At 41.5% G+C, this 72,089-nt stretch overlaps 1 protein-coding gene across 1 annotated transcript; it reads right to left on the bottom strand.

The window, feature by feature from the left end:
- Nucleotides 1–19,470: 19,470 nt before the first annotated feature.
- dap (death-associated protein) lies at nucleotides 19,471–69,626 on the bottom strand. Its single transcript, XM_080752402.1, has 4 exons — nucleotides 69,433–69,626; nucleotides 65,123–65,231; nucleotides 42,856–42,898; nucleotides 19,471–23,035 (listed from the first exon to the last, which is right to left on the bottom strand). Exons 1-4 carry the CDS (start codon nucleotides 69,485–69,487, stop codon nucleotides 22,919–22,921), a joined length of 324 nt encoding a protein of 107 aa, XP_080608528.1. The 5' UTR covers nucleotides 69,488–69,626; the 3' UTR covers nucleotides 19,471–22,918.
- Between the last annotated feature and the right edge of the window lie 2,463 nt (nucleotides 69,627–72,089).

Genomic DNA, 72,089 nt, shown 5'->3' with positions numbered 1-72,089 from the left:
ACACTGGCTGGAATAAATAGTGGGCATCTTTAAATGAATGTGATTGTGACACAATGAGATCGATGAGTTTTTGTATTTATAGTTGCTGTTGGGCGGGAACCTTGTTAACATTTAGCAAGTGGTTTAAGTGTGTCTGTGTGTTTTATAAATATTGAACCAACGAAAAGTATTAAGAAAAGCTTGTGACTTAAATAATAACTACATCGGATCCATAGGAACGCAGGCAATGTTTTTGTTACTTTTCCTGAAAAGTAACGGTTTTGGACACAAGTTTCCCACCTGACAGCGACAATAATTAAAAGGAGTCTGAACAGAAAGTGAAATAATTAAGCAAGTTTGTCAGTGAATTAAAGAAACATGTTTTTAACCGTGTGTCTTCCGAGATATGTTAATTTGACAAGTATCCTGTGGTTTTGGTGAGTGCACAGCAGTTTTGAGCAACTGTCTTTGAAAATGTTGTAGCATTAGCTGTCAGACAGTTCTCCATGACATGATACCTCATGTCAGTATCGTAGTTAGTATCATGGTCAGTACCATCACTACCATGGTCAGTATGAAGTCAGTATCATGTCAGTATAATGTCATCTATAGTCAGTATACCCCTAGTCATCCATAGTAAGTATTAGTCATTAGTAAGTACCATAGTCATCCATATATGTACCATAGTGAATATGGTACTTATACTATGGATGACTATGGTACTATGGATTGACTAGGGCATAGTCAATCCGTAGTACCATAGTTATCCATAGTAAGTACCATAGTCATTCATAGTAAGTACCATAGTCATCCATAGTAAATACCATAGTCATCCAAAGTACCAATTGCCATCCATAGAAAGTTCCTTGCAGCCATAGTTCCCTCAACCGATTGAGGAAAGAGGTAAAATGAAGTTACTGTATGTGAAGCCAAACCATAACCTGGTGCCCAAAACTGCTCTCCAGAAGGTTGTGCTAATCCCAAACATATGGAGCACACTGATACAAAAGGACATGGGAGGGAGAGGTCAGCTATCCTTTGCATGTACAAAAATAATTGGTTGAATTAAAAAGCCGTGAAGTTAAAAGCACAGACATTGGAGGAGCAGCCAGTCAGAGACAATTTCACAGGTTTTATTATTTATTTTTTTGCAGCTTAAGTGCCATCCAAGAGTGCATGTCTAGTATGCATGGTAATGGTTTAGTTTGCTGTTGGGCAGAAACCTTGTATCTCCTTATTTCTTTCTTTCCTTTTTATAAACTTCCTTTTTTGTACAAAAATAGCAGATCTACAAGCTCACAATGCTTCACATTGTGTGAATGTTATGAACATTAAACCAATGAAAAGTATTAACAAGAGCTTGTAACTAAACAATAATGACATTGGATCCATTGTGAACAAAGGTTACCCCCCCCCCCCCCCCACATTGCCCGAAAAGTAATGCTTTTGGACATACAAGGTTTCCCACACGGCAGTGACGATTTGCTGTGTGACTGCTGAGTGCTGAGGGCCCCGCGCAGCCATCTCATAATTTCTTCTTCAAATAAACTCCACGGCGTTCAGCTGTGACTCCGTCCCGAGGCCCCGCGTCTCAGAACTCACGGTAAATTGAGCGAACGCAGAACAAACCACGTTCCCTCCACTCCAGTCCCGTGTTCTCTCGGGACAAGACTGTCGGGCTCGCAACGCTTCCGTTTAAAAGGAGTAGTTCACACCAACAAAAATTACTTTCTATCAATTGCACACCCCATGAAGCCTCGAATTCATGTGTCTTTAGTTTTTTGTCACATTCCCAAGACAATAATTTGACCACCGGCGGAACCTCCGATTGACCGATGACCAGGTCTCCCAGTTGTTGGCTCAGGATTGCAACAAAAACAAGAAAAGTCTCCACGAATTCAAGGCGTCATGGGGGTGTGTAATTGATAAAAAAAAAAAAAAAAAAAAAAAAATATATATAGACCTATATATATTTTTTAAAACCATCGTATGCTTTGTCGTCATACGATGGTGTCAGTCCGTCCACCCGTCCATCTTCAACCGCTTATCCGGAATCGGGTCGCAGGGGTAACAGTTTCAACAGAGATTTCCAGTGAAACGTTAACAATTTCCTCCTGGTTGGATCCCGTGGCATTCCCAGGCCAGCGTGGAGATACAGTATATAATCCCCCCATCTGGTCCTTGACTTGAAAGGGGTCAGCTTAGGTGGTTCGGGGCATTTAGGGATGCCTCCCTAGCGTCTCCCTGGGTAGGTCCTCGCTGCACCTCCCACTGGGAAGAGACCCCCTGGCAGACGATGGTGTCGCACACCGTAAAAACAAGCGGGTCAGAGAGGGTAAGAGAGCCCGCCTGGGACACAGAAGGTCCCAGGCTCCATTCCCGACCCCGGCTATGTATGGAGATGTCCCTGAGCAAGACGCTTAACCCAGTGGTTCTCAAACTTTTGCAGGCAAGGACCCCAAAAATGATATGGATTTGGATGGATTTGTCAAAAATTCACAAATCTACAAACTCAAGTTCACTACATCACAGAGGCAAATATTATTATTAATTATTAATATTAATGCAAAACATACTGCCATATTTAAAACTTTGTTGAATCAAAAATGGACAATCTACAAGCTGCTATTTTCTAAAAAATCATCATGATTATCATTACTAAACTGGCAGCGCATGATGAGAGGGGAAGATAAAGAGAGATGGGAGGGGGAGGGGTGAGAAGGGCAGAGAGAGGGAGGGAGAGATACATAGAGAGAGACGTTCATAGAGCGAGCAGAGCTATTAGCGCTGAATGCATCAGATAATATTTAGGTCATCACGTTAGCTGCCTGTAACAGCTGCTGGCTTAGATTGTAATTTGAGATTATAAAGCGTCACAGGGCTTGCTCAGCGATTCCAACCCACAACCCAGGGACAGATCCCTCGCATAGGCAAAACGGGCCCTTAAGCATTGATTCTGGGTCAGCCGTTATGTCATGCTGCGCTGCTTATGGTTGGGGTGTACAGACAGAGAGCACTGGTTCCAGATCTCTACTGGAGTAACAGCAGTGACAAAGGCCTTCATTAACTGGGGAGGGAAGGGAACCCTTTTACTGGCTCCCTCTGCTGGTCAGTCTCGGGACATCATTTCATAATAATGAGATTATGTATGTGTCACACATACATAGACTACATAATCTCATTAGTGTGGAAAGGCGCATTTATTCTAATATTCTAATCTAGTGTGCATTTAGGGTTATTTGCTCGGAGGATTATTCCGTCGTGTTTTTGCATACTTGTGTTTAAACCAAAAATATATAGGTCTATGTTTATCGAGGAACGAGTTGCAAACAGCCCTGAGCAATGGTTTGACTTATCTGTGCTGAATTCCACGTATCAGACCGGTTCTTACGTTTTTTTTTTATATAATTTTTATCCCACGATTTTGTAACCCATTTTCACCCAGTGCCAATTGCCTATGTAATACTGGACTATCTGCTCTCCCTCTGCCGTGCCTGGGGAGACAACGGACTGACCTCGTGCTTCCTTCTATGCATGAGGAGTCCAAGTTGCTTCTTTTCACCTGACAGTGGGGATTTCCCCAGTTTGGACGTAGCGCGTGGAAGGAACACGTTATTCCAACCAGTTCCTCCATCAGGCGCCCTGGCTGGCCAGGGGGAGGCATAATAGTAAGGCATAGCAGTAAAAGGCTTCTTTCCACTGCCTTTATTCAATAATACCAGGGATTTTACATAAAAGTGCTCCAAGTGATTACTTGATTTAAACTATATGTTTATTGTCCAAATATTAAAGCTCTATTATTCCGATAGTAATCATTGCTATTTTGTTTGCTCCTTGACCAGCTCTTTAATAGATAGAAAATACATTTTCAAGTGGATCACGTATTTCATCCAACCAGGAGAAAGAACCCTGTAGAGCTCATGTATCAGCTCGTGTTCCGGTTTAAAATGTGTCTGCTCCTCCATGTTTCATCAGTTATACTTTCATTTCTTTATCCTGTATCCCATGGGTCTTCAATAGGGGGTCCAGAGGTCCTCAAAATCTTTGAGTGATAGAAACTATTTTTTCCTCCTTTTTCATAATAACCACTTGAACCCTAGTGTCCATATTCTGAGAACTTTAGCCAATAGCAGATCTACGCGAGGCGTTGTGAGCTTGTAGATCGGCTATTTTCGGCAAAGAGGTTTGGTGTAGAGTGGAAAAGGAGCACACTAAGTACAGAGTGAAAGGTCAAGTTTATTAAGTATTGACGGTTCAAGTGGTTAAATATCTGAAAACACAAATTGACATGAATCCAAAATACACTGATGATTGTGCTGTCAATCAATGAAACTCCCACAACGAAGGTTGCTTCGTTGTGGGGGGTTGCTGCTTCATCTCTTTCTCAACTAAGGGGTCCTTGGCCTGAAAACATTGAAGACCCCTGCTGTATCCTGTATCCCACAACACTGGGTCAGGACCATGGACACATTTTTATGGGTCCCTTAATTTTTTGTTTCCTACATTTGTTTTTCATTATTTCTAAACATAAAAAAGAAAAATAATTGAATGAATGAATGAATGAATGAATAAAATAATAATATTATAATTGCATTATAATAACTAGAAGCATCTAGTCGGCGACCTGGCCAACTCGGAACAATGTAAATAGGGAATGAATGCCCCGCCCTTTAATGCAAACCCCATTATACCTGTTGTCATAGGACCCGTTTTGACCATCTGTTTGCCTGTGTCCATTTATGCCCATATATGGAGATATCTGTTATCTGTCTGTCTGTCAGCGTCCATTTTATGTCCATATATGGAGATCACTGCAGATATAGTTCTGGGTCCATTTTATGCCCATATATGCCCATATATGGAGATATCTGTCTATTTGCGTCCATTTCACGCCCATATATGGAGATCTCTGAATCTGTCTGTCTGTGTCCCTTTATGCCTGTAGGCCTATATGGAGATCTTTGTGATTCTGCGTAAATTTTATGCCCATATATGCCATTTGCGGAGATATCTGTCTATTTGCGTCCATTTCACGCCCATATATGGAGATCTCTGAATCTGTCTGTCTGTGTCCCTTTATGCCTGTATATGGAGATCTTTGTGATTCTGCGTAAATTTTATGCCCATATATGCCATTTGCGTCCATTTTATGCCCATTTATGGAGATCTCTGTATCCGTCTGTCTGTGTGTCTGTCTGTGTCCCTTTATGCCCGTATATGGAGATCTTTGTGATTCTGCGTAAATTTTATGCCCATATATGCCATTTGCGTCCATATAGTTCTGGGTCCATTTTATGCCCATATATGCCCATATATGGAGATATCTGTCTATTTGCGTCCATTTCACGCCCATATATGGAGATCTCTGAATCTGTCTGTCTGTGTCCCTTTATCCATTTTATGCCCATATATGGGGGCATTCATTTTATGCCCATATATGGAGAACGCGCGTGCCCGTGGGACGAACGGTTCTCATATGGGGGCATTCATTTTATGCCCATATATGGAGAACGCGCGTGCCCGTGGGTCGAACGGTTCTCGAGATACGCGGATTACCTACATACATACACACTCACAGATATTTTTTGTTGACTCATGTGGCGTACGTGATGTCAGAGCCTTTTATGAGTGATGTCACAATGAGTCAGCGCTTGCGCCGATTTCCTCCGGAACAGCCTGATGTCAACAATCAACCCCGCATAAGGAGATTCCGAACGTTTCGCGCCGGTTCGGGAAAACCGCGCGTCGGGTCGGGTCGAGGCCCGGCACTGCACTCCGTGCCGCGGCGGGGAACGCGCGTGCCGAATCTGAAGCCGGTGGGACGAACGGTTCTCGAGATACGCGGATTACAGACACACACGCAGACACACACGCAGAGACTTCTCGCATTTATAGATAGATAATGCAATTATTTTTCTAAGTAACTGAGTAACTTATTTTTCTAAGTCTATTGAGCTTCTAGATCTGCTGTTTTCACTGTCCCGGGGAAATGTCTCATTTCTCTTAAAACGTTTGGGAATCACTGCTATATCCTGTATGTTCTCTCCTGGATGAAATTGGCATCCTGAACGGAACGTTTATTTTCTGGAGACCCCCGTTACCAAACATACTCTACAGCAATGTTTGCTGTTGGAATATATAGAGGCATTTGACACTTATTGTAACAGAACATTATAACTTACAGTACACTTAAGGTGTCTTACTGGTGAATAGAACATAACTTTAATGAATCTTTGTGGTAGAGCATGTTAATTCAATATATACTGTCAATATCCGGTAGCACATCGACAGTGGTTGAAGGTACTATCCCACCTTGACTATGGAGGCCTCTCCTGGCCTATAGAGTTGGCTTGGCACCAACATGGACAGCAGTATATGTTATAGTCAGTTTGGGTAACTCAGTGAGATTGGGGTAAGAGCGCTCGTTTTGTAGTTCACCACACACCCCTAACACCACCTGGATCAATTCACTCTTATCAGCGCACCTGTGTAATTCTACGTATTCACCATGAGATGGTGACAACAGCCATTCACTTGTGTAGTCGCTGACGTCACTTGTTTGCGACCACTCTTTCTTTGTTTATCTACTAGCCTAGCTCACTAGCTTACTATGCCTAACTCTAACCCTAACCCTAACCTTAACCTCAGTAAAACTATGCCTAACCCTAAACCTAACCCTAACCTCCGTGGGGTGAGGCGCTATCGTTCCTGCCGACGCTACGTTGTCGTTGTTGTGGATCAAAGCGACCGCTTGTTCCGCCCCGCGCTGCACGACGAGCGCTCCTGTTCTCAATTTCACTAAAACTCAAAAAAACTGTGACATACAGTATACATGGGGGACTGAATAGGTGTCTGAATAGGACGGAAAACTATGAGTTGCAAACTTGTAGATCGGCTATTTTTACCATCATCCTACGATAAAGAAAAAAATACATGACTTAATTGCAAACATGTAGTTTAGCTATCCACTTTTGCGCTACAGACTGCGCCACCGTGCCCTGTTAGTTTTTGACACGTTTGACTACAGCATTTTGTTGAGTTAATATCATCCAACAAATATAATGGTTATGGTTGTGTAAGGCTGTATTGTATGCATTCAGGGACGTGCTGGGCCCCTGATTCAGCCCGGGAAAAAGAGTTGGAGAGGCCCTGGAAACCTTGTATGTCCAAAACCGTTTGTTTTGTATTTATCATTTTAAAAATGATTTAAACTAGTGAAAACAGCCGATCTACAAGCACACAACGCCTCGCACCGCGAGGCGTTGTGTGCTTGTAGATCTGCTGTTTTCACTACTTTTGTGCAACGGCCTCATATGATGAAGCAGGGCTTTGCTTTGCGAAAAAATGTATACATTTGAAACTTGGAGACAGTGACGATTTGCTTTGTTGGCCGCCCAGCCCCCAAAATGGAACGAAGGCCGACATTTTATTTTTCATATTTTTTCCTAATGGCCTGCCTGGACCGGCCGGGAATGAACCGGCCGTTCGGGAGTTTTCCCGCTTTTCCCAATGGCCAGCACGTCCCTGTATGCATTTGTTCTAATGCTCATGTGACAGCCCAGAATGTTTTACTTCTTTTTTTCTTATTTGTGTTTCAACTTATATGACGTGTTTATAGAGGGATTAAAGGCCTCTCCATACTTCGACCGAAACCGCCGTTTTCGGTCAAAAGGTCCTTTTCACCTATAAAATGAAATTCCTCGAAAGTTCTGGAATGCTTTTTCTCCGAATAATAGTTCTGAAATTTGCACAACGAGATGTTGTCACTCGCCGAAATCAGGTTCGGTGAAACGGCAAACTTGATTGGTCGGTTGGATCACGTGTGTGTCTCCGACCCTACCGATCTACAACATGAATTCAACACGTCCAAAATGCCCATTGCTTACTAGCAGGCCGTTTAAATGAGGAGGGACTTTTGGATGGATGCGCGTGCAAAAAGAACAGATCTTCAAGCAAAAGATGTGTTACTTGCAGCTTAATGTAAACATTTATCCATCATTTTCTCATCCTAGTAAAGCCAGATAAAAGTACCAAACTCCCTGTAAAATGCAACAGAATACAGGAAATAACATCTACTCTTTTAATTTTTTTCTGGGGGAGGACCCCCCACCAAAATGATCCACAGTATAGGCTATTAACTACTATACTATATTCAGCCTGCGAGATAAATTTGTAAAGGCAAGGAAGCGGGTTCACAAGAAGACGAGTGGTGACGCTTTTCCCCGAACCCTCCGAACAGGAGCGAAGTATGAACATCCAACGCTTTTTTTTTCCAGAAAAGAAAAGTTCGGTTCTGTCGAAGTATGGAGAGGCCTTAAGGGTTGAAATAGTCTTGAACAATGTTCCAGGCTATTTGACTTTAACGGCTTATCTGACCTGGTTAGAGCATAGCTGAAGACTACAAGAGACGTTTAAACTTTCTTTGGGCAATTGATAATTTCGATTTGGTAAGAATGCATGTCGCCATGTAGACTATAATTTTGATGCTTGTCATCAGCGGCCTGGGATATAAATAACTGGAAAATAACCAATGTCTAAGCTTGTAGGCCTACATATACTGTAGTATAAAGTTTAAAACTCCTGTAGGCCTAACCTCTGAATCTCTTTTTTGTAACCACAACTTTTTTGCAAAAACAACAAATCTGGCTGCCGATTTGGATTCCCTAAACCCATTGTTACGCCCGAGGGCTTCATTATTATTATTCAACCCAGCCACCAGCTGCGACGGACCGGAGGTGACGGGGAGACGGAGTCCGGCCGTGGGACGCCACGGTTAGCTGAGCCTGTGACGACCGGGGAAGGGAGGTGGCCACAAGCGTAATTTGATAGGGTTTTTGGGTTTTAAAAACCCAAGGGCCCCCCCTAGTGGCGAAAATAAAATTAGTTTTTAATAGGCCTAAATAAAGAAATGCGCCCATATCTACATAAATTCATACCACTGTGGATTAATCATTGTAGTTTGCGCTTAGATCGCGCAAAGACAACAGACCCGGGCCCCTTTGATCTGAGAACCCATGGGGAATAAGGTCTAATTTCGCCACTGGAGGTGGCCACTCCCAGCCGCGCGGCTACAAAAGCCGGCTTCAAACTGTCTTCGTCGAGTTCGCCCTGCTGCAGCTCCCCGCTGTACCCGACTGTTTGTTTTGTTTACTGGTTATCCTGGTTGTTAGAGTATGCTTTGAGCCCGTCGCAAAGGCTTCCCGTTTGGTTAAAGTGATAGTTCACCTATTTTTTACATAAAGCTGTGTGAAATACTGGCCATTAAAACAGTGGTTAAAAATGTATTAATTCATTACCAGAGTCCCGTGGTCAGAGTTCTGGTCAGTTTTAGATGAATATTAAGTAGTTCCAATTTGCTGACTGCAAAGCACCTTGTTTTGGGGAAATACGTTGCAGCGGCGTAGTGATACTGGACACAAAAAATAGTACCATGTGACAGAGGGGTCAAAGTTGAATGAAAGTTGGTCTATGTGGTAGAAATAGGTCAACAATACAAATGACGCTAGTTTTGTGTATTCATCTATTTTTAATGATTGGGCCATGAGCCCCTGCCAAATCACCGGAACTACTTTATATTCATCTAAAACTGACTCTGACTCAGAACTCTGACCACAGGACTCTGGTAATTAATTAATACATTTGTAACCACTATTTTAATGGCAAGTATTTCACATAGCTTCATGTCAAAAAAACTTTAAGTTGTTCTTCATTTGTTCTGTTCCTCCTTATAGCCTATCTTTTCGTTTGTATTTTGTTCTAGACCATAATTTCGTTATTTTGTTATTGTTTGTTTATTGTTGAGCAAACCCTGAGCCAGTTCACAGCCTTGTGCTGTTGATCACATTCTTAAAACTACAAAGTATATTTAACATCTTCGCCTTTTCTACATATAACTTATTGTTAATGAAAAGAGACATTGTAATGTAATCACTATATTTTCTACCAGATTGTAATAAAACCTCTATATTTTCTGCAAACTGGTTTAATAGTGAATATGTAGTACCCATTTAGCCCTAGACCACCCGTGGGTCCTAACACCCATACATCGAGATCCCTGTCTCAACCAGCCACACAGATATGGGCTGTCTTCCTCCATATATGGGCATTCCCATATGAAGTCCTGTTAGATATGGGCTTAACATTGATGACATCAGGGATCTCCATCTGGGCATAAAAGAGATTCTGTTAGAGTGGTTCCCATGACATCACAGTGATGTCAGAGCGGCAAACCCATAGGCCGTAAAAAAGAGTACACGTCCAGATAGACAGAGACATGATGTGCCGTTTCACATATTAAACTGCGACCTTTGGTCGCAAAAACGTCAACCCAAAACTGCCCTGCGTCGACGTAGGCGTCATGGGACCTGGGTGGTTTGATCAGGTACTGCGTTCAGACCGAGACGGACCTCCTGAAATCAGATTTGAAACCACTTCTGAATGTGGCTCAAGTCGCATTTGTAAAAAAAGGATTATGTGACTTGTTTGTGTTTAGACTTATTTAAACAAATCGGATTCCACTCTGGATGTGGCAGAGATCGGATTCAGGCTGGATTTGGCTGCCAGTGTAAATCGGGCTAAAGAGTCTCCAAAGAGTCACCGAATTGTTGTCTTAGGAATGCGATAAAAACAATAATATCTCCATGAATTCAAGGCTCCATGGTGTAATTGATGGAAAATAAGTATTTTTTGGGGTGAACTACTCCTTTAACTCTTTGCCAGCCAAAGGGGGCCCCTTAAAAACAGGGGTACAGAGGTACTGCCGTGCAATCTTCTATTTATTTATAAACATGTTTAAAAACAACAATGCACCAAATGAAGCGCCCCGTGCGGGCGAGCGATCTGTGTATATAGTGTATTTTAGGGCAGGTTGACTTACTTCATGCTGCAGTAGACTGAGCTCCCCCATTCATTTGCGTGCGGCGAAACGGGGAAAACAGCGATAAAAAACAGCCCCCGAAAGTACATTCCGTCTTCTATGCACGCACAGCGATCTGAACACATGTAATCCACTCATTGTGAAGCCTTGATTCCGCCTTTCGTCTGATCGAAATAGACTCAGAGGAACGCTACGCTAACGGAGCCTGCATGCATACAGAGAGACGCAACGGTTGCTATGTATTCTCCAGGCAGTGAGAAGAACATGACGTAATGACGTCGCTGACACGTTAACCCTTCACATCACTTCTTAAAGGAATTTTCCAAAATGACTTTTTTTCTATTGATTACTCAGGCCATGGAGAGTAGAGTTCAATAATATTTTTTGGTTTTTGTCACATTCCTAAGACAAAAATGTGATGACAATAAATTTACCCCCATTGATTCCGGATGGTGACCCGTTTCGAAACGGGTCACCATCCGGAATCAATGGGGGTAAATTTACTCGAATCAAAATGTTGTCTTTTTTCTATTGAGTAATCAATAGAAAAAAGTCATTTTGGGGGTGAACTACTCCTTTAACTCATTGAGTGCCAGCCTATCACCACTAGAGGGCGCCCAGTGACCAGAGAATAATAGAGATATGCTGGTAATGCATGCCCAAGCCCTGGAGCCCAAGCCCAAGCCCTACTTGCCTGAACACTTTCCTTTGTGCATGTACAGGAAGAGGATGAAGTTAGCTTGAAGTTAGCTATTGGCTACCAAGCATTTTAGAAGCCTTATTTTCGTCAACTTAGCCATGATTAAACCTTGCACACCTCATGCATGGGAAAAAAACAGAGAAGAATGAGCTCTAAAAAATCCAATGCAATCCTGGATTGCATTGGAGTGGATTTGTGCAGTTTGTTCACAGCTTTCAAACAAAAAAATCCGATTGGAAATCCGTTCAGGCATTCTTGAGATAATCGCCATTATGTTTTACATGTAATGTAAACAAAAATGGCTGCCCTGTATGTTAGATGGGGTTGTATGGGGGTGGAACATGCAAAATCGCGATTGAAATCATGTTCACCAGATTTGATGGGGTCCAAAAAAAAAAAAAAAAAATTCAAAAAAAAAAATTTCAAAAAAAAAAAAAAAAATTTTTTTTTTTTTTTTTTTTTTTTAAAAGCCGAACTTGTTCGGGATCGGCACACTACGATACGCTAATAAAGCCGAACTAGTTCGGGATTGGCACTCAATGAGTTAAAGAGACAGAGCACGGCCGGCGACTGTTTTAAAAAAAATATATTATTAATTTCATTTTTAATGACCTAGTACGGGAAAAGACGATCGGCTGATTGCGTGGACCGGACAAGTACGGGCAAGTACGGCCGGCTTAGAAAGTGTTTTGAATTGTCAATAAAAAAAAAAAAATAACATTTTAAAAATAAAAACGTCGCTGTCCATAATAGCCTACGAGGCTCAATTTTTTCCTTCATTTTCCAAATCCTCAATTAATTCCTTTGGGGGGAGCTGGAGGGGTGTAAATTAAAGAAAATTAAAGATCACTCGCCACAATTTATTCAACATGTGAACCATCTCCCGCAACGTGAATAAAACATGAGCCCCGGAGCAGCTGTTGCCTCCTGGGCGAGCGGCTCTCATGTGCTGATCTCCAAATGAGAGCTGCTCGCTCATAACCAGGGGTCATCCACATCACCACATGTCCTTACATCAGGGGTTCCCAAACGTATTTGTGTCAGGGCACCCCATATTTATAGCATAATTATCGTCGTTGTCGGGTGGAAATCTTTATGTCCAAAACCGTTGGTTTTGTATTTATCATCTATAAAATGTACTAAACTAGTGAAAACAGCATAGATCGGCTGTTTTCACTAGTTTTTTGCGATGGTCTTGTATGATGAAGCAGGGCAAAGACGTACACATTTTCAAGTTGCAAAGGACCAAGAAATCTTTTGTGCCCCATGCCATCACCCTCCTAAACAAGAAGAAGGGGTAGATAGGTGAATGAACTTTTTAGAATTCTGTAATTGGACAATTTCCAGGTGGATTTGTTTTATTGCTGGCCTTGTGTTGTGTTGTAGTCTGTATGTGTCTGTGTTTTTATTGTGGTGTATTTGTTTTTAGTAGGCACTGTATGCACATTACAACGAATTTCTGTGTAAACAGACAATAAACTGACTTGAACTTGAACATTTAAAACTTGGAGATACGAGGTTTCTGCCCAACAGTGACGATATTTTAGTTTTAGTAACCCTAACCCTATGTTGCGAGGAAAACATTGAGATAATAGCCATTTTGGCTAGAACTGACTGAAAATAACTTTGTAATTCAAGTTTAAAATGATACTAAATATTTTTCAAGTGTCCAAATAAATCCCAAATATTATCAAATGATCTCGCGACACCCCTGGACTGCCGTCGCGGCACCCCAGGGTGCCCCGTCACCGTCACCCACTTTGAAAACCCCTGCCTTACATGCACTAAATGTATCCTTGGGCTTGGGCTGTGGCAAGACATGTCCATGTCCGTGACAATGTTTTGGAAAAAAAAAAAAAATCTTACAATACATAAGGTAATTGTAATATTTTGTTCATGTAAGGTGTGATTGGCCTTACTGATACGACCCAGTTATCGAAATCCCATTCTAAATATATTTGCTAATTTAGCTGGAGACCACCTGGAACCCTCTCAAACATCCCCGAGGGGTCCTTCGAACGACACTTTGAGAACCACTGCACTAACCTAATGCAGTGGGTGCTGGCAGTCGTTGAGGAGGTCCCAGGTGGGTGGGTGACTGGTCACTCCAGGCTTCCCCGGCCAGTAGCAGATGTTCCTATTTGCTGGCAGGCAGCACTCCTCCAGTCCAATGCTGATGAACTGCCATCAAACCACAGCTGCCTATCGGGAGCAGCACCACTCTCTCTGGGAGAGCTCTGCTTTATGGCCCTAGGCCTAGAATCACAACTGAATGTGAAAAAAATGTTTTATTTATTTTTTAATTTTTTTCATGCACGCATATTTGGAACAAACTCTCAGAAAACTGCAGGTCTGCTTCAACTCAAGTTCTTTTAAATGACAGATCACAGCTTAAAAAGGATTCCCAGTGCCCACTCTGTTTTGGTGTCCAAATTTACCAAGCACCCACAATATTTTGACAGTGCCGAATGCAGTAAGATACTAGTGCCGAGTCTCGTTTACCGTATGTTGCTGCCTATTTCTCACCCGAAATGCCTATTTTTCACCTGAAATGTCTTAAGATAGGCCTACACTAACCATAAATCATAACTCTTGTAGAGTGCTTTTATTTTGGGACATTAGCGACCTTATAAGCAACGCTACAGCAACGGCAGATGACAACGGTAACCGGAAATGATCCGCGCTCGATAGATAAACCTGCCGTCGCCGCAGCCATCTCTACTACGGCAGAAGGTCCCTTCCCGTCTACTCCGTCTGCTGCGTGTACGCGTTGCCATGGGAACCAAAGCGCTCAGTGAAAGGGGTGGGAACCTGTCGCCGCCGATGCTTTGCTTAACCATTTTGACCGCTACGGCGATTACGTCATAGCAGCCATAGTCCGCCTGGCGTTGCCGTCCTGAAAATCATCGAGCTTAAAGTCGCTATTATCTCTCTACAAGAGTTATAAAGGGGAGTCAGAACGCTCTTGCTGGGTGAGCCCTAACGTCCATTTTCGGCTCAAAACATGTACAAATCAATAAGGTGCTCACCGCATTGTCGAAACAGTTTTCTATCTACCGACCCGTCCACTCGTCGGCATGTGTTAGTCCATATGTTTCCAATAAATTAAAGTGTTAGTTCACCTATTTTTTACATAAAGCTGTGTGAAATACTTGCCATTAAAATAGTGGTTACAAATGTATTAATTCATTACCAGAGTCCCGTGGTCAGAGTTCTGGTCAGTTTTAGATGAATATAAAGTAGTTCCGGTGATTTGGCAGGGGCTCATGGCCCAATCATTAAAAATAGATGAATCCACAAAACTAGCGTCATTTGTATTGTTGACCTATTTCTACCAAATAGATCAACTTTCGTTCAACTTTGACCCCTCTGTCACATGGTACTATTTTTTGTGTCCAGTATCACTACGCCGCTGCAATGTATTTCCCCAAAACGAGGTGCTTTGCAGTCAGCTGATCAGAACGAAACCTCGCTCTATATGGTAGAAATAGGCCAACAATACAAATGACGCTAGTTTTGTGGATTAATCTATTTTCAATGATTGGGCCACGCCAAATGGCCCCCACCCCATTGGAACTACTTAATATTCATCTAAAACTGACCAGAACTCTGACCACGGGACTCTGGTAATCAATTAATACATTTTTAACCACTGTTTTAATGGCAAGTATTTCACACAGCTTTGTCAAAAATAGGTGAACTAACACTTTAATGTTTACTCAAACTTCTCGTAGTCTCATCGCTTTCCTTGTTGTTGGGTGAAAATGGCCGAACATATCACGTGACGACGTTGATCGCCTTCGCTATTCGCTCATACTAGGACATGACGTTTTGTATGCGGAAGTATTCCTACGTTCTGTATAACGACGAGGAAACCCGATTCTCTGAGAAGTTTGACATATGGACCAACACATGCCCACGACTGGACGGGTCGGTAGTTAGAAAACTGTTTCGACAACGCGGTGAGCACCTTATTGATTTGTACATGTTTTGAGCCGAAAATGGACGTTAGGACTCACCCAGCAAGAGAGTTCTGACTCCCCTTTATAAAGGCCTCTCCATACTTCGACCGAACCGAACTTTTCGGTTGAAAAATAAACTTTTTTATTTTTTATCTTTTCCGAAAAAAAAAACGTCGGATGTTCATACTTCGCTCCTGTTCGGAGGGTTGGCACGTTGGAAGCGGTGTCACGTATTGTGGAGGTTATGGAGGAGGAGGAAGACGAGGAGGAAATGTTAGCGGAGGCAGAGAGGAGGATTTTTCTCCTGCTTTGTGCGGCTGAGGAGGAGGCGAGCACATCTAGCCGTCGGTGGTATGCCCGCTAATACGGGCATGGCCTGTATCAGACTCTCGTTCAGGGGATGAGAGGGGCATGGACGAGGAGAAACATTTTGAAATAATGAGAATGTCTGCCAGTCGTTTTGACGACCTTCTCGTCCTTCTGCGTTGTGTCGCGCCGCTCATTGAGCATGCACCGACACACAGTATAGTAGTTTTCGCGGGTCGCAAAGCAAAAACAAAAGCTAAAATGTACAGTAGCCTCGCGTCACCAGGCTTTCCAATGTACAGTAGCTGGGGGGGGGGGATCCAACCGACCAATCACGTTTGCCGTTTCACCGAACCTGATTTCGGCGAGTGACAACATCTCGTTGTGCAAATTTCAGAACTATTATTCGGAGAAAAAGCATTCCAGAACTTTCGAGGAATTACATTTTATAGTTGAAAAGGACCTTTTGACCGAAAACGGCGGTTTCGGTAAAAGTATGGACAGGCCTTAACTCTTGTAGAGATAAAACGTCCCAAAAATAAAATCACTCTACAAGAGTTATGATTTATGGCTAGGCCAACACATTTCGCTGTACTGTTCTGCCAATCCGGGGCAGCACCACTCCCTCTGGGAGAGGTCTTCTTTTTTGAACAAACTCTCAGAAAACTGCAGGTCTGCTTCAACTCAAGTTCTTTTAAATCACAGATCACGGCTTAAAAAGGATTCCACTCTAGTTTTGGTGTCCAAATCTACCAATAGCCGGGGACCCACAAGCCCAAAAGCTCAAGGAATAGGGTAGGACCTGTGATTTTCTGCCATACTTTTTATTTCTGTTTTATCTATTAGTTTGGTCATTAAGGTCCACAGAATGAGAGGCCTGCTCTGCCGGAAACATCGCGAAAAAAAGTTATGGCCATTTGTATGTTCACTGTCCCATTGACTGTACCAATTTGCATCATATTTGGACAAAATCTGTAGGTGTACTGTCCAAAAAAAATTGGTTTGCAAAAATCTGCCTCCTTGTGGCACTATAACAAGCCGACGTGGAAAATGTACACACACACACACGCACGCACGCACGCACGCACGCACGCACGCACACACACACACACACACACACACACACGGTGCAAAACAGTCTTAAGCCATGCCTTTCGGCCTGGCGGAGACAACAAGCAAGCACAGTTTATGTCTCAAGGTATATACACATTTAAAATGATAAAAAGCCAAGGACAAGCGTCTAGTTTCGACCCGTGTGGGTTTTCCTCAGGGCTTTGACTATCTGGCCTGCTTTCTGTGTTCTTTCTTTCTATCTCTATTCTTGTTTCCCTTGTAGGGATGGGACGATATGAAAATGTCATATCACGATTATTGTGACAAAAGAAATCACGATTTACAATATTATCGCGATAATCAATATCCATTATCCTGGGGCGGAACATTTGCCAAAAAAGTAGCCAAGCTCACAACTTGTGAGCTTGTAGATCGGCTATTCTTTGGCAAAGACATTTGATAGAGAGTGAAAAAAAGACTGTATCAAGTATGTATATTATAAGTACCTTTTACCAATTATAGAGGGTTTAAGTGGTACCGGATATGCAGCTCGGCAAATAAAAGGTGAATTGATCCCAGTGCGTGACAGAGGACGATATCACGATAAATTAAATTTCCACGATATGATTATCTTGAGTGTTTTTTATCACGATAAACGATAATATCGCGTATCGTCCCATCCCTATTCCCTTGTAAAAAAAGAAAATTCACCCACTTTACTTTAATCTACACTTGCACCTGTAATGCAGACTGGGCTGGGGCTAATAGGTCTTTGTGTTTCTAGTCATTATTTGGTGGTGGTTCCCAAGCTTTTCAGCTCAAGACGCGAAAGATACATTTGGTGTCTCCCCGGAACTCAAACGTACAAAAATGTATAATGAAGCCCTATTCCAAAAATAGTAAAAGAAAATGTCAATATGTGTGCTATGTGATGCAGTGGCCTTGTGGTTAGAGTGTCCGCCTTGAGACTGGGAGGTCGGGGGTTCAATTCCCCGGCCGGGTCATACCAAAGACTATAAAAATGGGACCCAATGCCTCCCTGCTTGGCACTCAGCATCAAGGGTTGGATTGGGGGGTTGATCACCACTAAGGTCCAGGGACTACAGATGAAAATTAGCCTGTGGCTAATTCTGGCTCATTTACATTGAAGTGAAAAACTGACATGTCCATTAATGAGTACTGTCCCTGTCAAATAAACAAACTTTCATTGCAACATACTATTTGCTCAAATTTTTGAACATTTATGGATATTTTTATTTCAGAAAATCTAGAAAAATGTTTTTTTTAAGTGTAATTGTTTTTATCTTTCAAATTAAAAAATATATATATATATATAATATATATACACACATATATATATATATATATGATTGAGCAGAGGGTAACCATAGCAACTAGGCTTTCAGTGGGGCCGGCTTATCAGCCAAACACAAAGTGACATAACACCTGGAGCTACAGTATGCATCAACACCTCCAGCACCCTGTGTGTGTGTGTGTGTGTGTGTGTGTGTGTGTACGGCTATACAGACTGGAGAGAGTAGTTGCCAGCTCTGGGAGAGAAGCAAGTTTATAGACAAAATAATAATAATTACGAGTTTTTCTTTAGAGCATTCCCGTGGTCATAATGAGAACATACCATATCATTAAATGCCGAAAGAAAAGTTTTGGATTAGGTCAAAACTCCCTAAAAGTCAAATGTATTTAATTCCGGTCAAATTAAAATGTAGTGTGTTATGATATAGGCAGATCACCTTCATTCACCTGTGTGACTCCCACTTCACTCGCACCCGATTTTCATAAGAAGACAATCTTGTGCTGCTATGTTCATTAGCCCACTCAAGATGATGGCAAGGCGGTGCATTACCCATTTCAAAACACTACATTAAAATATGTATCTGGAAAACATTTGATGTTTTTAAATCCAGGCCCTGGATGTCAAGACAAATATTTGACTCCTGTCCAATTAAGCCCCATTTAGCTTGTGAGCTTGTAGAGGGTTTTCTTTTGAAAGTGTACTTTTTGGTACTTTTTAACACTTGAGTATATACTTTTTCCACCACTCCATCCATCCATAGGGCTGTCATGATTATGATACTTTACATGACGATTAATTGTCACTCAAATAATTGCGATTAACGATTTAATTGTGTTTTTGTCGTTGACAATTACATTTCTGTTTGGCTTTTAGGCTTTGAAGTTGCACATGGCAATCATGATACATAACTTAAATACCGGTATAGAAAGAAATTACTGACATATTACAGTATGTCAGTAATTTCTTTGTATATTAAGTATATTGTATATTTGACAACTTTGTGTGTCGTGGGCTTAAAAAAGAGAACATCGATAGTGGAAATAGCCGATCTACAAGCTCACAACGCGTCACGATGCAACGCGCTGAGAGCTTGTAGATCGGCTATTTCCACTATTTTTTTATATATATATATATATGAAACATTTTCAACATGGAAACGATTATGACGATTACGAAAAATAATCACGATTATGTCAAATAACTTTGATTAGACGATTATGTAATCATTGTGACAGCCCTATCCATCCACCCAGATAAAGATGAGACGCAGAAGGGACTCTTCCATGATAAATCTTTATTCACCATTACAACCACACCTAATACCTATAAGTCCACTCACTGACAAAAGATTTGTACACTTTGAACCATTTACTCAAGAAAACTGAGTAAGAAAAACAAAAAAATATTATCATTATACTATTCTTTATTCCTTCCTTTATTAAATACACAGGCAATTACTCCTTGGCAAAGGAAAATATATACTTTTCTCTCGGTCTTTCGTTCCACTTGGACACCTGAACATTAATTAGTGTTGCAATTAATGACACTTGAGTGGTAAGGAGGTGGGTGATTATGGAGAGAGGGTGTGTGTGTGTGCGTGTGTGTGTGTGTGTGTGTGTGCGTGCGCACGTGCGTGAATGTGTGTGAAATGAACAATTGGCATTCTAATGTTGTTCCAGGAAAGGTGGGGGGGTTGGAATGCTTGTCAGAGTTGCTATGGTAACCTGAGGTTTTAATTTTCAGTTAACTTGTTGGTTCACAACGCACTGAATTTATCCATTGTTGCATACTGAAAATAGAAGATCTACAAGCTCAGGGCGACGCGTTGTGAGATTGTAGATCGTCTATTTTCAATCCACGCGACCCGTGCGCAACCAAGTATAAATCAGGATTTGGTAGTGATAGGTGATTGGATAACATGAACCTGTATATGCTGCCATCTAGGTCCTTATTGGTTCTTATATTCTAATGCCCAAACTGCTGATTGGCTGGCTCTTTTGGTCTGTGAAGAGATACTTGTGTGGTAGAAGGCGGGAGCTTGGGGCTCATCACTGTCAGGTGATTGGTTGGATGGATGGATTGACGTTTGCTGTGGTCCAATGGGGTCGAGCGCCCCCCCCCCCGCCCCAATAACACACATCTAAGATCAGTTTCCCTTTCTTTTCACCCCCAAAATGGAGTGAAATAATGCAATATCAATTTCAGCTGTGTTATAAGCTGTTCCATATAATTATAAACATGTATAAAGAGTGTTATAATGCCTTATACGTGCATTGTAATGCATTATAAATGGGATTATAAAGCATAATGGACCCAACCTTTGAGTAAAGTGTTACCTCGTAGTTATGTGCTGTTCCGAGCTTATAATGCATTATGACCAGCACTTTCTTCATAAACCTTGTACTAGGTTGTTAGGCATTATTATACACATGTTTACGTGTGCTATAATACAGTGTTTTTCAAATGGGGGTATGTGTACGCGGAGGTACTACAGGGGGTACTCGAAAATGCCCCCCCAAAAATAAGTAAAATGATTATATTATTCATAGTTAAAGTTGTACTATGTAACTTTTTTTATAAAACAAATCTTAAAATTCTCCTAACTATTAAATCACAAAAGTTTTAGAAGATCCGCGCCGTGAATTTCAGCCTGTAAAGCCTTCTCTATATGTAAACTGAGATCCTTGCCGTGGACCGGATCTCGCGCCAAAATTGCGTCATCACACTACCGGCCAATCACAGCGAGGGTTATACAACTGCCGGCCAATCACAGCGCATCTTGAAGTGGGGTCGCTAATACTCGCTATGGCAGCCATATTTGTTGTCGCCCGTTTGTACCATCCCTTCTCTAGGTAATTTCGCCTACCAGGCAGGGTGAAGGAGTCGTATCTCTGGAATTACTGAACGCACAGGAACAAGGGACCCCTTAAAAGATAGATCTCAGCGAGGTGGAGGCAGACGCGGGGGTCTGAAGGTACGAAAAACGGACGAAAGACGCGGACGCGACCGCGGTTTGCTATAGGGCTAATGACCACTAGTTGGGCAACTTACACAGTATGGCTTTAAATAATTAAAAACCATTGAATTAGGAGGGGGAAAAAAACACTGCTATGTTTAGTGATGACACACGGAGAAACTTGGTGAGCCTGATAGTTGCCACCTCAAATTACTGTACATGGTACCAGGCACCTGGGATGTGCTTGAATGTTTTAAAGTTATTGACATGAAAACTGGACTGAAATGTTTTGGCCACAGTGTTGAAAATAAATCTGCTCAGTGCTCAGGAGGCACCGTTTTAAACTCTTTCACTCCATTACTAATTTGTGATTTTATATTCTTGAAATGGGGGGGGGGGGGGGGGGGGGGTAAAGGGGGTACTTGGATTCAGAGATCAGGGAAAGGGGGTACACTACTCAAGCCAAAAAAAAAGATTGAGAAACACTGCTATAATGCATTATAAATGTGCCTATAATGCATTACAGACACAGCCTTAATACAGTCTTACTTTTTTTCCATTCTATTAATCATCACAAAAAGCCTTTTTTTCTTCTTTTTTTGTTCCATTCCTGCATGAAGAATCCAAAAATGCAGAGAATATTATTTTGATATATTCCAGTGAAACTAGCTTGCCACAGAGAGCCAGGAGGCGCCAAGTAGTGCCAGGAGTTTCTGAAATGTATTTTATACCAGGGACCACTGGCATAAAATATACTATAGCTAATCTACAAGCTCACAATGCATCACAATGCGACACATTGTGAGCTTGTAGATAGGCTAATTAGGAGAGGATTGAAGTACCACGAGTCAGAATGTTTTTCTATTAGACTTGTGATAATCTTTTGATATGGTTTTACTTAACAGCAGCAAAACTATCTCCAAACTCATTTATAAAACAACTCTGACAGTGTAATCCAAGTGCTAGTTGTTATACATAAAGATTACTTCGATACTAATTTGGCTGTTGTTAAAGTTGGACAAGATGAAACGTGCTACACAAGCTAATTAACTCAACTAAGGATGCAGCACGTATGGGGGATGAACTGTCTCGTCACAAAATGAAGGCTCTGTCAGAGAGCTCTGGAGCTGGAGAGGAAACTCTTCACCGCTGAACGACAGCTCAAACTTTACTATTAAAGTAAAGTAAACTATTATTACTGTTTTCTTAAATTCACAGAATATTCTCTCCACTTTTGTATTCTTCATTCAAGAATATTCAAGGAATTCTCCATGAATTCTTGCTTATAACTGAAAAAAAAATGAAGAAAAAATAACATGATTGTCAAGCTAACATAACTGATTGTCAAGCCAGCAATGCCAACGAGTACAGATTTAAGCATTATGGTACAGCACCAGCATTATGTCATCGATACAAGCGTCCTCATGCAATTCCTTACAGCGTGATATTGACTGGCTAAAACTCGTTATAAACGCCCTTTTCAAGGAACCCCGTTACTCTGAGAGTGCACAAATCGTTCCATTCGTGCACTCTCAGAGTTACAGAGCCATAAGGGGTCCATTTGGAATGCACTCAACGAACACAGAGGGTAACTGGACACTCAGGATGAAAAAAAAAGAACCTTGAACTTCGATGTGTGTGTGTGTGTGTGTGGTCGGGGGATAAAAGCTGGTCCGTCCTCAGCGTTTTGCATGGAAGGCTCAGCCGGTGTGTCGTGGGCTGAGCCGTGGTGGCTGGCCGCGCCTTGCCGTGGCGTGGCTCACGGCTAGCTTCACTTGCGCGGCTGGTGGATGTGGCCGAGGTTCTGGCTGTGGGGCAACTTGCAGCAGGTAGGCTGGGGCTTCTGGTGGGCGACCTGGGCAGCCGCAGGGGTGAAGTCCTTGTCCCCCTGGAGAGAGAGAGAGAGAGAGAGAGAGAGAGATAGAGAGAGATGCACGATCAATCAGTTATCGTATCTACTATGTATACATTTATTTGACGCCGGATGGTGCTGTTTGCTAGGGATGGGACGATATGAAAATTAAAAAAAATAAAAAAAGAAATCGCGATTTATGATATTATCGCGATACTCAAAATCCATTATCCTGTGGCGGAATATTTGCCAAAAATAGCTTATCTACAAGCTCACAACGCGTCACAAGAACGGCTATGTTTTGGCAAAGACATTTGATTGAGTGAGAAAAAGACTATCAAGTACGTATATTATAAGTACCTTTTACCAACTAGAAATACTGTTCCTTCGAAACAGTGTGGGCTCGCTTCCACCAAAAAAATTATAGTAAAAGGTGTCAAGGTCCCAGGCAATGCTCTCTTTCATTTTACTGACGGGCCCAGTCCGGCCTGTTCGAAGTGGAGCAATGAATCTGAGCAGCTATACCCTGTGTGTGTGTATGTACTGTACTGTGCTGTACCTTACTGTACTGTACCTTACTGTGCTGTGCTGTGCTGTACTGTACCTTACTGTGCTGTACTGTACCCTACCTTACTGTACTTTACCTTACTGTACTGTAGCTTACTGTGCTGTACAGTACAGTACTGTACCTTACTGTACTCTACTGTACCTTACTGTACTGTACTTGACTGTACACTACTGTACCTTACTGTACTGTACTCTACTGCACTTTACTGTACACTACTGTACCTTACTGTACTGTACTTTACTGTACCTTACTGTACTGTACTGTACTTTACTGTACCTTACTGTACTGTACTTTACTGTACTCTGCTGTACCTTACTGTACTGTATTCTGCTGTACCGTACTGTACTGTACTTTACTGTATCTTACTGTACTGTACTTTAATGTACTCTACTGTACCTTACTATACCTTACTGTACTGTACTTTAATGTGCTCTACTGTACCTTACTGTACTGTACTTTAATGTACTCTACTGTACCTTACTGTACTTTAATGTACTCTACTGTACCTTACTATACCTTACTGTACTGTACTCTACTGTACCTGACTACCTTACTGTACCTTACTGTACTGTACTTTTATGTACTCTACTGTACCTGACTGTACCTTATTGCAGTGGTTCTCAACCTGTGGGTCGGGACCCCCAGGGGGGTCGCCAAATTATTTTGGGGGGTCCCCAGATGATGAACTTAATGTGAAACATTGTTTTCTCACTCAACAGAAAACAAACCAACATAAAGTTTAAGTGTATAGAGGGTATCTGCACATTTCTAATGTGACAGTTTAAGGACTTTTTAATACCTCTAAAATGACAAATTAAACATTGGCCAAATTGTCAAATATGAGGCAGAAATTGTGAAAATAGCAGATCTACATGCTCACAACGTCTTATACAAAATCTAATGCCTCAACTTTTAGTGCTCGTATGGTGAGGGGGTCCCCAGTTGAAATATGATTATTTTGGGGGTCACGGCCTGAAAAGGTTGAGAACCATTGCCTTATTGTACTGTACTCTACTGTACATGACTGTACCTTATTGTACTGTACTTTGCTGTACTCTACTGTACCTTGCCGTACTGTATCTTACTGTACTGTACTCTACTGTACCTTACTGTACACTACTGTACTGTACCTTACTGTACTCTACTGTACCTAACTGTACTGTACTGTACATATTCTATGTGTTCTATATCTATGAATTTTATGTGTCCAACAACCAACACAATGGCTGACTGTCCCCTCAGGCCACTGGGACCTACAGTAAAATCCTTAAATTCTAAAGCCTGAAGGGACAGTCTGCCATTCCACTGGTTGCCGCCGGTTGCCAGGGACATATCACAACCAATCAGGATCCTAAAACGTTCTTCTTTTCTAGGTTAAATTTCTATAAAACTACAAAATATTTCAAAGTGAAAAGTACAAGCACACGTGTCCACATTAAGCTGAACACATAACCATTTGAATGATGTTGAAAGGTGTAAGTGTGTAGGAGGTGAATCGCGCCAAAGTTTTGAGGAGATACTGACTGACTGACTATAAATAATGAAGATAACATACGTGTGCTCGCCTTCCAGGCGAGCCCACAATTATAGAGGGTTTAAGTGGTACCTGATATGCAGCTCTGCAAATAAAAGGTGAATTGATCCCATTGCATGATGGAGGACGATATCACGATAAATTAAATCTCCACGATACGATTATCGTGAGAGTTTTTTATCACAATAATCGTTAATATCGCGCATCGTCCCATGCCTACTGTCTGCGTCACCATTTATTTCCGGGACTTGATTCCCTTCGCATGTGTCACTGAAACAGCCTCCACTCTACTCCGTCTATCTCTGCAATGGATTATCGCTCCCGGACCAATTTTTTCCCCCCCAATTGCAAGAGAGCCATGTGCATCTTTTGAGAGTACCCACCTCACCACAAAATCTTAGATGTTGGTTTCGCGGCCAAATAAATATAAATGTGGAGGTCCTCTGACATGAAAAGGTATCGAAAACTAGCGATCGACCGATTATCGAAACGGGCGATAATCAAAGTCAATATTCATAACTTTTATTAAAGGAGTAGTTCACCCCCAAAATGACTTTTTTCTATTGATTAGTCACGCCATGGAGACTAGAGTTCAATAATATTTTTAGTTTTTTTGTCGCATTCCTAAGACAAAAATGTGATAACAATAAATGTACCCCCATTCGTTCCGGATGGGGACCCGTTTCGAAACGGGTCCCCATCCGGAATCAATGGGGGTAAATTTACTCGAATCAAATGTTTGTCTTAGGAATGCGACAAAAACCAAAAGATATTATTGAACTCTAGTCTCCATGACGTGACTAATCAATAGAAAAAAAGTCATTTTGGGGGTGAACTACTCCTTTAATATCGCAAAATATCGATATATTTTTCTTAACGCTATTCTAGTATGTGGCGACTAGATGTGAGCCTCTAGACCAGGGGTATTCAACTAAATTGTCCAGGGGGCCACATTGACAGAAACCCAAGGGGCCGGGGGCCGCACTAACGCCCCCGCCCCCCCCCCCCCCCCCCCAGCTATTGTACACTTGAAACAACGGCACGACCACATTTTCACTACATTTTCACAAACAACCACATTTTCATCAAACTACATTGCAAAGCAGAATGCTTTTCAAGCAGAATACTTTTCATGTTAATGTGCTTAATTTCTGTTCAACAAGTTGACAACTGTAAACAAGCTTTCTTGGTAAAACCTAGTGCTAACTACATCACACTAGTGATGGCCAACCTGGCATTGATGTCGACCTTATTGACAGTGCACAGTCTGCACACACAATTGCCTTCTTTGATGCTTTAACGATGCTCAACGAGGATCAGGTGGGTCGCAGACACACACACTCCACTCTGCTGCAGTGCTCTAACTGGAGTCACTTCACTTGAATATGATGGAATATGATTAGGGATTAGCCTACTGTGATTATGGTAAAATGAAGCTCACGTTTCATATCGCGCAAACCATACCTATAACGTTCATTAGCCTCCACAAAAAACGATTTTGAATTTTTTTTTTCTTTTTTTTTTCAAAATTGCTCCAGGGGCCACAAGGAAGGTCCCCACGGGCCGCATTTGGCCCGCGGGCCGCCAGTTGAATACCCATGCTCTAGACATTCAGGATGGGAAACATATAAATTAATTAACCACTATTTCAAATTGGGGGATACATTTTTTTCTTTTTTGACTTAAAATGCATATCGGTTCATAATATCGGTTATTGGCCTCTTTGATCACGACTTATCGATATCGAAATCGAACATGAAAATCCCATATCGGTCGACCCCTATCGAGGGTCTCAGGCACCTTGAGGTGCGGGTCTAGGACCCCGGGCTAACAGGAGACGGCAGCGGGGCCATTCCAGACAGAGCGGTAGTCATGGTGTTTAGAGAGCAAGCCAGGAACGCAGAGCAAACAATGTTAATCTGAGCTCAGCTACGGATCATCACATGGTGACATCCTGGCCGCATTGAGAACTGTAGTCCTAATATGCATGTATAACATCGTTAGCCGCAATACAGGGTTCATCGCACTGCTAAGATGCTGCCCTCTTTGTGTGTGTGTGTGTCAGTGGTGTAAAGTAACTTGAGTATATTTACTCAAGTACTGCACATTACACATGTATACCTGTTGCCACTTATACGTTGTTATAGGGGTGGGCGATATGGAAAAATACAATATCACGATATTTTCCCAAGCTGTATCACGATACACGATTTTATCACGATTCTTTTTCATGTTGGTTTTGATGGTTATTTTTCAAGTTACTTGACAAAAACTAGACTCTCTGGGTTCCTTTTGGGAGGTCTAAATTGAACTTTACAACTTTACAAGTATGTAACTCTGACAGTATACAAATGAAACCAAATGGACCCTTACGGGTCCATTTGGTTTCATTTGTATACTGTCAGAGTTAAGTGGAGACCTTGACATTTTAAAGTTTGAGAACTACTGATTTAGGTTTCAGGTTTAAATTGAATTCTGCAATGAATCTCTGTATTAACGATTAAACAGGATTTTTTAACAAGGCTCCCTCAATTGTATCACGATATATACGATATCTCTGAAAAGGCATATCGTGGACATTGTATCGTCTCCACGATAATTATCACCATATCGCCCACCCCTACGTTGTTATACCTTTCAAACCTCTGTGTCTCATTATTTGCTATACATATTGCAACATCATAAGGTTTTCAGAAACATTAGGTTAGGTTTTAGAAGGTTTTAGAAGAATCAGCCTCAGGTCTAAATGAATTAACACTTTGCCAGCCGAAATAGAATGGCTTGTTGTAGATTAGCCGTGAAATGTATTATATTATGATCTGAACCGCGTTCATTTTACAAGACATTCAGCGCTATATCACGTGGTCTTCATCCCCCATTACCATACCGCGATCCCTGTTGTATACTCACCACAGTTCCCAGTGAAATTATTCAATCTGCATTGGCTTAGAGTGGGGGTTTCGGCCGACGCATCTTATCCCTGTGCGTTTCGCGTGCACGATCCGTTCACGTAAATGTCGGCTCAAATAATCCACGTATGACTCAAGAGTAGATATGAGCATTTTCGCTCGCATAGCCCCCAGCACTCCTGCTATACTAGCACTAACGTATAAACAGAAAATGGACGGCTGCTGGGAAGCCTCTGCAAGGAATGGACCTGACGTCACTTCTGCTTCATGTCAGACGAGCCATGCGCTATCGATGGGCGAGTGGTGACTAGGGAAGGTTAGACGATCGCCGATTTTCGGATAAAAATCATTTATTTCGTTTTTAATGACCCAGTACGGTAAAAGACGGCGCGGCTGAGACTCCTTGCTCAGATGTCCGGTATATTCCGGTTTTAATATTAAGGGGCTCCCCGTGGCTTGCAAAGTGTTAATTACAATTTTTAGGTATTTTTTTTTACTTTACTGAGTATTTCCAATTTTCAATACTTACTTCTACTCCCTCCACTACATCTCAGAGGCAAACATTGTACTTTTACTCCACTATTATTATTTGAAAACTTCAGTTACTAGTTACTTTGTGGATTTTGAGTATCATTAAAAAACCCCTTCAGAACTACAGTATATATACTTTGGCAATTTGAAAGCCGATCTACAAGCCCACAATGCTTCCAAAGATATTTATAGATTTTAAAACTTGTGAAATGGGACCTTCTGCATACCAAGTACCTTCACTTTTGGTAATCAAGGACATTTTGATGCCAATACTTTTGTACTTTTACTCTGGTAACATATGAATACCAAACTTTGATAACGATACTTTTACTCAAGTAAAAAAAATAACTTTGTAGGTAACAGAGATTGTATGTTGTGATGTCATGGGAACCACTAACAGAATCCCTTTTATGCCCATATATGGAGATCCCTGATGTTATCAATATTAAGCCCATATCATGGAGATCAGACAGGGATCTCCATTTATGGGCATAAAAGGGATGTACCATACAGTATAGTACATGGATCTCCATATATGGGTAAAGTACCATGCATAGTCGTACATAAAGACCGCAGGAATACACAAGAAACGGAGGGGGAGAGTCATTTAATCCGGTTGCTCCGTAGCTCCGTACATAATTGACTCTGTCCGTAACCTTACGGACAGCACTCAACCCGACGGATCAAAACCGATAAAGACGTACGTACGCTTGAACTACCCGTGGCGAACTTTTGTCAACCGTGGCAGTAGTTAGGAAAATTAGCCTATGACAGCGGTCTGAAACTGTGTCCCAACAAGAAATATAATTTAGCAAGAAATGTGAAAAAAGGAACGTCATTGCAATCACTGCAAGAGGACGTCTGGACTCCTCACAGTCACAGCCTGAAACGGCTTTATTGGCATGAGAAAACATGCACACAAACGCACGCACACTAGTGATGCGCGGTGCGGCCCGCGACCGCGGTCCCCCGCGGTCAGCCCGCGGGCCGGGTTGAGCTGGGCCAAGAAATGTACACTTTATTGGCGGGGCGGGTTGAGGCGGTCTCGTTCGGTCTATAATGCGCACCAAGTGTCCTTCTATGCTCGTCAGCCAAACTGGTCCGTGTCATGTAATTCTAATTAAGTCCATTACTTCCTGTAAGTAGACTTGAAAATAAAACCGTTGCCTAATCATATTATGGGAGTTTAACTATCTTATTTTGAAATCCACCGACCACCGCTTGGGAGGAAGTGCTTCTGCTTTGTTAGTTTTTGGCTACTTGACACAGCCTATCTTCAGCTTAATGTAAACAGAAGACAGAACCCAGAACAACTCACGTGTGGACCAGTTTGGATTGTACAAGCTTTTGACTAAACTAAAGTTCATATTATGATATGAAAACAATGCTCCTTTGACTTAAACAACGCACACCCTTTGAAAGTTTGATAAACTTTGCACCTCCACAGCAGATATAGGTAAGGAGCTGGTTAATTACCTTTTGCAGGTTGGATGCTGTCGTGCTGCGGTGAGAGCATAGATTGTAGGAAATAATATTTTCTCAACAAATTATGTTGAGAGCTGTTGCTTTGGTGTCTCGGCGCGGTGCGCCAGTGACTAATAGGCTTGTGACTCGATCCTCATCTCTCTGTGATACAGTAGTTGTGTTCTGTGTGTATTTAGTCCCCCCAGGAATCCGCGATTCCGCGATCGCAGAATCTTTCGCGGAATTCGCGACCACCCGCGGATTTCTCGGCCGTTCGCGGACTTTTCTGACGTCCGCGGAATAGCGGTCGCGAGTGGCAGCAGAGCGGCGGGAGTAGTGATAATATTGCAAATACTTTTTGTACCAAAATGTTTGCTAGTGTCTGACCTATGCTGACCTAAATAGATCTATATTTTCGCACGCACACAGTTCGATTGTTGTTAACCATTTCGACATCACCTTGGTATTACAGATACTTTCCAGAATCTCTGCTCTGCTTAAACCATACCACCCTTCCTCTTTCTACTAGAGCAGAGGTCAAGACATTGCAACATGCACACCATCTGTAGAGAGACGGTTGGTCCCCCCACCCAATTACTCACTATAACGCCCAATGTCTAAAACCGCTGAACGGTGTGGAAGGAAAAATGGTTATACACAGTGTAATCCCTTGATAGAATACAAAAGGATCTATTCTACTCTAATGATTGATTACCAATGAATACTCTTACACCTGATAATTATAATGTGATTAACTCACGAATCAATGATAAATGATAGAAAGTATACGAAAATCATACTATGGTTGTGTGTGTGTGTGTGTGTGTGTGTGCTGTATTTTTACATTATATCCAAGTACCGAAAGCCAATGTCTTGCAGTATTGTCCTATGGCCAGGCCACACTTCATGTGTTAGAAGTTCATAAGTTCATCCAAAAGGTTCTCTCAGAGTTCATCTACTCGTGCACAGCCCTGTCTCACACGCACGCCAGCATGCACTTAGAGCATGATCGACACATGCCTGCCTAGTGTTGTGAATGATAAGGTAGCACGTGTACTGTGAATGCTGTTGGTGCACAAGGTCAGTTGGTGCACGTCCACATGTTCCTGGTTCCTCAAACTGTCTCAAAAGATACACTGATCTATTGTTTGCAAAGAAGCTCAGTTCCTCAACCGTCTACTCAATCAGTCTACGACACCTTGGCACAGTCCAGGGGCAGGGGAAGGAGGAGTGAAGACCGCGTGGCGAAAGGGGTGGAGGCAGACAGCCTTACCTCTCTGAGTATGTGGCCAATCATGCCTGCTTAGTTGAAGAAACCACCAATGGAGTCCAGCTCAGGACTCCTTACACGAACCAATCAGAAGTCTCGCCTCCCCTGCCGAAGATCTGAACATTAGTATAACCCCTCTCGTTTGGAGGGGTCCGCGTCGGTCTACGAGAACATTACAGCTTGCTGTTGTGTACTTTACTGAACGAACCTCTTTGGTACCGGTACCTGGATCATTTTCTCTTTTGTCTCCTTACATAGATTTTACTTAGAACTTAGTATAATCCATTTGTGCAAACGGTATTGATATAATAAAGTTAACAGCTATTATTTTAAATAGAAGTCTCCTGTCTTTAGTATTTGTTTTATGGCACATTCATACTGATTCTTGTTCTACGCATAACCTCACCTTCTGAGAAGTCTTAGTACAGTTTAGGCGGTGTAAGGGGCCCGGGCCTCGAGCCTTGGTCTTCTAATTTGAAGTGAGGTTCTTTCAGTAGTCATTACTACTATTATAAAACAATGTGTACATGGTCTGGCAAGTGGCCACTTCATACAGAGCCTGGGGAATAGCTTAGCTTCCTCCTGCTAGTTGCACTGACGCTGTATTGGTCCGGTCCCACATTCGTTCCTGACAGAAACTGTGTCCTGATCTATAGTTCCTCTCTGCCTCTATAATGGTCCTGGCAATAACAATGCTAATACAGAAGAGAATAAATAAATATTACACCCATACTAGGTAGTAGGTAGGCTATCCTCTAAAATGTGGTTACTATGGGCGTTGGTTTAATTTGCATGACAATATAGTCTTTGCAACAGAAAGTAATTATTAAAAACAATAACAATTAAAAAAATAATAGATTTAATATTAGATTTTTATTCTCAAAAATGATTATTTGATTATTCTAACCACTAATTACAATTAATTGTAGCTATTTCATGAAGGGTTTTACTTGATTATTAGAACTATATCATTTTTAGCTTGATAACTGGTCATTTAGGTTGTTTATTAATGTCCGCGGAATCAAGAATTGTTCACCACAGAATTCCGCAGAATCAGGATTGTTCTCCCGCGGGGGACTATATAGTCATACTCATACAGGAGTGTTATCAATTAAAATAAGCATGCATGTCGTCACTCGTCATGCCATCATGTAGCTAATTAACGGTTCATTGCTTTTAAATGTTCGAACGATATTTTTGTATGGCTCTCTTGCACTGCACTGTTAGGCTATGTGCTCTAAATCAATGCTCAACGTTTCTCCTTTCTGTTTTTGCACAGCTGCCTTAAAAATCCACATTCAAAGACGTATTTGACATGTATTTAATGACGGCGGGCCGCGGGCTGAGCTGGGCTGTGAAAATTGATGCGTTGTTGCGGGTTGGGCTGGGCTGGGTCAGATAATTAAAATTGCGGGGGCCCGCGGTCCATAAAAATCACTAGCCCGCGCATCACTAGCGCACACACACTCACACCGCCTGTCCTCCAACAGCAAGAGGGGTGCAGTGTGTTTTGTTATAATTACTCAGTCCGGGTGGTTAATCTCAATCTGTACCTCGGTCCCTCGTGGAGTTGCATTTACCGCGATAACGTTGCCGTTGCCGACAGCAAACATCACGTCGGTCGTCGGGTCAAGAAATTCTGTGGTGGTTCTACAGGCTATTTTGGCTAAAAAAAACACCTCCATGTGGCGCGCGGCCCAAAGGGGAGCAGAATTGGAGAGGAGAGCGGGTCGGCACATAAATAACGGAGAGACCAACTATGCATGTCGATGCTATTTAACGTAGGTACTGTCTCACCCCCAAACGTACACAAAATCAACCATACGTAACTATAAATGGCCCTTAACTGGTCAATATACATCACTGGCCAGATGGCCAAGAATTGGCGCGCCCTTTTAGGGCGAGGTCGCATGCCGCGAGGTCTTACTAGTATTGCTATACTTGTGAGAGCCAAATGTGTGTGTGTGTGTGTGTGTGTGTGTGTGTGTGTGTGTGTGTGTGTGTGTGTGTGTGTACGAGTACAGTATGTTCTCTGCATTATAAATCCTTTGTGAGTAATAAATGGATGACAATGGGGGAAATCCCCGTAACGTGGGTTGGACTAACGGAGGCCGTCTGACCGAGCCGTCTCTCCATGACCCCTGCTCCACTCTCCGATCAGCTCATTCAATCACAATAGCCACCCGCCGCAAAACACTTTCATTTAAATAACATCTATTTCCATTCTAATCCGATCAAAGCGTTTGGCTTGCAGTTTCTGTTTTATCAGAGGAGAGAGAGAGAGAGAGAGAGAGAGAGAGAGAGAGAGAGAGAGAGAGACAGAGAGGAGACAGAGAGAGAGAGAGAGAGAGAGAGAGAGAGACAGAGAGAGACAGAGAGAGACAGACAGAGAGAGAGAGAGAGAGAGAGAGAGAGAGAGAGAGAGAGAGAGAGAGAGAGAGAGAGAGATTTGTAATGCTTGCATGTGTTCACAGTGCTGCAAGAAGTACTCAGATATTTTTTATGAAAGTGCAATACCACAATGTAGAAAATACTCTGTAAGTCCTGTTTGAAAACATTACTTGTGTAAAAGTAAAATTATATTTAAAAGACCACTTATTGCACAGACGCAGATAGTCGGCCATTCAAGGTCTTATATATTTTTTTATTTTGAGGCATGTTTTCATGTTTCCTGACCTCAATTACACACAAAAAAAAAACCCTGAACTTTCAACATTCAGTGTTTTTTCTGTAAATCTGTAGTTTTTTTTTGAGAAAAGTGAGTTAATTTGCCTCTGACATACATATCATCATCCAGCGGGAGGGCGTGGTTGTAGGGGAGGGTGAACGCAACAACCAAAGTGGTGAATGGTAAACACTGCATGTGGAATGTATCTAGAATATATGAAGGTTTCAAGAAATATATTAATGTTTAAAAACTTTACTTACTTTTACACAATATATATATTTTTTTAGATGGATCTCTATGTGTGAGCATGCACCGTAGACCAATGTGTAGCTTGTTCTTCCTCATCATCTTGCCTTAAAGGAAAACTTTGTTTTTACAAAAGGGTTCATATTTTAGATAGTCATTAGAGAAAAGAAAAGATGAGTGTTAAAATTTTTTCAATTACTTCTTTCTATTGTTTTAGTGATTTTAACGATTCTGATTTGCATGCATGCCCCCAGGTTTGGGGCATGCATGCAAGTGGCTAAATATGTGTTTTTAGACAAAATAAGCCCATTCCCAAGATGCCCCGCAATCTTTTCATGGGCAGATGTGACTTATGGGGGCTGGTGTAAATGGTAACAAAGAAATTGCCAGCTTAAATTGTGTCTAAAAAGACATTTAGCCACTTGTATGCATGCCCCCACCCACTGAAATCAAAATACTAAAATCGCTAAAACAATAGAAAGCATTTTAACACTCATCTTTTATTTTCTATAATTACAATCTAAAATATGAACCCTTGTTGTAAGGGTAAGGACTGTAATTGGATTAGCATTTAGATATTTCATACGTTGGCGCCGCGTCATGCTTTTATTTCATTATGATTTTTCATTACAGCTAATTAGTCGAAGCCTCATTCTGGCTTTCTGTTTATCAATGTTAATGTTGTGGAACGTTATTAGTGCCGCATCCTGTACATATGAATGATGATTGATTGCAGATTCATAATGTCTGATACCTAGAGAAGCCAGATGGAGGGTTGTCGCGCACGTACACACACACACACACACACACACACACACACACACACACACACACTCTTCCTCTGAACCTTGATCACCCAGCCCAGGGTCCGGGACCCCTAGGGGGTCCTCAGAGTTACTACAAGGGGTCCTCCAAATCTTTGTGTGGTAGAAACCTTTTTTCTCTATTTTCATTTGAACCCTAGCCTCCATATTCTTAGACCTTTAGCCAAAAATAGCCGATCTACAAGCTCACAACGCCAGTGAGCTTGTAGATCGGCTATTTTCGACAAAGAGGTTTGGTGTAGGAGGGAAAAAGAGCAGAGTGAAAGGTCAGGTTTATTAAGTATTGACGGTTCAAGTGGTTAAATATCTGAAAACACAAATTGACATGAATCCAAAATACCTTACACTGATGATCATGCTGTCAAACAATGAAACTATATGTAATCTATGAACAGGTTGTGGGGGTCCCTGCTTGATCTCTCTCAACTAAGGGGTCCTTGGCCGGAAAACATTGAAGACCCCTGTCCTAATCTGTGTTTGTGTACTTTTATTGCTATACTTGTGAGAGCCAAATGCCCCCACAAAAACAAAAACAATAGATGGTTGTTTTATGGATAAAGACGTTTTTTTTTGGTCCACCGCTGTGGTAACGTTCCTGCCCACCACCGCCGAGGTTACGAGTTCCAATCCACCGTGGTGCAACTGGCTTTATCCAGTGTCAGGTGGGCACTAGGGAAATCTGGGCACCTCGATGTAAAATTGTCTATTTTGTCCAAAATGTTACAAAATAATTAAAAAAAATGTCTCAAGATGCCTGGGAACATTTTAGGCACTCAAAGTGTTAAGTAAAAGAAAGTATAGATGATCATAACATGCTTAACGTTTGACAATTAAGGTCTAATATTTCTACAACTGCTACAAAACGTGTATATATATATTCATTTTGGGGCATAAACACAAAGTTGAAGGATAAATTAAGTCTGATAAGGATGTACCGTGGATGTTCACCCAACAGTTTTGGTGGAGCAACTGAAACAGCTTTTTTCTCCTCACAGGGTATAAGGCTGAACTTAAGTCCAAATATGGACCAAAACACTCTTTAGTAACTAGTACTATCAGAACATACCATAGACCCATTTTGTTATTATTTGAATTAAATGACATCCCTTACCATAACTTTAAAGAGCTGGGGAGACAGGGAGACCCCTGTGACTGAACAAACACTCTATAGCAATGATTACCATCAGAATATACTGTACTAACCTTTATATCAACCTTTTAACAATAAATACAACTTTAGTTTTAACCAAAAAAATATCACTTGCACTAACTTTAAATGAACACTTACTTTAAATTAACACTTCAGGATGTTACAGTGTACTGAGATTGGACTCCCACATAAAGCGCTCTCTCTCTCTCTCTCTCTCTCTCTCTCTCTCTCTCTCTCTCTCTCTACTCTCTCTCTCTCTCTCTCTCTCTCTCTCTCTCTCTCTCTCTCTCTCTCTCTCTCTCTCTCTCTCTCTCTCTCTCTCTCTCTCTCTCTCTCTCTCTCTCTCTCTCATCTCTCTCTCTCTCGTTGTTTCGATTAGCCCCCATTGTGAGGCTTTTTTGGGGTGGGGGGGACCTGTGGCTTTGATGGTGTGATAAGGAGGAAAGGGGCAGACAGCAGGATAAATGGGATCTCTGCCGCGGTGTCCATATCAGCACAAATCTCACACTATCTACACGCACGCACGCACGCACACACGCACGCGCGCGCGTGTAACTCTGCAGGGCAGGTTGACCCTCTCAAGGACACTTTTCCAGGTGCACATGTGCTGTAGAGTAACACAAGTGCAAAATGATTTTAGGTTTTCAATGTAATATGGGTCCTGGGACCCAAAGATGGTCTTTTAGATGTGTTTCCTTGTGTTTAATATTATATTTATATGGTTATAAATAATATAAGAAAAATAAAAAAATATAATAACTAAATTCCAATTCTGACAACTTTAATATAGGCTATTTGCAAAATAAAAGTATATGCAAACAAAGAACAATGTGCTATTTAAAGTAAATGGCACCAAAATAAAGTAAAATATAATTAACTCATTTGTAGCCGATCCCGAGAATACTCGTGAAAAATACTCGAGTACTCGGAGTGCCGATCCCGAGTATACTCGCGTAATATACTGTATATAGTAGTGTTGTAGTACTCGAGTCAATGACTCGTCTCGAGTCAGGACTCAAGTCCAAATTTTCACTGACTCGGTCTCGTCTCGGTCTCGCCCTTAATTTGACTTGGACTCGTCTCGGTCTCGGTCTAATTTGACTTGGACTCGCCCCCCACCGAGTCCACTCGAGTCAAGTCACTACAATGCAATGGAATAAATGTTATATCCATATGAGGAGCGCATTCACGTTAACATTAAGAGAGCTGCCTTGTTAAGTAACAGAGCATTCTGACGCGCATCTGATAGGCACACAGTAGTAGCACACACGCACACACGGCACACACACACAGAGCCCCGCTCTGCACAGCAGCAAGCATCTAATCTTCCCAGAAGTTATTTTTTTCGCCAAACAGACAACAGCACAACAGTCCACTTTCCTCTTACCTGCAGGATATCCTTGTGTCCCCAAATAAATAAGTCCTAACAGCTTCCAAACACAAGCCTTTGTGATCATGTGTTGTGTAGTTTAATCCACCCGCACAGCTGGATTAAGAATTTACGTCTTTTTGTATTTCCAGGTGTAGTCTATTACTCGTTAAGCAAGCCTCATCCGAAAGTTTTAAAGTGCACTGATCAACAGAGAGAAGAGTAACATTGTAAGTCCCTGTAGAGAGGTTAAAACGAATCAAAACAACTTGAAGCAGTGACATGGGGTATTGTTTTGCCTTGTACTTGAAAGGCATCAGACTAATGACATAGGGTAGCCTACATTTCTCACCTTAAACAATGAAATGCAGACAGGCACATACTGCTATGTGTTTGAATGGGAAAACCTTATTTATTTATTTTAGCTTAATAGTCAAAATAAAATATTAAGATAAGAGTTTGTTTGAAAAATGTTTTGCTAAAATCATGCATGCTCTATTTCAATGCAACTATAACAGCAATGTTTAAAAATGTTATAGATTACCTACAGTAGTAGACATAATTATTTTTTAAATAATATTATTTTTGTTATCACTTGGCCTTTTGGTGCATGGGCATCAATATTATATCCATATCATGATATTAGACTGGATAGGCCTAATTATCGTCTGTGATTTGGGATATTGTACTGCAGTATATGCCAAGTCTTATTTGTACACTAAAGAACTTGTTCTCTGCCTGGGAGAAAATGTAATTGTAGCAACTCAAATGTCTAGTTCTTAGACAGAAAATTGGTATGGGAAAAAACTACCTCTCCAAAAAACTCCCTCAAACCTAAACCACAGCATTGACAGCAACCAAAGGTAATTTGGGGAGACCTATTGATTTAATTTGAAGACAAGCCATTAATTTGAAAGGTATTGGTAGGAAACAAAGTGTGTGTGTGTGTGTGTGTGTGTGTGTGTGTGTGTGTGTGTGTGTGTGTGTGTGTGTGTGTGTGTGTGTCTGTCCGAAAAAAAAATATATATATTGTTTTCTGCAGCCTACCTATCAAAAAAAAAAAGGGAAAAAAAAGAAAACTGGACTCGGCTCGGACTCGCCTCCCATTGGTCTCGGACTCGACTCGGACTCGGCCCCCTCCCAGGGGCTCTTGACTCGGACTCGACTCGGACTCGCCTCCCATTGGTCTCGGACTCGACTCGGACTCGGCCCCCTCCCAGGGGCTCTTGACTCGGACTCGACTCGGACTCGAACCCCATATGACTTGGACTCGCTTTAGGTGGACTCGACTACAACACTAGTATATAGAGTAACGCTGGCAATCTTACCCTACGGTCCGTTGGAAAGTCTTGGCACGATTGGACTCGCCGATTCATCATCATCGCGGATCCACGTGCACAAAATAGTAATCCTTTAACATGGAGGCCGACGGTCGATCTCATCTTTAATGTCCATTTTATCCAAAAAACACTTTTGAAGCCAAGGATGGCATTAGATTCTCGCTAAAAAAACACAAGCTGAAAGGCAACGATCGGCCATTACTGCAACCGCATTGGGAGATGACCACTTCCGGTGAATGACGTCATGACGTCAAACAGGAAATGTTTGCGCGACTTCTGGCCTTCAAAATAAGAAAATGGCCGCGGACGGAGCCTGTGAGAGGCATTTAACCCGTTCATGTCTGGAGCACAGAATGAGTTAAGACATAATTTGGTGGCATTTTTATGGTGGCATTCTACACCACTATAACAACAATCAATATGTTTTTAACATAACATTTTCAGCACTGCGTTATACTAAAAAGCGTGACCCAAAAAATCAGGTCAGCTCACGGCACAACACCATTGTGGACTATGGACTCACACGCGGCCATGTTAACTCAATGCGTGCCAAGGGCCACAAGAGGGCGCCAGAGTGCCAGAGATAGTCCCATTGACCACCGGTCTAACATACAGGGAGCCACGTAGCAGTGACGCGCGAGTCCACGTTGGTGCATGTGATCAATGTGCCCCGGATGAAGAGAGCAACAATGTTGCTATAGGCTATCGTTCATTTTAGAAGATCGATTTTCGGCGATTTAGCCGTAAATAAAACTTTGTTGCTGCCCTGGGAACACAGGGCAGCAACAAAGTTTACCGATTACGGGCCGATGTAAACAGAATCGCGGCCTGGGGCGTGGATGCAAAATTAGACCGGGGCTTCGTTGAGGCCTCCGATTAATTAATTCATTTTATTAAAAAACCCGGACTAGATCGGGATCGGCACCCCGGAATACGTCGCACTGCCGACAGTATAGATTGAGTTTTTTTGGGGGGGGGCTCTAAACTTTATTCTAAACCATTTTCAATGGAATAAATCGTCGGACCATCTAGACTCGGTCGTTGGGAAGCGTAGGACGAGCCAGGACCACCCGCATCTCTACAAGCAGCTTAGGGTAAGTAAAATAGCAAAAAAAAACATTGTATTGTATTGAAAAAATCCCGAACTTGTCCGGGATAGGCACAAGAAGGGTTAAAATTTGTGGTGTCCAACCCGGAAAGTCAGAGGCGCAGGACTATCAGCATCACTGTTCAATGACATAATAAAACAAACAGCAGCGTACAGACTTTGACCGGCATCATTTGACATTTGTGACAAATATTGGAACAGTCACACACGTTCACAGCCTGCTCTCTTTGATTGGCTAAATTAATCTAGCTATGTCTAACTATGTCCAGTGATGTGAAACTCAAGTACACAGGGGGCAAAAAAATAAATAAAAATGGTACAAGTCGAGGGCCGGCCTGATTCAATGTTTATTTAAAACAGGGGTCTTCAACAGGGGGTCCGCGACCCCTAGGGGGTCCGCGACCCCTAGGGGGTCCGCGACCCCTAGGAGGTACTGCAGGGGGTCCGCGAAATTATTGCTTAAAAAAAAAAAAAAAAAAAATATTCAATTTCATTTTTTTTAACATTTATGTTAAAAAATAAATCATGATTCTATCCATTTTGAATAGCTTGAATACATGATTACTATGCAATTGACAGATTGTTGATATTATTGACATTGGTTCTCAGTTAACTCATTGACTGCCAAGGCCCGAGTTTCCCGAGTTATTACAGTAGTCCCAGGCTGCCACAGCCCGAGTTTTCCGAGTTGGAAGCCATTTTGAAAAAAAAAAAAAAAAAAAATCAAAAAATGTTTTTATAAAAAAAATTCTAAAAATGCCTCAAATGTATTAGGCATGATCGCAATTGCGAAATTGCATGTTTAGCCCCATAAACACATCTTTCAAAATGTCAAAAATGGCTGTTTTGTCTGACTTTGAAGGCTTGTATCTCATGAATGCCTGAACGGATTTCCAAGCAGATTTTTTTGTTTGAAAGCTGTTAAAAAGTACTACACATATGGTGCATATATGGTGCATGGGCGTGCACGATCCGTGCACTAAAAATTGATCCGTGCACTAGAAATTTAGGAACGTGGCATCCTGGTACTTGGCGGCCATCTTGAAAAGGGCATTCAATGAGTTAATAAGTATGTTTAGAAATGGTAGTGGTACGGCCCACCCTGCTCGCTGTAACTTGTACATGTTTAAAATTAAAAAATAGTCGGAGCCCCGACCCCCCCACCCTACGAGGTGGTAGGGGGTCCCTGCTCCATCTCCCCATGAGTTTGGGGGTCCCCGGCCTGAAAACGTTGAAGACCCTAAAACATATTGAACGTGGACCTAACACAGCCTATATTATTGCACTAACATTAATCATTAATTTAATTAAGTCACAAAATCATAAAATTAGTTGCAATATATTGCTGTCAGTAATTTCAAGTGAAAACGTTTTTCAACAGGCAAACAGCAAAAAAGGTAATTTTCCTTCAAAAATCAAATATGTCCCTTAATAAATGCAAAAATGAAACTGCATGCATTAAAAAATGTCATGTTAAAGCTCAGTTTGCTGCTCTATGATCCTCACCAATCACTGATTTAATATAGTAAAATGAGAAAGTAAATCAAAAACACACAGTAGACACATAGGTTTGCCCTTTACATCCGTGAACATGTACAGTAGGCTACTCTGCCTCGCACCTGGCTTGAAAACTCGTTTTCAGAGTTTACCTTCGTTAAACCATTTTTGGGGAGAGTAGCTGAAAGTTGACCACAGGCGATACGCTTCCTTGCGCTCGCGGGCCATCGATACGCGCCAATGCACTCGCAGTGCATTGTGGGACTTGTAGTATTATGGTGATTCCTGCAAATTACCGATATACTGTACTTGACGTTTTAACCCCAGCATCCCTATTCAGGGTTCACCAAAAAAAAAAAAAAGAAAAAGTGTAACAACGTTAGGATGCGTTGTGAGCTTGTAGATCTGTATTTTTTGGTGAAAAGAGTTGGTGAAGAGAGTTGGGGTAGATCAGGGGTAGGCAAACTTTATGATCAAAAGAGCATTTTTTGGGCCAAAAACGTATTAAAAATATATTTGGAGCCACAAAAAGATGTTTGCTTTATATATTCATTTGTGCTTTTTCTGGTCTTGCAATATTACTTTTTTACTGTTATTTATTTGTATTGTTTGCTCACTTCTCAAAGCAGATCAAGTACACCAATAAGCCAGCATGTGTTGGTGGTGAAAGCAAACATATCCAAGCATTCATATTCTTAATTTTCCTTCAATAATTACTCAAAGCAGATCAAGTACACCAATAAGCCAGCATGTGTTGGTGGTGAAAGCAAACAACATATCCAAGCATTCATATTCTTAATTTTCCTTCAATAATTACTCAAAGCAGATCAAGTACACCAATAAGCCAGCATGCATTGGTGGTGAAAGCAAACAACATATCCAAGCATTCACATATACTTTATTTACCTTCCATAATTAGTTTCTTATTTGTATCTGGTCTCTAGGCAACAATCGTTTTCCAATAGGAGAATGTTAGATTAACTTTATGACTTCTTATTATTAATTATCTTTTACATACAGTACTTCTTTTCCCCAAGCAACTGGGAGCCATGGGATGCAGCTCTAGAGCAGCAGGTTGCCTATCTCTGTTCTACGTAAATAACTGGGGTAGATGAAGAGAGATTAAAAGAACTCAAGTACAGTGCAAACCAGGTTTGTATTACTGAAGTGATACTGATGAATTCCAAAATCCAAATATTATGAAATTATTCTGAGGCACCCCTGGACTGGCATCAAGGCACCCTAAGGTGCCACGGCACCCACTTTGGGAAACCCTGCTCTAGAGCAATGGTTCTAGAACCCTTTTTATGTGTGTGTGTGTGTGTGTGTGTGTGTGTGTGTGTGTGTGTGTGTGTGTGTGTGTGTGTGTCTGTCTTACCTTTGTGACCACTCCAGAAACAATGACAGTGGGCTTTGGAGGACTGGAAAAAAGAAAAGACAGGAAAGAGCGAGAGGGAGACAGAGACAGACAGAGAGTGGCATGTTAATATAAAATATATTTCAAAACCATAGTCATTCAATCATAATCTGCTGTGTCCATTAAGCAGCCAGCATTTCATACTGTAGCGATAAATAGGAGCTTAAAGTTTACTACGTTAGTTCTATTAATCCAAACCTGGACACCATTGACTTAAGCAATATTACACCAGAGCCTTATTACAATATTACACATCAACCTTGCTGCAGGAACAAGCCGCAAGCGAGTTCCGTAGGCAGGGCTGAAGTGCCAATAGAGGGTATGCGCGTGACATCATCATCGTACCAGGAAGTTATGCGGAAAACACCTCTTGAGTGGCAAAAAACAACTTTCTGGCTTTGAAAGCCCATACATCCAAGAAGTAAAGTCCTAATTGATTGCATTAAACAATGTTAAACAACGTTAAGCTCACATTGCCACTCACTTTGCCACTCGATTTGCCACTCGATTTGCCATTCACTTTATGCATGCGCATACCCTCTATAAGCACGATAAGGCACAACCCTCGAGTGTAATATTGCGATTATGCAACAATGTCAACTTAATTCCATTGCAATTAAAATATTCGACTGAAATGTATAATTTTTTTAATGCCAGATTTTGCCACTATTGTCCCTGAACTTAACTTGAAAACTGCTAGCATAGCTGCTTGCAAGGCATCGCCTACGGACACAATAAAAGCGGGCACGGGATGGGTAGAAAACTATTTCAACCAATCAGATTGCTTTGTCGGAACTACCTGTTGCATAATGATCATTATAATAAAGATGCTCTGAAAACGCATGCGGCCCACCAATCTGACAGCAGTTTAGTGGTCAGATGGGTGGGCAGCATGCTTATCAAGTGGGCCCTGGTCCAGAGAAGGTTGGGAGCCACTGTGCTAGGCCACCATGGTTGGTTGTGTCAGTGTGTGTGTGTGTGTGTGTGCACGCACGTAGCTGCCCAGACATTTTACAAGCCACCTCAGAAAACTCAGAGATGCTCTTGCTACCGCGTGCGAGCGGCCACACCCACACACACACACACACACACACACACACACACACACACACACACACACACACACACACACACACACACACACACACACACACACACACACACACACACACACACACACACACACACACACACACACACACACACACACACACACACACACACACACAGGACCTGCCAGCTGCTTAAATGATCCCATTCATTGTGACCAACGGCTGGGGGAAATGGAAAAAGAATCTAGGAGGAAAGAACAGATGAGACAGCCAGACCTGAGAGGAGCAGCTAATAAGGACAGAGAGGTGGGGACATGGTTACCGGGATAAGGAGGCACAGGAGGAAGAGGAGAGAGGTGTGTGAAGACTGGGAGGGTGAGAGAGAGAGGTAGAACGAGAGAGGAGAGATGGAGAGAGAGACAGAGAGGAGTGCATCTTCACGTGGGGATGATAACAGGCATCCAACCCCAAATAAATCACTTCTTGAGACTGAGATGCCACAAATCTGTGATTTCATATTACTGTATCTGCTGCCGTTTTTATAATGCTGAATATGTTTTAAACCTGCATAAGTATTTCCGTTTATCCACTTTTGCCATTTATTTGTAATCGTGCACCTTGTCTACAGTACTTTTGTGTATCTCTGCTGTCAGACATAAACCTTAAGTTGTACCTTCATAAAATGTCACACAAAATGAGTGAACATGGCCTCGCTTCAACAAGTTCACAACACGTCGCATCGTGATGTGTTGTGAACTTGTAGATCGGCTATTTTCACTATTTTATCTTATTATTTTAATAATAATAAAAAAGGAACGGGTTTGGACATACAAGGTTTTGCTCTTATTTCACCAGTTCTGTGTTTTCTGCGTTCCTATCTTCTCTATAGCATACTACACCATAACCTAAGTCAGTTCAGGAGGGCTCCCTGACGCGGAAAAAAACAAAACAAACATCAGTTCTGTTCTGAAGCCAAACCCTACTCGCCACAGCTAACACTGTTGTTGTTGGCGACTCAAGGATTGCACAGTACACTACAGCCAGCAGCACTGCTGGAAGTGGAACAGATGGTCAAATTAATACCTGGATATGGTGACCACAACGTGCTGTGGGGAAATCTGTGACGGAGGTTGTGTTTATGAACGGTCACTACAGAAAGAGATTTCAGAGGGGTTTTTGTACCTCCTGGAGGTTGGCACATGTCTCTTCCAAACTACCGCTGCTTTTCACAGCTTACAGAATGAACTTGAAGATGGACTGCAAGCAAAAACAGCGCGGAACAGATCTGACCAATCATAGTAGCTGAACCAGTAAGACTCCCTAATTGGGAGATAAAGGACTGTCAGGTCACATACACAAACTTTAGAAGGCAATGGTAGCCAATCAGGAGGGAATATGGGAAATTGATGACATGACTTTAGAGATACTGTGTACCGCTTTGCGCGATTTTAGAGCAAAATCTGTAGGAGCAATGTCCGAAAATGTGTTTTGCAAGAATCGGCCTCATGGTGGCGCTAGAAGAGGGCCATGTGAGAAATGAGAGGTGGGGGTTGTGGTTTGGCAGCCAAGGAGTGCGTGTGCAATGTTTGGCATGGATAGGGGCAACTGTGGCGGAGAAATGAGTAGGGCAAAAGTGTGACATGTGACGTGGGATGTGTGACGGACAGACAGACTGACTGACAGTCGGTGGAGCTTTCCTGAACCTCTGAATGACATATAGTAGTTTTGGGCCTGCCGAATCGAACCACACTAGTGTAGTATGTTATGGGCATACTGTTAAAGGTGATACACCATGCATTTAAAAAGTATTTATGTCATATTGTTTATGTCCCAAAAAACGTTTCAAAAGGTTTGAGGCTAAATTACCACTCCTGAATAGAGAGCCTCTCTCATTTTTGAATGGCTCTGAGCATTTTCAGTTGCAGTACCACCTTTGGCCTGAACTGCGCGAACTGTTCTTTTTTAACTTTTTCCCTGCCAGATTATTTATTTATTTATTGGGTCTGGTGCCATCAAAAAGCGGCTTACCTTTGCGACGTTATAGTAGATAGATAGACATTCTTTTTTTTATTTTTTTATTTTTTTAAGTGCCTGGTCTGCACTTTCGCAGACCAGGCAGCAGAGGGCGGCGTCATGCCATTAATGTGAATTTGGCCGGTCTCGCTTGCCATACATTGAGAGCACTCACTGGCCACAGAGCCTCCGGGCCAGAGAAAATCAACACGGAAGAGAATTGGTCTCCGTTGATGTTAACGCATAATGGATTTTTAAGACCATCACTGCGGACGATGTGATTACAGTACACGGCGGCGCGACCCCTCATCAGCTTAAGGACATCAACAAGGTAAACGAACGAACGGCCGTATTGGCGCGGCGCGACCTCGAGAATTGGGGCGAACGGGAACGTCCAAAGCAGTATAAGAGTTAAGTATAAAGTTATCAAATATGTCAGTAATTTCTTTGTATATTGAGGTTATGTGTCATATCTGCCATGTGCAACTTCAAAGCCTACAAAGCCAAACAGAAATGTAATTGTCAACGACAAATACGCAATTAAATCGTTAATCACAATTATTTGAGTGACAATTAATCGCCATGTAAAATGTCATAATCGTGACAGCCCTACACATGAGAAACGATCAGCGTCTCATTTCATGGCGTCATCACCCCGGGCTAAAGAACACAATCTGTGGAGCCAGGACACCCTTCAGAACTCTGCTCAGCTACCCTCGTAACTGCATCTCACTGCTTCACGGCTTCTTCATATGAAAAGCATTTCCGGAAAATGCTGAACAGCCTTTGAGCTGCATCTATAAACACAAAAAGGTCGATTGTGTTAATGATGGATTCTTGTATCCAACATGAAATACAAATAAAAAAATATGGAAGACCAAAATGTTGACAGGCTTGCGCAAGACCAGAACATATGGAAAAGACTGGCATGTGGGCGAGCGTCTGTCACAAGTAGAATCAACCGCGGGAAATATCTTGGACAGCCTAAGCTTTGACATACGCAGACAATGAACAATCTTAAACTGAATGAGGCCGTGCCTCGCACATATGGATGAAGAATGGATTTGTTTGAGATGTCAACCTTCTGACTTTCTGTGAGCTTGTAGATCGGCTATTTCCACTATAAAATGTTCTTTTTAAAGTGTAAAGTTGTCAAATATGTATATTTGGGTTATGTGTCATATCTGCCATGTGAAACTTCAAGCCCATTGGTCTTCTGTAATGACTGTGTCTAGGTCACTTTCCCATTGTTCTTTTATTATTGATAATGAGGTACCTCCATATCAGAGATCATTGAGTAAAGTATTGAAACAATGCCCTTCACCCGAGGTTTGAGATGGCATTTAATGGCATTGTCGGGAACTGTGTGAATTGGTTTCTTACAAAATGTCTAATCTGTAAATAGCGAAAGAAGTTCTGTCTTCACAGACCAAACTCTCTGCTAACTTGCTCAAACGACATGAAAGCATCATCTTTAAATAACTTTTAAAAATTAAAAATTCCCTTATTAGTCCATTGATTGAAAGATTGGTCCATTAAAGAAGCCGGGAACAAATGGTTGGCTGAAATTGGGGCATTAATAGTCATGGGAGCTAAGCCATAATGTTTCCGAAAATGCGACCAAATCTTCAATGAAATGCTGCATCACAGGATTCTTACAGGGCTGAGGGGTGTGTATGGGTAAAGATGAGCATAGGAGAGCTGAAAGCGAAATAGGACTACAAGAATTGGATTCAATCCCCAACCAATTGGGGGCGTTTGGGGAAGAAACATCAAAAAACCAATATAATAATCTTTTAATATTTGCAGCCCAATAGGACATACAAGGTTTCCACCCGACTAGGGCTGTCACAATTATTACATAATCGTCTAATCACAATTCACCGTTTGTCAGCCTTCTGATTGGTCCCTGAGACTCCCTGACTGGCCAACCAGAAAAGATCATTCACTTTTTGCTATCGGGGGTGGAGTTTGTGCAGTGGAGAATGTTGCTTTAGGCTTTCAACAACGGTCCGCTCTGCGCGACACGGCGTGCGTGCAGTACGGCCGCGCGAGGTGATAGCGATTTCGCTCATTATAATGAATAAGCTTCAACAGACTAGTTCACATGGACCTTATCAATGTAACTAAGAGTTACGATTGGGTACATATATTTTAAATGGGCAGAATTACGAAAGCCAGCCTATTATGGGAGTAGAACTATAATCTGGTTGTCATTTTCCTACCCAAGATGCACTGCGCTTTCTCTTTCTATTTCTCTCCTCTCTCTGATCCAGAGGATTAAACTAATTAAAACATATATTTTCAGCAGAAAACGACTGTTTTGCTATGTAACTACTGTACTTTTTTTTCCCCTTTTTATTAATATCACGTAGATGTGTTTTTTTTGGTACTTTATATAGCTGTAATGAGGCTATGAACAATCTTTTTTTCCCCATCCACTTCCACTATAAAAGAATCTGCAATGGTGATTCTGTCCCACTGGGATTAAACAATTAAAACATATATTTTCGGGGGAAACCCCCTGTTTTGCAATGTAACTACTGTACCTTTGTCTTCCCTTTTTATTAATATCACCTAGATGTTTTTCCTTTGGTACTTTAAATTGCAATAATGAGGCAATGAAAATACCCTCTCCCCCCATTCACTGCCACTATAAAAACAATCTGCCCAGGGTCATCTGTACCACCATAAAAACAGGGCAGAATGGGGCGGGATTTGCAAATGAGAAAATTATTTGAGGTAATGGCAAATCATTTTTTGATAATCATCATAATCGTTTACATGTTGAAAAATGTTTATATACAGTATGCTCAAACATTTAAAAAATAGTGATGCGACGCGTTGTGAGCTTGTAGATCAGCCCTACACCCGACAGTGACGTTACCGTTTCGCTACGACTGTCACAACAGCGCCGGGGGATAATAAGCAGCTCCTCCAGTTTTCACACAAAGTTTAAATAACAAGACAAGTGGGGACCCCATACAGTGCTGAGTGCACCGGCCACCGCTGGATATCTATTCATAAGACGGCAGCATCGTGCTGGGCTGTCACCACTTTATGTGTGCAGAGTGCAGGGAAAAATAAAACACGTGGAAAATTGTCTCAGCCGGGAGGAAAACGTGTATGTCCAAAACCGTTACTTTTCAGGAAATGGAAGTACTGTACTTAAGTACAATTGTGAGGTACTTTTACTTTATTGGAGTATTTCCAATGTTCAATACTCTTACCCCTACTCCACTACATTTCACACAGACAACGAAATATTGTACTTTTTTACTTTTACTCCACTACAATGATTTGAAAACTTTAGTTCCTGGTTATTTTGTAGTTTTTGATTATTATTACAAAAAAGACACAAACCACTTCAGCCCTATTTACATTTTTAGTTCGGCTATTTACAAATAGCCAATCTAAAAGCTCACCATCTGCAATTTCATGATAACTTGTGAAATGGGACATTCTACATGAGTACTTTTACTTTTGGTACGAAGTATATTTAGACGGCAATACTGTACTTTTACTCAAGTACATTTTGATTACCAGTCTTTTACTTGTAACAGTGTTTCACATTTCCATATTCATACTTAACTTAAGTAAAACAAGTGAGTACTTTTCCCACAACTGCAAGGACACACGACGAGCCACATTGTGTGAACTTGTAGATCTTTCACAACTTTTGTTTGACACTCTTGTACGACGAAGTAGGGCATTAACTCATCCAGTGCCAGGAATCTCCACTAGAGGGCGCCCAATGGCCAGAGAATCCACCATAGACATACCGTGCGCAGCCATGACGCGCCTTAACACTTTCCTTTGTGTCATGAACAGGAACAGGATGAAGTTAGCTTGAAGTTAGCTATTGGCTACCAAGCATTTTAGAAGCCCTATTTTCGGCGATTCAGCAGTGATTAAACCTTGCGCACCTCATGGATATGCATGGAACAGAGAAAATGAGCTCTGAAGATCCTGGATTGCATTGGAGTGGACGGCAAATATCGGCGGCGCGACGCTCTCGCGGGCCGATGTAAACAGATCGCGGCCGGCGGCCGGCTCGAAAATTTAGCCCGGTGCTTCGGTAAGGCCTCTGGATGTTTTTTTTTTATTTTTATAAAAAGCCGGACTAGTTCGGGATCGGCACCCCGAACCCCGAAAATGCCGAAATAAAGCCGAACTAGTTCGGGATAGGCACAGTAAGAGTTAAAAGTGACAACAGAAACGAGAAAAGGTTGAAATACGGAGATAAGGATTTCTGCCTGACAGCGTCGAAATGATGAAAAGGGCTTAAAAGACAGCGGAACACAGAGAGCAAGCGGAATAGAAGTCTGAGGAGAGGACACGCTGGCAGGTGAGGCAGCACGTTGTTTGTTCACATGCACACACAGAGCACACTTCAATCATTCCTCCAACTGTGTTCAGAGTTGGGCCGCAAATCATCCATTATTTCATTATAATAATTATAATTATATAAAGATAATTGCACGTAAGTGAGTGGGAATGAGTGAGTGAGAGAGAGAGTTATTCAACTGGTTATGTGTGTTGAGGGGGCAGTTGGGTGACTGTCTGCAGAGACAAAAGCAACCTGCAGGGGGCTCCAGAGAACTACATGGAATGTAGAGACTGAGTCAAGAGAAGAGTACTGTTTATAGCACAAACTTAACTAGACAGTTACATTAATTGCATGAACATCTGATGTACATTATCAAAGTGTAAGTCTTGCTTTGTAACACACACACACACACACACACACACACACACACACACACACACACACACACACACACACACACACACACACACACACACACACACACACACACACACACACACACACACACACACACACACACACACACACACACACACAGTAATTCCCACTGCACTCATGTCTCTGCTTCAGCAGAGCAGAAAGTGGGTTGCCTCTGGAGATGTTTACCGTTGTCGCAGCAACAGAATGCTCGTCACCTGTGATCTACACTTAATTAGTTGCCACAGGTACAGAGCAACAACTGGCTGCTGAACATATAATACTTTCTCTTTCAGGAAGAAAAAAGAAAGAAAATCCAATGTATATACCGGTATATTCTTTTGGCTATTTACACCCTTTTCTTTGTAATTTAGTCCATGGCTCTTCAACAGGGGGTCCAGGAAAGAGGTTTGGTGTAGAGGTAAAAAAGAGCAGAGCAGGTACAGAGTGAAAGGTCAAGTTAACTAAAAACACAAATCCAACATAGACTGATGACAGTGCTGTCAAACAAGTCTATAAATCTATCTATGAAATCGATGAAAATCTGCATCACACATTTATACAATAATTATGTAGAGGGGTCGCTGCTTTATCTCTCTCAGAGCTAAGGGGTTCTTGGCCTGAAAACGTTGAAGACCCCTGATTTAGTCTTTATGCCAATTCATTCCTCCCCACGCACATTTGTGTGTGTCGTCTCCGCTGTTGTACTCTACTGGCCTCGCCTGCCAGTGAGGAGCCCCCACCAAGAGGATGTAGAGCCTTCGCCCCAACACTCCCTGCTGACAGGTGCCAACCCCCAGCCCATAGGTGTACGCGTAGTAGTGACACATATCACTCTCCCCATCACTCCTCCCTTGGAACACGGGCCAAATGTGTTCGGATACACCAAACTGCGGTATCGAACCCTCAGCCTCCTTGGTAGTGGGCAGGCACTTTACCACTGCACCACCCGAGCGCCCGTCGCTGGGTTGCATGCACAATGTATCTAGAATATGAGTTTATGTTTTTTTATTAAATTGAAGAAAATAATTAACTTTTCCACAATATTCATTTTTTAGATTGATCTGTATGTGTGTGCATTGTGCAATGCATATCAACTTCTTGTGAAGCAGTGTACAGTTTAGGTCAGCGCTTCTCAAACTTTTTTGTGTGAAGGTAGTCCCCCACAGGAATCTGCGATTCGGCGATCGCGGAAATGATCACAGGTTTCTCAGCCATCGCGAGTGTTGGCGGGACGGTGTGTAAGTAAAAACCTGACATTATATCAGTTATTACTACTATATAAAATAAAATAAAAAACGATTTGTACATGGTGAGGCCACCTCGTAGGACTTTGCTTCACAGGGCCCTGGGGGACTAGTTTGACTGACGCACAGCCCCCCATTCCTACTGAATCTGTGTCCTGACCTATAGTTCCTCTATGCCTATGGTCCTGACAATGACAATGCTAGTTATTAATGCATAGTTCTGCATCCTCTAAAATTATACTATGGACATGGTTTGGATGACAATAGAGGGTATGCGCGTGACATCATCATCATACCAGGAAGTTATGCAGGAACGCCTACTGAGTGGCAAAAAACTACTTTCTGGCCTTGACAGCTCATATATCCAAACAGAAAGTCATTATCTGATTATATTAAACAACATTAAATGACGTTAAACTCATTTTGCTACTCACTTTGCCACTCGATTTGTCACTCGATATGCCATTCACTTTATGCATGCGCATACCCTCTATAGTCTTTGCAACATAAATTAATTATTACAAAACAATAACAATGAAAAAATATTTTCTTTAATATTAGATTTTTATCCTCAAAAACTATTATTTAATATTCCAATTATTCTAACCAATCCCTAATTACAATTAATTATAGCTATTTCATGAAGGATTTTACTTGATTATTAGAACAAAATAAAAATGTGCCTGATTACTGGTAATTTTAGGTTGTTTTTTAATGTCCGCGGAATATTAAAATGTGCCTGATTACAGGTAATTTTAGGTTGTTTTTTAATGTCCGCGGAATATTAACTATCAAGCAGCAGATTCCTGGGGGGACTATCTAAATTGATATATACTGTATAACACAAGGCATCGGCCAGTTTAGGCTCGACTCTAAATGGACACAATCTTTATAATATTCACCAATAAGAACAAACCACTTTACAATAACAACGTTGGGGTAACTAAGATTTCATTCATTTCCTGAAAACTAACGGTTTTGGACATACAAGGTTTCCACCCGACAGCACTGTACAAGATTAATCACTGACTGCATTATATTTTAATACATTTTTCCATTGCTAACTAGGGGTGGGCGATATGGAAAAATACAATATCACGAAATGTTCCCAAGCTGTATCACAATACACAATTTTACCACGATTCTCTTTCACGTTGGTTTTTATGGTTATTTTTTAAGTTACTTGACTCTCTGGGTTCCTTTTGGGTGGTCTAAATTTAACTTTTTAAGTATGTAACTCTGACAGTATACAAATTAAACCAAATAGACCCGTAAGTGGAGACCTTGACATTTTAAAGTTTGAGAACTACTGACTTGAATTCTGCATTGAATCTCTGTATCAACGATTAAACAGGATTTTTTACAAGGCTCCCTCAACTTTATCACGATATATATGATATCTCTGAAAAGGCATATTGTGGACGTGGATTGTATCGTCTCAACGATAATTATCACCATATCGCCCACCCCTATTGCTAACCATAGGCCTAAGGCCAAAAAATAGCAGATCTAAAAGCTCACAACGTGAATATAGCTATAGATCAGTCATTTTTCAGGGCATGATACTGGCATTTTACAACGCACATATATAACCACATTTCACTCTTTTTCTCTTCATTCAATCGCTAAATCTAATCTCTAAATGTCTAATCCTAACCTCAACCAAAATATGTTCTCAATTGTAAACCTATCCCTAAAAAAAACATTAAAACAGGAAAACATGTCTTTCTAGTATACTGTACTTGTGGGGACATTTGGTCCTCACAAGTATAGTCTCACACACACACACACACACACACGCACACACACACACACGCACACACACACACACACACTCTCACAGAGGAACAGGCTGCATGGATACATTTGAGTTAGGCAGCAGTCAGTGGAGCGTTCTGGAGAGGCAGGTGTCAGGAGAATACCTGTCTCCTGCAACCAGTCAATACTGGATGTGATTTGCCATGATGGACATTTTCAACAGGGCTACAGTAAGCACAGAGAGACAGGGTTAGTTAGAGTGAGGAGGAGAGAGACAGACAGTCACAGTAAGCAGAGAGACAGACAGGGTTAGTTAGAGTGAAGAGGAGAGAGACAGACAGTCACAGTAAGCAGAGAGACAGACAGGGTTTGTTAGAGTGAGGAGGAGAGAGACAGACAGTCACAGTAAGCAGAGAGACAGACAGGGTTAGTTAGAGTGAAGAGGAGAGAGACAGACAGTCATGGTAAGCAGAGAGAGACAGGCGGCAGCCATTCACAACTGGCAATAACAAACCTAGCCCAGCCTCCCCTGACCTTTCTTTGTATTTACCTACTGTATATATTTTTTGCACTGTTTATTTTATTTTTATTAGCTTTTTTTTTTTTACTATATCTACTGCATAGTACTGCGTTCTATCATAGAGTGAAGAGGAGAGAGACAGACAGTCACAGTAAGCAGAGACGGACATGGTTACAGTGAGGAGTGAGTTCTCAACGGGCCTAATAATGGATGAATCGCAACTCCGTCCCTCCAAACACTGTCAAACCTCCGTCTAGAATCACAGCCGCATCTAATGGGCCCATTCACTTTGAATGTAAATACCGCGGATTTTTACACATTAAATATTAATTTCGTTTTGGACCCAGAGCTTCGAAATATCTTCCAATCCGTCAAAAAGGCCTGGATATGCATTGGAAAAATATGTAGACCTTTAAACCTTTAAAACAATACAACAAAGGAATAAAACGCAGCAGAGAGGAATGAGGAAATCGCGCTGACTGCTGGACCTTTAACCAGGCGTTTACACTGACTCAGATCGATTTAAATATGAATACACATGACTAAAAATACCTATATATAATATTTGTTATGTTAAATAGCTACTGGGTATAGCCTAATGTAGGCTGAATGAACAGGGGTAGTCTAAAACGCGAAGTGTTTCATCTCTGGCTTGGGTAGCTGCAGTGGAGGCTATGGGCAGGGGCGTCACAAGGGGGGGAGTGGGACTGAGTTACTAGGGCCCAAGGTGGAAGGGCCTTAATTATTTTAGACTTTAGCTATTGAAAAATAGCAGATATACAAGCTCACAGCGCGGCACTCGCGCTGCGAGCTTGTAGATCTGCTATTTTTTAAATCCCCCGATGAAGAACATTCATGTGAGCCCGCAGTGAATCCTTGTACCCAGGGCCCAGAATTTGGTGCAACGACACCCTTGTCTCCATCTTGCACAATGTATCTAGCTAAAACTTTTCAGGAATCGCGACCATTTCACACCAGAGATATCAAATGTTATAGATTTATAAGCAATCGGCACGATAAGAAACATGTAGACCTAGCCAACATTTGAAGCAGTTTATTCTGGTTGTTGTTTAATGTAGAGTATAGCCTACCTCATTTGTCGCTCTATAGGCTGTTTAAACACACCATCATCACACTCACAGATCAAATAAATACATTAACACACCGTTTGGGCATTAAATTCACTTGTAGGTATATTCATTAAGTGCTGCTATTTGTTGTCGTTCTTACCTTTTGTTGCGGTACACATAACTGTCCAGTCCAGTGATAAAAGTTGGCTTATATTAGATGAAGTAGCCTATTCCTTGGTGCTTCATGATAAACACATACTGTAGAATGTGTTGGTATAAAATGGGTCATACACTTATTTTCTCAGTCCATATGACAAGACTTGATGAAGCTCACATGCCGCCCAGGTCAATAACACTAATCATTATAATGGCATGAGTCGAAGTCCGTGATGATAATGTTGGCAACATGCATGCTTATGGCTGATGTTAGGCTTAATCAGTAGCTATTCATTCTCTCGAGACAGAGTAGTAGCAAGCGACCTAACCTTTCCTTGACGATGGCTAGCCAGATTGGTAGCTATTTAACATAACAAATAAGGTGTTGGGTGTTAGTCATGACATATTAGCCAATACAGTGTATTCATATTTAAATCAATCTGAGTCAGTTAAAACAGCTCTATAGGTCCAGCAGCCAGAGAGCGATTTCCTTATACAGTATTCCTCTGCTGTTTACTTTTTAAAAAAAAGATACTGGAGGACAGCCTATTTAAGCACAATCTACAGTATGCTGTCCAGATGGCAAGAGGTATACCTGAGCAGCCTGGACTACTGAAGTATATAACAAGATGGGTGTTTCTTTCCCTAATCAATCTCTCTTGGGTTCAGCTTAATCCCTTCATTTCAGCTACAGGATTTCCAAACCCATAGCGGTATACACATCTCCACCTCTGCAGCTACAAAATGGGTTGCAACCGCGTGGCGGCCTGTCTCTCTCGCGCAAATTGAACAACAGACTGAGGCCCATCCACCACACAAATCTTTCTTATTTATTTTGTATTTAATGAAGCCAGCCCTTTACAATACCCATTGGCTCACGAAGGGGGGCCCAAACTAGCAGAAAAAGACAACCTACAAGTTCACGAGTTGCTATTGAAAATTTGCGAGATTGTAGATCAGCTATTGTCACAACAAAGTATGTCATGCATTGAAAATAACTACTCTCAAAAAAGTATTTCATTTATCTTCAAATATTTGAAATGTAATTTAAATAAAGTCAGCATGAGGTGAGACTGCACTGTTACATTACACACATGTTTTGAGAGATCACAATGAAACTGTCCTCAAAGTGATCATGTACCTGCAAATGAATGCCTTATCAATCTTTTACCAATTATTATGATGCCAACGTTTTTTTTTTGCAAAATAATGTCTTTCCAATGTGTCCATAAAGGTGTATTCTAACTCATCTCAATTAAATTCAACCTCTCCAACTGAACTCCTCTTGTAAACTTAGTGGGAGCCCATTAAAGTAGAGAATGACTAATTTCCGATCCAACCTTTTCGGTCCGTCTTTCAGCGGGTAAGGGCTAAATTGGGAGGGCAGCTACCCATGTTGCCAGTGGGTTGCTGACGTTTCCGCTGGAGGAAACTTCGTGGGAGCCAATCAAACTTGAGAAAACCTGATGTGAAACACAGAGGGAATATTAATAATTGGCTCTATGCATGCAACTATTCTGCGTTTGGCTCTGGGCTGCAGCTCCACTTCCGGTTCTCATCTTATCACTCTCTCTCTCTGACTCTCTAGTGTTGAGTGTCAAGCACTGAGCCCAGCAACAGCATGCAACTATAGGATAAGATAGATTATATAGTTGGAAACACCCTGGCACTGCTCTCATGAGTCACAAACCCCACATCCACCCACAGGTAAAAACATAATGTTCAGAAGTCTTGAGTTTTATTTATTTTTATTATTATTTAGAAAAGCATAGATTCAGAGAAAGGGGGCTTTAAAGTTGGCCATCTGCATTGGATTACATTGAATAAATCCACGCAAACGCCGTAAACAACGGCGACCACCTACAGCTTCAATAATCAGCTCACGGTAAGGACCAAAGCATTGCGTTGGTAAGGACCAAAGCATTGTGTTGCTAGCCGACAAAAAGAACAAAGAACAAGTTCGGCTTTTTGTCCGTCGGCAGACTGATGCGGACCCCTCTGAAATTTAGATTTATTAGTGTAGCCACTGTTCAATTAACTTTGAACTTGTGAACTATCCTCAAAACCCTACTTTTAGGAACATTCATTGCTTGATTGTCTACCAACCATCCTTACTGTATGTGTAACATTAAAAGTTATTCAAATAATATTTGTTATTAATAGTTAATAAAATACAAATTCTTTGGTCTTGAGCATGTATTTGTCATACTAACAATAATCTATGATCACAAGTAATGCTGGCTATTCAGGGTTGAAATTACAGTAACAGGATTGAAAAGTATTCAATCCTGTTACTGTAATTTCAACCCTGTTACCATATCACTTTAACCCATTTAGGCCTGAACACTAGGGATGCGAATCTCGACCACTGAGGCGATACGATACGCATCACGATACACTACCAGCGATACGATATAATTGCGATACATTGAAATCTTGCCGATACGATACATCACGATTCACCCCTGACCCCGATACGATGCGATATGATTCACGATACTTTGCGATACACCCCTGGTCCTTACGATGCGATATGATTCACGATTCGGTGCGATTCAACACAATGCAAAGGATTTATATTAAAGCCCATGTACATTTCCCCCCCCCCCCCCCCCCCAAAAAAAATTACTAAAAATTAAATGCATTAATTTCCAAACAATTTATTGATTCACTGTAGTACTAGGCTCTGTCTAACAATCCAACTTATTGAAATCTGGGAGAACACTCCTTGCTGGCTGGTAGAATTGTTTGATTAATACTATATCATTATATCATTATTATATATCATTACATCCTCAACAGGTGGTCAGGGACCCCTAGGGTCCTCAGAGTTATGTGAGGCAGCCAAATATTAATAGTTAGTTTTTACAGTAACCAATTGAACCCTAGCAAGTAGCAACCCTATAGGGGAACATTAGCCAATACATTAACACTTATTGAGGGTTTAAGAGATAATAATTGATGGATTATAATGAATAACATAAATCCATCATATTAATAGAAAAGATAATGTGTGAACAAATAAACACAACATAGTAATGTATTAATGTCACTGATGATATAGTGCTGTCAAACAAGTCTCTGACAAGTTTTAATCTGCAACAGTTTTATATAATAGCCTACAGTAGTCTAAAATAGCCTACAGTGGGGTTCCCTGCTTGATCTCTCTCTTCTCAATTAAGGGTCCTTGACCTGTATTATTATTATATTGTATGAATATAATCTAGGATTTTGCCATTTCTAGCCAAAATGTTTTAAACGTAGATATTTGAGTCACAACGCATCGCGTTGTGAGCTTGTAGGTCTGCTATTTAGGTGCGTGCGCGACACCGTCGAGCTGCCAAGTATAAATCAGGCTCCAGCCTCTCTTTGCAGAGGGAACCAATAGAGAGGGAACAGCAGCAGCAGAAGAGTGCTACAGTAACAAGTTGTGAAACAGTGTCAAATACTTTGTTTTAATCGCTAGCTGCACGCCCAGTATCGTTGTTGTAGTTCATACGTGTGTGTAGTTAAAGCGTGGAAGCTTCTGCTTTGTTTAAATCAATTCCGTTGCAGACTCGACAAGAAGAACAAACGGGTGTGGAATGTGGATCATAATATCACACAGCGTGCTCCAGTCCAGTGACACAACAACGGATCACATCAGCGAACATTGGACAGGGATGTTATAAAGCTAAACGTGGTACTAATCTTGCATGTTTAACCAGTGGGCTCACGAGTGCTGTCTGTCTGTATCTGCATTCGGTCGGGTCGGCTGTTCACTGCGCTCAGCTCAGTGCTGCTGTAGAAGACGCATGTCTGTAGAGTCGCTACAAGTGCTTTTTGGGGGGAGGGCTGATGGGGCATTCAATGCGCCTCGGAAACACAGGATAGAATGATATACTATTATGTAAAAAACGATCCAACCGTGGAATGTACCGATCCAGACACTCACGATACGATACATCACGATTCCAGACGTCAATTGTACCGATCCACCCTGAATGAACCGATTCACTCGTGTCGCGCACGTTTGTATCGCGATTACGATCCGTACCGGTATATCTTCGCATCCCTACTGAACACATTATGACGCAATATTTTATGCTTTAAAAATAAAAAAAAATAGCAGATATACAAGCTCACAGCGCGGCACCGAGTGCCGCGCTGCGAGCTTGTAGATCTGCTATTTTTGAAAAATCGTGAAAATTAGAATTTTGACCCAATGGCCGATTCTATAAGTGTCTTTTGAATCTTTCTAAGATTTTTGGAAAAAAACTATGTTTCTATGTCAGCAATCTGGCTAGCCATCGTCAAAGAAAAGGTCCTTTTCACTTAACTGGAGCTCAGTTAGTCTGTTCTTGAGAGTCTACTATGTCAGTGGTTCTCAAACCTTTTCATGTGAAGGACCCCCAAAATGATATTTATTTGGCCATGGACCCCCATCTCAAAATATCTAGTTCCAGGGACCACCCAGAAGCAAAATTTGAGTTACAAACGTTCCCTTTGAAAATACATATATTCAAAGATTTGCACACATTTTCACGACTTTTTCAAAAATAGCAGATCTACAAGCTCGCAGCGCGGCACTCGGTGCCGCGCTGTGAGCTTGTATATCTGCTATTTTTCAACAGTTAAAGCATTCAATATGCCCAGGCCTAAATGGGTTAATCTAAAATAAACATAAATTACTTAATCAGTGCACAAGAGTTTGACCTATTGTCCTTTCAAGAGCTTAAAAAATATAAATACATATAAAACAATTGCAAAGGCACTGAATGTTCCTAAAAGTACAGTTTTGAGCATAGTTCACAAGTTAAAAGTCAAAGGAACAGTTGCTACACTAAATGGACCGTTCGAGCACAACTGTATTCTCTGGAGCTGGGATCACAGCCACACCCCTGGCAACAGTGCAACACCAATAAACAGGAGACAACATATTGCTCTCTTTCCCTCCCTGTCTCTCCAATTCAAAAGGGCTTATAGGCAAGAGAAAACATGCTTGCATTGCCAAAGCAAAGGTGGAACAAAACTACCAAAACAAAATAATGTATGTACAATTAAAAGGGAATAACGAAATGTATCAACAGAGTTGTGTTACATTTACAACTTGTAATACTAGCTTACAAAACAATAAGAAGTGGCTTTGAGTGGGCAATTTGTGGTACACCAAAGTATATGATTTTGTATGATATACTGTATGACAATGTGTTTTACAGTATGGCCGTCTAGAATACAGTATGGCAGTCTAGAACTGAGAGAGAGAGAGAGAGAGAGAGAGAGAGAGAGAGAGAGAGAGAGAGAGAGAGAATCATATAGTCATTTACTTGTATTGACCCTATAAGCAATGTTGAATTGCTTAATATAGGTATGGTTTTGCCCACTCAATTGGTACCTATACCTTGTTTGGCACAGGACTATACAACTATCCCTTAACTGTGTTAACAAGTGCATACGTACACTGTATATACTGTAAATAAACTCTTTGAGACAATTGGCTGCACATTTTTCAAATGTATTTAAATGTAGTTGATCTGTTTGTATGTACTGAGATCAGTCGGCACATACAGTAGTCTTTAAGGTGATTGTATACTCTCTCTCTCTGACCCTGGAAAACTAGGCCAACCTTGTGAGTGCTTTTTGAACTCATTATCTGCCTACCTTCACCTTTCCTGCTTTGCCTTCTTTGATGTTATATCAATGTTGATCCAAAGAATAGAGTAGGGGATCAAGTAGAAACTAAATGGCTTTTACAGTCATTTGATACTATACAGAATTTAAAAATATAGATAATATAATAGGCCTCAACAACAAGCCATCCTAGAGGAGGAACACACGAGCACACACACACACACACACACACACACACACACACACACACACACACACACACACACACACACACACACACACACACACACACACACACACACACACACACACACACACACACACACACACACACACACACACACACACACACACACACACACACACACACACACACACACACACACACACACACACACAGGAACTATCCACCTGCATGATTAGAACTCAGGGGGCCCCTTCTTTTAGAGTAAAATAACACCTATAATGATATTCTTGATTGAGACACACCACCTACAGAATGACTTCAACAAGAAAGTATTCTTTCTTTCTTATTATTATATCGATTTTTTTTAAAAGCTGTGAGCTCAATGATAAAAGACGCACTACCTCTTGCACGTTCAAGAGAGGTTATTTAGACGTGGAGGCTGGAACCCCATTTTGTAATACCTTTCAAGATGGGAACCCCTTTTGGGGTTGTTGTTGCCATGCAGTGTGTATATATATATATATATACATATATATATATATATATATATATATATATAATTTTTTTTTTTCTTTTTTTTTGGATGATTGAATATATATATTTTTTTTATAAAGCAAGGTTTCAGTCTTGTGGACCTTCCTCAGCCATGCCACGCTACTGGAACGTTGCTTCATATTAAATAACATCTCTTGAACGTGCAAGTGGCAGCGTGTATATATCTTTTATCACTGATCTCATCTACTGTTTGTCGCCCTTAAAGTAACTCATCTGGGTGTGCGGACTGCGGAAGTTATTTTTCACTAAAAATGTGCAGTAAGTGAACGTAGTGTTAAATAAGTGATTTCAGCTCTATATGTATATTCTGATAGTACCTTCGATAGGACTTTCGATTGCATTTATTAAAATCGAAGCTCATAAGCCAAAAATCGAACAAACTTCGAAGCTTCGGCGACGGCGACGGAGGGGGGAGTTGGTCTCGGGAGCAAAAGCAAAAGCTTATTGGTATAACCGTTGTTAACCGAAATGTGTAAAAAATTAGCTATTTTACCCAATTAAAAAGGGAAAACACATCAGTGTTTTTCCCATAATAAAGCTCCCTATTTGCACAATAACAATAAAACGAGGAAGAAGAATGATACAAATGTTTTCTATAAGAAATGTTTTTTTTTTGCAATACGGTACGATTGACATAATCACGTCTGTAATGTAACGCGTCGCGGCTGCAACAGCAGCCTCACGACTCACGAGCCCTAGGCTAGAACAGATTAACTCCCAAAGTGTTAACATGCAAATGTAATAGATTGTAAAGTAAATATTAATAATTGCACTGCAGTGTGTCTGTGTAAAGACGGCTGATTTAAGCGTTCCACTCATCAACCGAAAGCTCACAGTCAGACAACTAGGCGGGCGCGACTAGTTTTGAGTTTGCAGATCGGATATAAACCTGTCATCATCAACACCACGTCACCCTAGCAAGTTGGTTTTAAGCTCTTCTTTCCTCTTTAAAACGGGATCGATGAGTGACAGGGTCTGTTTTGGAAAATCCAATGTTCGCTGTTTGTTTCCTGATGAAGAACAAGCTTGTGTCTAGCGTGTGGAGGACAGCAACAGCATGTATGGATGTTACATCGACATTGGTGTTGGGGGCTTGACACAGAAATGTGTGACCGCATCGCATAGTTGCAAGGGTGATGATGTTACTCAGACATTGGTGGCTTTATATGTGACAGCACGCTGCCTTTTCTTTTTTTTTTTTATTATCGGCGACCATTCTGATGGCTTCATGCTTGCTCTTGTTGTTGTCGGCTTGTTGTGTTAACACGTGTGTGAGGAGGAGGTGACGCTATCACTCTGGAGTGGAGCAAGGCGCAAGCTAAGGCACAAAAAAAGCTAAGGCACAAAAATAAATGTTACTTATCTTATCTCACTTCACCCGAACTAAACCCTAATATTATGTTAGAAGTAAAAGGCCTGCATGACCAGGTTCGACATCAAAATATAATTTAAAGTATCAGAGTACTAAGATTTGTCAAAATGTGTCAAACCTTTTTGAAAACAGATCTACAAGCTCACAATGCAGCGCTATGCTGTGTGTTGGAACTTGTAGATCGGCTATTTTTCAAATAGCCAAAGAATAAAATGTGGTTTGGTAATAATACTCTAAATCTGTAGTAACTAAAGCTGTCAAATGATTGTAGTGGAATAAAAAGTAGTACATTTTCCACTACATCTCAGAGACAGAAAAAAATTATAAAAAGAATAGACGCACTCAAGTAAAATACAAATTAAATTGTACAGTACTTAGTTGCTTTCCACCACTGAAGAAACATGGCTGATTATAGCAGGGGTTGTTTAGAGTTCATGCTGCAATTACAGTAATTATGTTGTTTAGACAATTAACTCATGACATAGGAGGTCCACAACGGGCGTCTGTATGCCCTCGACGCGTTCAACGCGTCGCTGGGTCGAGGCACCCACCTGTGAAGAGAAACAATCCAATTCCCGAAATGCAACGGGGTATCACGTGACCGCGAAATCCGTTCCCTCGTAGAGAGCAGTGTTATGCTTTTGCACAAAAGTGCATTTATCTCCTGAAATAAGTTTTAAATCACGTTCATGTTTAAAAGGCGGCCTTCTCTACCGGCCGTTACAAAAGCACTGATGCCCGTGATTGTTAGTGTTCTGTCCTGAGTGAAAGAAAATACGATCGGGAAAATAAACAGGACTTACTCGGATTACATTTACTCCGATTACTTTTTTCCCTGGAGCTCCCAAACAACTTAAAAAGTGGGTTTCCATGGCAACTGCCGATTAAATCTCGAATAATCAGCATGGCAGACATCACATGACAATTGCTGTGGAATGACAGTGACACTACAACATTCTTCGTGTGTGTGTGTGTGTGTGTGTGTGTGTGTGTGTGTGTGTGTGTGTGTGTGTGTTTTCACATCAGCAGCAATTCGTTTTGCACTACATAAATCTAGAACAAATTCCCAGAAAACGGAAGGTCTGCGATTTTAAATCACAGCCCAAAACCTTCCTGTTTGCCACTGCCTTTCATTGAAATTTACGTACTTTTTTTCTTCTGGATCAGGTAAATTGACAATGACCGATTGTGTAATTTGGAGTAAAAACTTGGCCAGCTAGAACGTGTTTCGTTTGCTTGCTTTATGTAAAGCACATTGAATTGCACTGCTGTTGAAAACGTGCTCTACAAATAAACGTGTCCCTGGCTTGCCTTGCCCAACTCGGTGACAGATGAAGGTGGGCTGCTAGATTTCAGAGGTGGTCTTGATCTGAACTGTCCACGTGTAAACAAAACACAAGCTGTCGTTCTGCAGCAGCAGCACACATTACACAACAAGGTTTACTGTCACTTCTGTGTGTGTGTGTGTGTGTGTGTGTGTGTGTGTGTGTGTGTGTGTGTGTGTGTGTGTGTGTGTATACTTACTTGTGAGGGCCAAATGTCCTCACTCCTCACAAGTGTAGCAGAATTGGAGAAACGGAAAATTGTGAGGATAACATTCTTTGTCCTCAGATAGAGGTTGGGGAATCACAGTTACAAGTTAGGTTTAAGGGTTAGGGTTTGAGTTATGCCTTAGTCATGGATGCCTGCTGTCATGCTCCAAAAACAGCCCACCTACAAGCTCGTGGCGCATCGTGTTGTGAAGTTATAGAACGGCTTTAGGGTTAACCCATTAAAACTGGGAACGCTCATACATGTGCTATCTTTGAAAAAAACGTTGAAAGTGTGAAAAATTTTGAATAATTTAGAATTTCGAAAAGGTTTGGGATCTACTGATTTAGAAGGCATTTGGAGAATCGGCCTGAGGTCTTAATAGGTTAAAGTGTGTGTGTGTTTGTGTACCTGCTGCTTTGCTCGTATTCTTCGTCATCGTTTTCCTCTTTGGCGGGTGGGGGGGGTTCTGGGGCTGCTGGCTGGTGTTTCTGCACTATCCTCATGCCTCCTGCCTTCACTACAACACACACACACACACACACACACACACACACACACACACACACACACACACACACACACACACACACACACACACACACACACACACACACACACACACACACACACACACACACACACACACACACACACACACACACACACACACACACACACACACACACACAAAATTGAAGAAAAAAAATCTTTTGAAAAAAATGTTTTGGACCCCATTAAATCTAGTAAACATGATTTCAATCGCGATTTTGCATGTTCCACCCCCATACAACCCCATCTTTCATACAGGGCAGCCATCTTTGTTTACATAACATGTAAAACATAATGGCTGCTATCTCAAGAATGCCTGAACGGATTTCCAATCGGATTTTTTCGTTTTTTGTTTGAAAGCTGTGAACAGCCTGCACAAACATGGTGCATGATCTGTGCATGGGCGTGCATGATCTGTGCACTATAAATTACATGGAAGTCTATGGAGACTTCTGGCGGGGAAATCCCAAAGACGGCATATTCAAAATGGCAGTTAATAGCCAGTGGCTGATAACGGCTGGTAGAGGTTAATAATGGGTAAAATATGCATACTCTATTGTTTTGTTATGTAAACAATAGGGCACAGGGCAAAGCTACAACATACAATTTTAGGCACAAATACTCAGGACAAAATGCTTCAGCATCGTCTATCTCAGAGGCTACTCTAACTACGCGGTTTCTTGGTACTAGTAATAGTAAATTCAGGTTCTCAGGAAAATCAAACGATTGATTGATTGATTAGGTGAATCATCTACTGATCTACTGATAAAAGATTTCATCGATAATTTGCATCCCTACACACCCGCATGCACACTTTCTTAGAGAGCTGGGAGAACAGAGCTCACAAAACAAAAGCGCAATAGTTGACAAACTGCTCAGTGGGTCAGCATGGCATCCTAGACCTGAGGGCAAAAGTTCAATGAAAACAGCTGATAATATGAGCCGACGTGTCACGTTGCAACACAATCGGCTTTATTGTCAAATCTTTGTATCGTGGCTACGAGCTGTGCGGCATTCATTTTGAATCATGTCTATCTGTGTCGGTGGTTATCAAAGTGGGGTCTGGGGACCCCCAGGGTTTCTTGTGGGGGGTTCCAGGAGGTCCCACTCCCCAGCATTATTAATTAATAGAACATCAATCATTTTAACCACCATAACCATATTTTTATACTTTGGCATATCTACAAGCTCACGTAGCTCTGCTAATGTAGTTTTGAAAAATCTTTAACATTTTGTACGAGTTTTGAATACTTTTTGGTTTTCAAGCGAACATTTTTAAACACCTGCTCTTCGCTTCTGGGGGTCCCTGGCACAAAATAATTTTAGACAGGGCACAGGGGCCCTTGGCCAAATAACTATCATTTTGGAGGTCCTCAAAAACGCATGAAAACGTTTGAGGAATCACGGACGTAAATGAGGTAAGGTAAGTGCAGTACATGCCCTGACAGAATGGATCATAGGGTTCATATCTCAGTAGTGATTATCTCACGGTGCTGGCCTATGTCCACGTACACCTTATCTGTTATCAAGCACATGTAGACAACCTGCAACACAGAGAGACGACGTGTAGGCCTGCTGGTTAGAACCACCTGATAGCTAGTGTGCAAACATTTTAGACATTTAAATTATAATGCTGCAGCACAGAGGCGTGCGAGGCCTGGTAGTACGACCAGTCGACCACAATGACGGATGAAGTGCAAACAGATTTGGACATTTATAACGCTGACATTAGGTGTCCTGCTACAAGGAACTGTGTGACCGCAAACATGCTGCGATCCATGTTCTGTCGCAACATCTCACACACAGGTTTGTATTGCTATACTTGTGAGAACATCAGCAGTTTTCATCCAGGGCCTCTGTTCTTTTTGCCATTTTCAACCCGAAGTGTAAAGCATAAAGCTGAAAACAGACAATCTAACAAACTCAAGATTGGCTATTTTTAGTACATGGGCATGTAAAAATAAGCATGGCCGAGCCATGAGGCCCATGCCCCTATCTCCTGTTTCTGTAGCGTGAGGCAGCAAGTACACCCACTGAACATGATGTTAGTATTTCGCAGGGACCCCCAATCCAGCCCTTAATGCTTAATGCTTTGGTATGACCCGGGCACAGGGATCGAACCCCGACCATGAGTCCCAGGGCGGACAGTGCCGGACCACAATGCCACTGACCTACTATGGGCATGTGGCCACCACGTATATATCAGGCAAAACTCCAATAATAAACCCTTAACATCACTGGTATTTTTCCTAAATTGTAAGCCTAACTCTAAAACGTTTTATTTTAAACCATAAAACAATCCTTTCTCTTGTGAGGAACAGGGAAATGGTCCTCACAATGTGTATTTCTCAGATCCAAAGATCATCACACAAGTTAGCATGCATGGCCAGGTGGCTACTGGCCAATCATCATGACCACATGCATTTGGCTTGACTGGTGTCAACACGTCATAAGGTGTGCCTTCAGTGGTCGTGGAGGTTTTGACCTTTTAATAGTTTTCTCCTGTAAATATCCTATTTTTATGTGAATGTGCGTAACATTTACAATTTAGGCATTTAGCAGATGCTCTTAATCCAGTGCGATTTACAATAAGCCAGGTAATACATCAATATCAATACATCAAATGCATATAAAACCTCTATAAAAATCAAAAAGCATTAAAAAATGCAATATAAATTGTCATGTATGGTCATCGAGGGTAAGCAAGTGCTATGGTCTAAGGCGGAGTCTGAAGAGGTGAGACTTCAGACCACGGTGGAAGCTAGTAGGGAGTGAGTATGCGTTCATGAATCAGTGGTTCTCAAAGTGGGGTTCTGGGACCCCCAGGAGTCCTTGAGGGGGTTCCAGGGGGTCCCCAGTTAAATGAATTAAAATTATAGCATAAAAATCTGTCTAACCACTTTAACCTTATATAAAGTATGTCAGCTATTTGAAAATAGCTCATCTTATCTACAAGCTCACAACATTGAGCTTATAGATCTGTTATTTAACAAAAAAAAATGTTTAATGTCTTGTTGAAACATTTTAACAACAAATGTTGTATTAGGGTCCCCTGGCATTACGTATCTTTCAGATGGTGGTCCACAGCCAGGCGGTCCCGTTTGAGAAACACTGGTGTCTATCTGTGTAACATTTCTGCCTCTTGGCAAACTTGCAAAAAGAGACTTTGTCGACTCTCAATCAATGTATCTTTTTATCCTACAGCTACTGGTTAAAATAAAAGGTTAAAGACAGGTGGAAAAACACAGGCCAATATCTACCTTAAACCTAGCCGCAAATTGCAACATTACTTTTTTTTTTTTTAATCAGTTGAATCTAGGGTTGCAATACCTCCCATAGGCAGCCAATGAATGAAAACTATCTGATTGTATTAAACGACGTCAAACTCGCCAATATTGCGGCTCTATGGAAAGCTTTAAGTATCCTCTTTCTATCTGCAAATTGTTTGTTTCATAAAAACCCAGCGTAGGCATGTTATGAGCTACTTTCTATCAAGAAATTCGGTTCAGGTGATTAGTTTTTCTGAGTGCTGGAGTTTGGAAGCGCTTGTGGGAAGTCACTCGAGTGGTCCGGTGTACCAGCTGGTTCTAAATGTCACATAATGCAGGAAGCGGCGGGACGCTGTGTTATAGAAGACGAGCGCTTCCGAAGTTCAACACAGAATAAAAAACATGTCTGTTCGGATTTATTGACAGATAGTAACTCATAACATGTTTACGGTGGATTTTTATGAAATAAACACTTTGCAGATAGGAAGAGGATAATTCAAGCTTTCCATACAGCCCCAATATTGTTGAGTTTGACGTCGTTTAATACAATCAGATAGCAAAAAACCTGTTTGGATGCATTGGCTTTGGCTGCCTATGGGAGGTAGGCTATTTCAACCCTTGATTCAACCGATTTAAAAAAAAATCTAGACTAGTGTTGCTGCAATTTGCGGCTACGTTAAACCACCTGCTGCAATGCAAATATGTCAAGCAATCATCATGCAATCAAACATTACCTGTCACAAGTCACACAAATAGAGGTAGATTATGTATTAGTATTATTCATGCAAGGCTTTCATCGTGCTTTGTCACGGTATAATCAATGACAGAAATCAAACATTTACAGGCCACGTTTATGAAGGTTTGCTAGACACCAAACATAATGTTTCTTAGTTTCTATACCTGCAGGTGCGTGTCCTCCCTTGATCTCCAGCTTGTCTTTGGGCGGTGATGACATGTCTGCTCACACAGGAACCTATCAGTCAATAGATCGATGTGTTTAGAGGGTTTGATGGCTTGTATAGAAGGTATTGATATAAATCGCAGTGGGATAGAAGAAGTGATCAGTCTGCTCGCCTCTCAACGTCAACGTGGCTTTTTCCTGACTGTTGTTTGGAATGGATGCGTCATGACGTCGCGGCGCCGGTGCGTGGGGACGTCGGCGTCTGACGTCGCTGGGTTTTCAACGTCGGGTCCGCGGACCACCATCCGGTCCAAATAGACCACTGTTTCCCAAACATCGGATTATTAGGGACCCATTTGTGGGTCGCAGACAGATTGTTATGGGTCCATTTGCTTTTTGTTTCCTACATTTTGTTTTTCAAATTTGTTATTATTTCAAAACATTTGTCTTCAAAAAATGTGAAGAGGTAAAGAATATAGGCTAGGCTTAGGCTATGATTTGGAAAATGGTCTGAAGTCAATGTAATGCCTTAAAATGACTGGCTATCAACCCCCCCACCCCAGTTATGAAATAATGTAAATATAAAATAACATATTATATAAAATGTAAGAATATTTAAAAGAAATTATGCCCAGACAGAGCTCTCAGGTAGGACTGTTCCAACCTCCAGGGACCCATGTTGACTAGTTGACATTGTGGTGATGAAAGAAGTAGCCTGCCTTATTCACAGGTTTTACTTAAAGTTGTAGTATGTAACTTTTTTTATAAAACAAATCTTAAAATTCTCCGAACTATTAAATCACAAAAGTTTTAGAAGATCCGCGCCGTGAATTTCAGCCTGTAAAGCCTTCTCTGTATGTAAACTGAGATCCTTGCCGTGGACCGGATCTCGCGCCAAAATTGCGTCATCACACTACCGGCCAATCACAGCGAGGGTTATACAACTGCCGGCCAATCACAGCGCATCTTGAAGTGGGGTCGCTATGGCAGCCATATTTGTTGTCGCCCGTTTGTACCATCCCTTCTCTAGGTAATTTCGCCTACCAGGCAGGGTGAAGGAGTCCGTATCTCTGGAATTACTGAACGCACAGGAACAAGGGACCCCTTAAAAGATAGATCTCAGCGAGGTGGAGGCAGACGCGGGGGTCTGAAGGTACGAAAAACGTCCGAAAGACGCGGACGCGACCGCGGTTTGCTATAGGGCTAATGACCACTAGTTGGGCATCTTACACAGTATGGCTTTAAAAGTATCAATACTGCAATGTAGAAATATTATAAGTATAAGTCCTGTATTCAAAATGTAGGCTACTTGAGTAAAAGTGAAAAAAAAGTATTGGCAAAATATAGTCTACTTAAAGTACCAAAAGTAAAAGTGCTCATTGTGCAGAATGTCACATTTCACACATTCAAAATGTATACAAATATTTAAAAAATAGCAAATCTACATTAGGTGTAGGCCTGTGTCTTTTTTCCATACAGAGCACCAAAATCAACTCATGAGATCATAGCATAATTTGCTGAATCATGTGACATTTGTAGTATTTGTGGCACCCCCTATGGGTGAAAGTGAAATCACTATTGGCTCTGTTTTGAGTATCCACAAGTTTCCAACATCCCATCGTGCATTGCGCAGAAATTGGACGGAGCTTCCAGCGCCGCAGCCGAGTGTGATCTACAAGCTCACAATGGCTGCATCTGCAACGCGACGTGAGCTTGTACGTCTGCTGTTAACCGGAAGTGTGGTGCAAAACATTCTCCAGTAAATTCCCGCGGAAAGAGGTGGATATAATTTGAAATTTTACAAATGACCGTGAGGAATCGGTAGAAGTAGCCACAATATGGTAAAACACGCCCACTAAGCAATTTGGTGGTTAAATCGCGTTCAAATGACGTCTTCGCCCTAACCGGACCTCTAGCTAGATCCGGTCTGTGACGAGTTTAAATTTTAAAGTTTTTTCACCGTCTAGTATAGACTAGACATTGTATCACCGGCATTTAAACGACTACATTTCGCCACTAGAGGCCGCCGAAAGTAGTGAAAATGATGGCAGTCAGCAGGTTTAAAAACACAATTTTTTGGTTTTGAGATCCTGTAACCTTCATGTGGTACCGCAGCTGATCGAATTTATACCGCATTTCATTGATATTCATATTTGACATAGGTAGCCACCCAGATTCGAACTCACGTACTTCTACATACCAGACCCAAACACTAACCGCTAGACTACGACCACTGTTAAAAGTGAGGAAGTATCTTGCACTATTTGTATGTGATATTGCCTCCCGCTGTTCGTTTTAGGTCGGTGCATTTTGCTTGACAAGGCAAACTAACTTTATATTGATACATATTACAAAACGATTTTATTTAATCATTATCATTGAATGGTGGGGTACGTGGGGATGTGGGGAGAGTCGAACAGCCGTACGTGTATGTGTTTATATTGCTGTCAGAATGAATGTAACTCAGAGAAGTAATAGGCTATGCTGTCAGCACCACGGCATTATTTATTACACTTTTTTATTTATTACAGAATTTTTCAAAGGACTTATTGCCCAGCTTTTTATAGACGGATAAAAGACGTGCAATGACCAGAAAACTGCTCGTGGATGCAAACTACAACTATTAAGGTAGAACCGGGAGATCTAATCATTTCAA

Source organism: Nannobrachium achirus (assembly GCF_963921795.1).
Source record: "Nannobrachium achirus genome assembly, chromosome: 21".
NCBI lineage: Eukaryota > Metazoa > Chordata > Actinopteri > Myctophiformes > Myctophidae > Nannobrachium > Nannobrachium achirus.
This window is presented reverse-complemented; position numbering and strand designations above follow the sequence as displayed.

Excerpts from the sequence above, each read along its gene's own strand:
- dap (XM_080752402.1), bottom strand. The coding sequence starts at position 69,487 with ATGTCATCACCGCCCAAAGACAAGCTGGAGATCAAGGGAGGACACGCA. Across the intron at positions 65,232-69,432 it reads GGGAGGACACGCACCTGCAG|TGAAGGCAGGAGGCATGAGG; the intron begins GTATAGAAACTA and ends TGTGTGTTGTAG. Across the intron at positions 42,899-65,122 it reads GAATACGAGCAAAGCAGCAG|TCCTCCAAAGCCCACTGTCA; the intron begins GTACACAAACAC and ends TCTTTTTTCCAG.